General features: G+C 39.6%; 3 protein-coding genes across 6 annotated transcripts in view; 2 read left to right on the top strand and 1 right to left on the bottom strand.

The window, feature by feature from the left end:
- Positions 1 to 8775, top strand: part of eml4 (EMAP like 4) — a 121720-nt gene extending 112945 nt beyond the window's left edge. For all 4 annotated transcript variants that reach the window (XM_081351538.1, XM_081351536.1, XM_081351537.1 and 1 more), the window contains 2 exons: positions 704 to 834; positions 4039 to 8775. In XM_081351538.1, the coding sequence (XP_081207664.1) occupies positions 704 to 834; positions 4039 to 4533 (626 nt within the window). In that variant the 3' untranslated portion in view covers positions 4534 to 8775. The remainder of the gene's footprint in view (positions 1 to 703; positions 835 to 4038) is intronic.
- A 17-nt stretch (positions 8776 to 8792) lies between these two features.
- Positions 8793 to 14773, bottom strand: LOC308682067 (uncharacterized protein). The gene is made up of 3 exons (XM_081351534.1): positions 14571 to 14773; positions 11856 to 11954; positions 8793 to 11523 (listed from the first exon to the last, which is right to left on the bottom strand). Exons 1-3 carry the CDS (start codon positions 14614 to 14616, stop codon positions 11438 to 11440), a joined length of 231 nt encoding a protein of 76 aa, XP_081207660.1. The 5' UTR covers positions 14617 to 14773; the 3' UTR covers positions 8793 to 11437.
- A 12968-nt stretch (positions 14774 to 27741) lies between these two features.
- Positions 27742 to 30828, top strand: LOC308681674 (uncharacterized protein; the record flags this gene model as incomplete). Its single annotated transcript, XM_081350755.1, has 8 exons — positions 27742 to 27764; positions 28721 to 28995; positions 29660 to 29776; positions 29893 to 29937; positions 30030 to 30205; positions 30348 to 30466; positions 30550 to 30632; positions 30748 to 30828. 5 exons carry the CDS (start codon positions 27742 to 27744, stop codon positions 30194 to 30196), a joined length of 627 nt encoding a protein of 208 aa, XP_081206881.1. The 3' UTR covers positions 30197 to 30205; positions 30348 to 30466; positions 30550 to 30632; positions 30748 to 30828.
- Positions 30829 to 54508: the final 23680 nt, after the last annotated feature.

Genomic DNA, 54508 nt, shown 5'->3' with positions numbered 1-54508 from the left:
TATAGTATTAAATTAAAAGCAGTGATGAACCATATCAATGCAATTGTTTAAAGGGGCTATATATAAGAATGTTCATGTAATAATCACTTTTTTTTTTTTAATGCCAATGTGTGAACAGCTTGTAATGAAACTTGAGTTGTCTATCAAAGCCTTCAGACTGATTTTCATGTGAAGTACTCACGAGGTTTTGGTGGGAAAATCAAAAGCATATGACATTTACACGCGCTCCCGAGGGCCTCTCTTCTCTTCAATGACACATTAAATTAATGCTTACAATGTTCTGGATAATGCCGAAAGAGCTTCTGTACTGTAGTGTTAATGTGTCATGAAAAGAAAAGGGTTTCATTTAAACATATAGCCAGATCTATATAGTCTATAGTCTCACATATACTTTATAATCAATCTATCATAACATTGTAATTTGAATTATCTGTTGACATGATGGGAACACAGAGTGTGCTTGATACATCCGTTTATGTCTCGCTTGGTGGAAAAACAAATGAGGCAATAATAAGCATGATGTAATGTTTTGTTCCTCCGCGTTTCTTAGAAGTGTCACTTGTTTGAAAAGCTACATTGTTTTAATACTGACAGGCTCGTGATGAATGTAGTTATTAAATTGATAGAATCTTTCTTGTAGTGTTGTGACTCAGAGTGTTGTGATGTTGTGCACTGATGTGTGTGTGTGTGTGTGTGTGTGCAGGTGTTTGGCCGGAGGGCTCAGACGGGACAGATATCAATGCCCTGGTGCGATCTCACAACAGGAAGGTGATCGCTCTGGCTGATGACTTCTGTAAAGTGCATCTTTTCCAGTATCCCTGCTCAAGACCAAAGGTCTGTCACATCACACCATCTTCACTACCATAGTTCAAAGCAGTTTATCCCTATGGCATGCGGAGAGATAATCACAGAAGCACACACATGGTTTGTCAGATCTATGCGCTAGGGCATGATATAATCTCACAGTTTTGTAGCATTTATAACTCCTAACTTTATAAAACTGGCTGTGAGGAATGATTTCTGCAAAATGTACATCTGTATGCAAGCTCCAGGGATTGTATTTCAATTAAATACATACTATTGTCATGTGCCAGTGTTTATCCCTCCGTGTGCAAATGTTCGCATGCGTGCCATGGGTTGCCGACCCATGATTTTTGAGAGTATCTCTACCTTTACATTTTAGAACATTGTGTATTATTATTTTTAAATATCTGAATCCAAGCCACACCTAGGGGTGTGATCAGTAAATCAGTTTGATGCATGATTCATTGGTTTTTGTTTCAGTGTGTATCAATAAACTTAACGTCAAATTGATTCAGCAACCTTTTTAAGTTGATACGGTTTTAAGTTCTTTAAGACTTTGCCGATGTATCTTAAAGTTGGCATGAAAATCTATTTTCTAAATGTATGTCATTAATATTATATTGAACAATTCCTTTGTTCCTTTGATTAATTTTTAATCAAAATGTCATAGCTGGATCTTCCAGTGAAATGACAGACTTCTCTCTGGTGACGTGTGCCAGATTTATCCAATCATTTAGTGCGCTTAAACTCCGACTGCAAGCTCACATTCAGATCTGCATCCATCCAATCAACAACCGATGGATAGAAGCAAGTCTCGCCCTACATTTTTTCTTATTCAATAATCGCTCGCTATTATCACAATTCAGAAGAAAGTAGCTTTACTACTTCAATTTCATTGAGACTAATAATATTTGGGGAGGTGGTGAATTTGTCCAGGATGCCGGGGTTAAACCCCTACTCTTTTTCCAAAGGACATCCTGGGATTTTGAAATGACCACAGAGAGTCAGGAGCTGTAAGTCTTAGCGCTCAATTCCGATTTATTGCTCAGATCCGATTTGTTTTATTATATTTTGTGGCTGTTCAAACTGCTGTTATACAGAAGTAAACGTGGAGGTCTTATGCATTTATAAGGTGATGTGCCGTGGAAGCCAGTGAATTTATGCGCAGGCAATAAGGAGGATGAAGATAAGGAGAAAGAGAATGAGGTTTTTCTCATATAGTTTTCCCTTGTTTTGCATGTATAGAGCAGCCACCGCAATACTTATGAGCATAACAGCTCACCGTCCCTCCACTGACTAACTACACAACTATCTGCCATATTAACTGAGTGACCAAAGAACTAGAGCCTCGTAAGATCTTTGGAGTGACTCCCGTTAGCACAGAACATAGACTGTAATTAAAGATGGGTGAGGCACCTTCACTCTCTTCCATTGTAGTAAGTGAAGCCGGTGTAGTGACAAATTGGGTCCCCCCTGAAAACGGGTCTCCTTTAGGACCCCAAGCGATCCCATTGGTTCAGATTGCTTTTAATAGGTACTCTCTTTAGCGCCTGATTACAATTTCTATAAAATCATGTTATGATAAATGCTGTTTCAATTACGTTATAATGTCCATTTATGTCTGTGTTAGTTAGCTTATATACTAGCATAGCATACAGATAAGCGATTAGCCTGTTAGCTTAGTTTATAAACACATTTGCGCTTTACCCTACATATATTTTGATATGTCAGTGTGAAATAAACAGTAATGGAAATGTAGAAATTAAAGGGGTGGTTTGGGATTTTTGACATCGGACCTCATTTTTAAGTCAGCCTGGTTGTTATTCATCAGTGGAGACATTTTAAAAAAAAAAAAATCCAGTCCTTATATTTGGATAGTTAGCCGATGCTAGGCTAGCGCGAGTCAAGGGTAGATGTTAGCCAGCCATTAAAAACCGTTTTACCCACTCCACAGTGCACCAAACGCAAATCAATTATAACACTAGACTATCGATGCAAATGTCCGTTGAGAGAATAATGTTAGAAATCAAACTTACCTTTCATCACATTGCATTAGTTATAATTTGTTCCCTGTAATCATAAGCCTTGTCTACAGCAGCAGCGGAGTGATATTGATTACCTAGGCAACCGAGTGAGCCGGTACACACATGTACTGCACACACTGTAGTGCGCTTCTTTTCTGTGTTTACTTTTTGCCGCATTACTAACTGGAGCAAGGTAAAATTCCGCAGCTGCTGAGAAACTAGTTCCTTTGGGATCATTGAGATGAAAGGTAAGTTTGATTTCTAACATTATTCTCTCAACGGACATTTGCATCGATAGTCTAGTGTTATAATTGATTTGCGTTTGGTGCACTGTGGAGTGGGTAAAACGGTTTTTAATGGCTGGCTAACATCTACCCTTGACTCGCGCTAGCCTAGCATCGGCTAACTATCCAAATATAAGGACTGGATAATTTTTTTTAAAAAATGTCTCCACTGATGAATAACAACCAGGCTGACTTAAAAATGAGGTCCGATGTCAAAAATCCCGAACCACCCCTTTAAAGTTAGCCTAAAGCTCCAATCTCCTCCTCCCGAAGATCCAGAAAAAAGTCAGTTGGCGAGTGACTGACTTCTTCACTCAGAGAAGCTGTCAATCACAGCTGTCAATCATGACATCACAACCCCGTTTTTAGCATCAAATAACTAACTAAAACCAAACTTATTTAAAGAACGAACAGTTGAACTGACATCAAAAATTACAGAAAACATCTTTGGAAAAAATTATTTGATGTGTAATTTGATTGTTTAGTTTGTTTCACGTCACATTACGTTACATGGAGAGGGCGGGGTTTATGACCTATACTGCAAACAGCCACCTGGGGGCGATGGAGATGCTTTGGCTTTACTTTTCAGGACTTGTGTGGCACACATGGCACAGAACTGTGACAAATGTAGTGATGTGAAAGTCGCATGAACTCCGATAGGACTGAGGTCGCATTGCAAAACATCATACCTGTATCTGTCCTAGGACCACATATGGAAGTGGCCCAAATCAGAATAAAAAAGATCAGATTCCATGTGCTGTTTACACTATTTTGGAAAAAATATCTGATTCGCATATGAGAAAACAAATCGGATTTGAATCTTCTTCTTCCTGCAGTCTGAACGTAGTTGGTTGAACTTCCTAAGGCCAGGGCGATTATGTCATTGATTTATCTGAAATTTGATCGGTTTTGTTATTTAATTGCAGGCCCCAAGCCACAAGTACAGCGCCCACAGCAGTCACGTGACAAACGTGAGCTTCATGCACAACGACAATCACCTGATTTCAACGGGCGGCAAGGACACGAGCATCATGCAGTGGCGTCTGGTGGAAAAGACCTCTTCCCTGGTGCACAGCGACTCCAGCTTGGGCCTGGGCGATTCCCTGCTGCACAACTCCACCCCTCGCCCTGTGGCGTCGGTACCCAGCGTCCCCCACACTCCTACTGAGCCCGTACCGGTGCCAGCCTCGCTACCCATCAGCACCCAGCCTGACACCAACACTCCCCCTCCTACGCCCCCCGAACCCCTGCACACGGCCACTCCTAATGGACAGCAGGATGGCTCGGCTGAAACCCCGCCCCCTTCAGATGAGGCCACGCCCCTCTCTGACAGCACCCTGAGCCCTAAGGACAGCCTCGAGCCTAGCGACGATACGGCCACGCCCAGTGACGAGGGCATGCCCTTTAACCCCCCCTTATAAAGCGGCCCGACCCCTTCTCTCGCCTGCTCAAATTCCTGTCGGATTACAAAAGCAGAGTCTTCTCAGTTTTTATCCTTTCGAGATTTTCTTTTCATTTCGTGTCTTAGTTTGTTGTTACTTTGACGGTTTGTTCAGTGGATGTGGTCGTGGAGGCATTGGTCCGACTTGGATGGTGAGGGATTAGGAATGTTTAGTTAAAAACCTTTGAAAAGATTTAGCACACCTACAGGTTTACACTGACACACACACACTAACACACGAACACTAATACACATATGCATACATCAGTAACTGTGATATATGGGAAAAAAAGAGGGAAAGCGATTTACCAGTTTTAGATCCAAACAAAGTGCAGGGTTCATATACACAGACTAACACAAAAATACAACACACAAATGGACACATGCTTTCATTTATTGGCATATACAGCAATACTCTTATTGATTTTCCTCACTTAAAGGGATGGTTCCCTAAAAAATAACAATTTTTTTTTATTTACTCATCCTCATATTGTTCCAAACCTGTGTGACTTTCTGTCTCTTGTGGAACACAAAAGAGGTCGTTTTAAAGATGTTTCGAAAATACCGTGAAAGTCAGTTGAGTCCAAATCAACAATGGACCCCTTTGACTTTCATTCTTCAAAATATCTTCTTCTTTTGCGTTCTGCAGAAGGCAAGTCATACAGGTTTGGAACGAAATGAGGGTGGGTGAATGACCTAACCATTTTAACGAGGTCACATGATGCTCATTTGTATTCTCTCGCTCTCTGTGAACATTGGTGGAGGACTGCATGTGAAGCTGATTTGCATGCTTGCATAGCATCTTTCCCTGAGCCAAAAACTACTGGACATGTATATCTGGTGACGCAGGGGGCAGGGGCCCCGGCTCATTGGTCGGACTCAAGGACCTGAGCGATTCAGGCCATAGTCCACGGACACATTGAATTTCAACTCGGCATGATTGTCATCGCCTCTTTACAGAAGAATAGCCATAAACAGCAGTGCACTTCATTCAAAGATAACACATCTCACACACAAGCCTGACCAGCCTCAAGATGGGGTCAGCATGGCGATAACCTGCCTGTTTTATAAATCCCCCCAGTTTCAGTCTAAAGATGCCGTACCACCGTCACATCTGCCTCAGATCTCCTCTGTGGATTCACACCATCCGTTTTAATCCTTCATCCAAATGACTCTCTTCTCACTGAGACTCAATTGTTTTTAGGTTTCATTTTGGGACTGTTTTTCTTGTCATGTTGTTCATTGGACTGAGATGTTCTTGTTTTTTATCATATGAGAGAAACGAAAGATTAAACGAGTCTTAAATGTGCGTGCGTGAGTGTGTATGTGCACGCGAGTCGCCGCTTATTTCATTCCCTCTCTCCCTCACATTTTCTCAGGATCACTCTTTTTGGAGAGAGTCTAAAAGAGAAAGTCAAAGGAAAAACGAATGTTTCCCTCCACTCCTTTTTGTAATAGCACCAGAAAGTACCATGATAATACCGTTTTTGTTGTTGGTGGTGGTATTATTATGGTATTATTTGTACCATAGGGCTAATTCAGGTAAATTGGGCCATTTTTTTTTACACTGACAGGACGGAATATCATGGTATTTTTTGAGTATGGTGTCTTTATATTTATATATATATACATATATAAATAAAGAAAAGAAACTTGAGTTCTCTTGCAAAACATTTGCATTCAATGGTAAAAATATTGCGTTCACCAGAGAAACTTTGCGTTTGGACGCAAAAGCACTAAAATAAAGTTGGTCCTCCCACCTCATGTGATTTCACACAAGTATTGGCGAGTGCACACAAAAATGATCTGGGGAAAACAATACTTTTGCGAGAGAAATCAAATTATTATTATTTTTACCATGTCCCTGGGGGTTACTCAAAAAATACCATGGTGTTACCATATGATACCAACACTGTTCCATGATACTGCCACAGTACTTTTTTATAAGAGGATGCTCCCAAGCCTTTTTGTGTTTCCCTCAACAATGCATGGAAATATGGATGGAGAAAGAAGCTCAACTAAATAATCAATAAACGAGCTATGAATTTTACATGCTTCAGTATCATGAGATGAAAAATAATCCAAATCAGAGAAACACGAGTGCAGCTGCTAAGATTCCTCCGGTGCTGCTTTATGAACGAGAACCTAAATCATCAATACTATGACATGACACAGCTTTCAAACCAGTTTTACGAGGGAAGCGTTGCAGGGTTTTGAAATGCTTTGTATGTGCAATCTCTGTGTACAAAGGCATGGTTTACACTCTCAGATTTCAGGATGTGTTGCTGTATTGGCGTATGGGATTGAGAAACCTGGTACAAATACACTTTTACAGTCATTTGGGTTTCCTTCCCTTTATTGTGAAAGAATGACAATCTTCTGTGATGTGTATAATATAATACACATCAGCATTCAGATACTCCGTATTGAGGGATGTCAAGACTCAACTGCCTCACATTCATACAGTATGTGTCTGATCCAGGTGATTTTTAAGTGCATGAAATGGATGTAATAGTCGATTAGGTGGCTTTAGATGGGTAGAGGAGTGTGGTGTTTGTGTGTTTTGCAACTTTTGCGCTGTAGATGGTGTTTAGTTGAATGCCCCTCAGCTGGTCTGCAGTTAACTTTTTATACCTTTTTTATGTACGCTTTATGGACTACTCTTGTTTTTTTTAAGCAAGTGGGAAGGTTTTCACTGAGATTGCCTTAGTTAGATTTTCCATGGACTTCCATGTTGTTTTTAAAGTTTTTTGTCTTGTCCTGTACAGTGGGACACTTAAGCCACACTTAACATGTATGGATTTCAAAGCATTAGGCCTAGTTAGGGAAGTGTCAAGTAAATACAAGTGTCATTTACTTTATAGAAACATGGTACATGCACACTTTTCAAGCAAGACATTTCGCAAAAAAGACATTTGAATGAGTTCAAAATGAAGACAAAAGTACTGTGACACATTTTGGATGTCAAACGTTAGTGGATCATTTTGATAGTTCATGTGATTCTGTGGTTCCTCTGATAGGACACCAGTGTGAACTTGAAATGAAAGTGCCGAGTCGACTTAATACATGCACTAAAACCACCAGCTGATTAAAAGTCATTGACAAATGGCTCAGAAAAGCGTTTGATCATTATCATTCATATTATTGTATCTAATGTAATGGCATTCAGACCTCTTTTAGTGTGACTTAAGTATCAAAATACTTTTGGGGCCACTTGCCTGAACGTCTGGCCTCTTAAATCTTCAGCACAGCATTGATATCAGAAGGGCAACTCTCAGAATCTTTACACAGGTTGCAGGCTCTATGTCGCTCTTTCACAGATCTCCGTTGTCATCTTTGTTGTTGCATTCAGGGCTGGCTTTATTGTGTATATATTGGTGTACCTGTATGTATATAACTATTTTGTGGGGAGGACGGTGCTCTGAAATGCTTCATGTCATTTAGTGATTTAGGAGCTTGTTTTCATCCACAAGAAAAGCGAGGGATTGTTGGCCTTGTGGTGTGAGTTCAGATGCGTTGGAGACTCCAGGGCTTTTCTGTAGACCTGTCACTTCCAAGAACATACTCGTTTATCTGAAAGCGGTTAGCCGAACGGAGCGTTGCATTCACAAATGTTGTTTGAATGTTGCTGATGATCTGCCTTGTTGTTTGATGTTGAAAAGTGAATGGTGTGTTGGAAGTAGTAATGGTGAAGGTTTGAGGTATTTTTAGAGAGTATTCAAAAACACAAGGGAAGCTACGCAGAAACCATTGATATCAATGTATTGGCCTTCACCGTTGAGGAGACTGTTGTTTTTGTTTTTATATCTGCTAATATCCAAGAGCTAATTTCCAAAACATGCACGGGGAGAGAGAGGAAATGCAAACGTCCGGGTCTAGATTCCCAGCTGGTGATTGTATTTACGCTTGGAGGAAATGTTGGGCTTGAGTACAGCTCTGGACTTCCAAATGCTTTACTGTTTGCAGGGTGTTTGATTATGTACTCATCGAATAATGGTGCGGAGAAAAAGCTAAACTTTTTTTGATGAGAAGAATGACCGTTATGAAAACCACAATGATGATCCTGATTATGCAAATGATTCAATGATGTTAACAAAATATGGAAAGGCAACTTTTTTTTTTTTCTTGTGACAAAGTTTGAGCCAATCTGTCTCTTATGCATTCCTGCCAATGGGCAGAAAATACTGAAGAATTTAGAAAATAAAGAAACATTTTAAAAACAGTTGTTGTGTTTTTCTTCTGGAGATGCCTTCAGTCATTTATCCATTTATTTCAGCAACTTTCATTTTTTTATTTTTTTCAATAACCACGCATAAACATTATTCTCTTAAAAATACAAACATCTACATACATGTTGCTCACATATTATGGTAGCCCTGTTTGTGCTATATATAGTGAATTTACACCTTTGCCATTAACATGTTTATAAATAACTGAAAAAAGCACGAATGTCAGGGCATGTCAGAACATCTCAAGGGCCCCAAAACACCTTAGACCCCAGAGGGTTAAAGATCTTTCATTAATATTTTACACCTAAATAAAAAAAAATACTTTTGACAAATGTTCAGTCATGACCAGCTGAATATTACTCACTTTATCTCTTTAACTTTCTCTATAATTCAACACTTTGGTTATGTAATAAATTAGTCATGTGCGACATGATCTGATCATGAACGCATTATAGTCCTTCACGTCTATTGCGATCTCAGAACTCTGGCCAGTTAATACTAGAATATCAAAATCGACTGCTGGTGCACAGATCCTTTTCCTATTTAGCACCAAAACTCTGGAACAGTCTTCCTATCATTGTTTGAGAAGCAGACGCACTCTGTCAGTTTAAATTTAGACTAAAATGGTCGGTACTGGGGGGGTCCGACCCCCCTAGATGAGACTTGGACCCTCCCAAAAGGGATGAAAATAATAGTTTGGGGGGTTACTGAAAAAAATTAATAAAATATAATGTTAGCCTATCCAAAATTGTATGTATTTAAATGCAGTATTACCATCACATACCAACAATTCAGGAAATAATCGAATGAAATACGATTTTCAAACCAATTGGGCTGTACATTTCTCTGGTAGGTTCAGGCTGTGTTCTTTGCTATGGTTCTTTGATATCACTTCACTAGCTGTCAAAATGTATTTTTCGCTGACACACCTGCGCATGCGGGTACGGGCACAGCTTGTGTGTCAGCAAAAAATTAAGAGTAAGTGGCTGAATCAACTTTAATCCTGACTGTCATTTATATCATCATGCGTTGTGCTTTGTGGTAAATGTTATGAGCAGCTCGTCACATAGGCGTCACTAGGCCCTTTTTAGGGGAGCTTCAGGTTACCGCAGTCAGCTGGATCTGGTCTGTATCCAGATCAGATGGTGGACCTGCACCTGGACACGCCCAAAACGCAGCCCTGCAGAGACCGTGTCTACTACACAATCCCCTTGTGAATGTCAGCAGAGACCGTGTCTACTACACAATCCCCTTGTGAATGTCAGCAGAGACCTGTGTTTACTACACAATCCCCCTGTGAAGGCTTTGTCGACACGACAGTCATCGGCACAGATCCTCACTAAGACCACAAGAACCAAACAGGTTTTCCGCACAGACCCTTTGGCCAGCTCCGGCTCCATACCTCTTCAAGCAAAAGGAACTTTTAAATGCTACCGATTCCAGTCTGACTTCTGACCCGTAATGCTGTCTGAATCATAATACACTGTTCATTCGTTGGACAGAGGAGAACTGAGCGACTGAGTCTGGTTTCTCCCAAGTATTTTTTTCTCCATTCTGTCACCTGATGGAGTTTGGGTTCCTTGCCACTGTCAACTCTGGCTTGCTTAGTGGGGACACTTAATATTTAACAGGATTATTGATCTGACTGTACTGACGCTGTTGTATGAGAACTGATCTGAGCTGGACAATGACATAATGTTTTGCAAAACTGCTTTATAGATGAAATGAACTAATTTAATAATTGATGATCTTTACAACGGAACTGAATCAACACTAACGTCAGCTGAACAACAGCCGAAAGGTGTCATTTTTCCTGTCATCACTGTAAAGCTGCTTTCAAACAATATGTATTGTAAAAGAGATATATGAATAAATGTGACTTGACTGCGATTCGGGACACAACCACTGGTAAACTTCACTGTTTAATAGGCATTACTGTTTGGTTGTGTAACATAAAAACATTTTGGGTTACATTGCTAGAAAAAATATTATGTATGCAATAATTATAACACATTATAATCACACACTGTGATTATTAATTCAAATGTTCATGACAAGAATATGAAAAATGCCCTTGAGGCTAATGGAATTGTACTTTGTGCCCTTTGAGATTTTCAGTTGAGTAGCTCTTACTAAAATCTATGCTACATTTTGTTAGAATACACAGCTAATTTTGAATGGCTGTCAATGCAAAAAGATGGTATTTGCTGCCAGATGGTGTAGTAACATCTACCAAAAGGGGCGAACAGAGTCCGAGTCATTCCAGCAAAACCTTGACTCCTCAGTTGTGTGAGCCAGCGAAAAAATTAAGAAAACACACACATAAAAAAAGAGCTTGACCCTGTAAACTTTGAAGTTTGGACCAGTAAACAAGCAACATTGCAGACCTTGAATGATGTTTATGTTCTTTAGTGATTGCTTCAGTCTGTTAGAGAGAGAGGTTATGTTGTGTGCATTTCTTCCTGACTCAGAAAAACTGCCTGTTCTCTGCTGTACTAATAAACCTTGATTTATTTGTTGACTAATATCATTTCTTCACACTGTATTATAAGCATGCATGTTAACAAGACGATTTCTATCTACATTAAAGAACACGAAATCACAGTCTGATTGTCACAATTTTTTTTTTTTTGGTGTTACAAAATAGTGTGAGGATCAAGCATTGCACCGGCTTTCATAACAGCATTCCCAGCCTTTCCTTTGACAGAAGTCCGTGCTGACGCAGCCCTTCTCTCCAGTCGCTGTGAAAGAGAAGATTTGACACATATCAAATGTTTATCATGGTATTATCTTCCTTTTTCTAGATGATGGGTTTGAAACATCTACAGTATGAGACCAAGGGCAATTGTGATGTGCTAATCAGATGCATTTTTATTTTTTCAACTGTTCAAAGTTTAGATGACTTTAAAATGGAATTCACACCAGGTTGTTAGCTGTGCCCTTCTTACAACTTTGATGTTTCCAACAGAAGTCACATTGTGATGAAATCGTTCCAGTGATCTTTGAAATCTGGATTTGATCTGATTGCACTGATTGTGTAATGTGGAATCGTGCAGTTTGCGCACTCGTTTACCTCTGGTGTAGCAGGCCTGAGGAACTTTACTTTTGCAGTACAGGACCATGTTCCTCACCATCAGGAAATCCTCCCCATAGCACTCGATGGAATAATCCGCTGCACCACAAACAAACAAGCGGACCTTTAGTTTGTTGTCAGAACAGTACAGTTATGTCAGGACGGTTTCAGACATTTACAATGTTACTGCATTCAAATACCTAAGAAACACTGTACCTGTTAACTGTCATCCTGCTTTTTGAACATAGATGTGAAAATGTACTAGCTGACCTTAAATGGTTGTAATTTATGAATGCTTTGGAATACAAACCTAAGGTTGGTCTCAATTTAAAGAAGCACTCAGCAGATTATTGCTAAAATCGAAATGTTTGGGGGGGAAACGAAAGTGTAAAAAAAAGTTATAGAAGTTTAAGTTTACTTTAAGGCTAATGTACTAATCATTACTACTATGAACTAATCATCATCATCGTCATTTTTTTTTTTTTTTTTATCAAACCTGTATGTCTAACTAGGTTGAGTTCCAAATTTGAAGTTGATATCACAAAAATGGAGGTTCCTATGAGAATCTGTTTTGGCGTTGTACCACAAATGGCCACCAGGTGAAATTCCATTGAAATTCCATTCCATTGCCACAAATAACACAATTTCTGAAACCTTTCTCCTTTTTCTGAAAACATTAAACACAACCTCAAACCTCATCTTCAAGCACTATTTACAAAACCTCTGACTCCTCTCGCAAAATGAAGCTTTCGCCTCAAGACAAGTTTTACCCATGTTCAAAATCAAACACTGCTCTCAAATCATAAACAAAGTGATCAAAATGATATACACTATCAAGCAGTCAGTAAACAATACACAGTAAAAATAGAAAACACATTGTTCGAAACATATAGTTCTCAGGGAGAAGTCAATTTTTAATCTCAAAACAAATTTCATATTTTTCCGTCATTGTCTTTTGATGAACGGAAACATGTTCTATCATAGTAGCTCAAAATTGATCAGAAATGGCTACTTTGCTTTGCTCTTTGCAATTTTTTTTTGTTCTTCCTCCTCCTTATTTTTACAGTACTGTACCCTGCATCTCACAAACTTGTCCTTTGTCTCTGTGATGCTGTAATTCTTGTTCTTTGTTCAAAATCTATTGAGCAGTCAGTGCTGTTAACAAATGGAAGGCACAATGTTCAGGGCAATACAATTTGTTCATTGTACAGAATACAGCCAACAATGCACTGTATTACAATACTAAAAGGGACAAAAATCAAAGGAGTAAAGATGTGATCAATGTGCTTCTTCTTGTCTTTGGGCTGGGTCAGGCCAGGCCAGAGCACTTTGGCGACATCACAAGCAATATTGTCCCTCCTCCTTTCTTGCCCTTCTCCTCCTCCTCCTCCTCCTCCTCTTCCTCCTTGTCGCCCACCTCGTGTACTCTCACATTGTTTCTTCTATCCATTCTCAGACTTTCTCCTTCCCACCTTCAACAACCTGTTTGCTTCCTGAACTGGCTTATATTGGTTGTGTCACATCTTTTGAAACAGTTCAAACAGTTGTGTTCAATCAATGACGTGTGTTCTCTATTTGTATTTGATTGTTGCCTCTTGTGTTTACCAGTATGGATGACATGTGCATTAGGGTGCAGAATGTGTTTTTGAGAATGAGAATGTGTTTAGAGTTTTGCTGAAAAGTCTAAGTGAGATCTGCAAATTGTGTTTTACCATGTGAAATGGTTTAAGGGATTGACAACAGACTGCACAATTAGCTAAATGAGTTCAGGCAACTGAGAACTTTGTTCAGCCAATGGGTTTTAGTGTTTTAGCAATTGAGAAAAACTGTAATACATTTATCACTTCTATCACAAAACAGTCACCAAATATGGAACCTCGAGTCTCATACCTTTCCAACGATATGTTTAGTCAAAATAAGAAAAAGTTTTGATTCTAAAATAATGCAGTACATTTTGTAATACGAAACATGACACCAGAGTAGCTAAGAGGGTTTAAAGTGCTGTCTCCATGTTGGCACAAAGTCCAATTTCAAAACAGTTTGTACAGGATTGTATTTTGAGCGTTTAGACTTTAAAATGATCATTTATGATGATCTCTAAGTTTCTAGGCCAAGTTTCCTGAAAAGCATAAAAAGTCTTACGCACCCCAAACTTTTGTATAGTATTATTTATTTTAAATGATGACATTAACACAATTATATATATATATATATATATATATATAGTTATCACCTTAACCGTTACATTTTAACTCTTAATAGTCACACTTTACATGTTGCTGTGTACACTTAAACACTGAGTAAAACTAATGATTAATACAAACGATAAATACTTAATAATAAATTCTCTCTCTCTCTCTCTCTCTCTCTCTCTCTCTCTCTCTCTCTCTCTCTCTCTCTCTCTCTCTCTCTCTCTCTCTCTCTCTCTCTCTCTCCCCTCTCCCAATGCCAATTTAGTGTCTCCAATTCACCAAACCTGTTCGTCTTTGGATTGTGTGGGTATACCTATTGTAGTTAATTGCCAAATATTTCAATTAAACTTAACACAGTAATATAAAGTGAGTGTGCAAGAGAAAAAACAGCTGATGCTGTAGAAATCCACGTAATTTAATCTATTTTCAGCTAGTTCAACAACAAAGTACAATACCTTCAGCAGAAAGTAAATGATCTGGTGTGATCTGGTCAAACAAGAAATGCAAGCGGTTCCTGACTCACCCATGCAGAGAGGCAGCAACAGGAACAGGACGAACCAGGCCTTCATTGTGGATCTGTGTTTTGGTGATGCAGTGTCACTGTTGTCCAACTGTCTGTTGGAATCTGAGCTTTTGCACTTTTATAGCGTTTTTTTGGATACGCAAACGTGACGTGTTTCAAACACACCCATACACAGTGTGCAAAGTGTAAACGGGATACTGTGTAAACTGCAGGGATAAGCTACTTCTAGAAACAAATAGTGATGAAATGTGTTTTCAATGGATGTGGTCAGATTTTTTTTTCCTCACGATTTCACAATTAGGAAACAGCAACTATATTAAATGTCTTTAACTTCTATATACTAATATTTAGGTAGCACTTTATTTTACAGTTCTGTTCCACATATACATTTACTTATTATAGCAATTAAAATAACTGGGTAATACTAACCTTGAACCTACACCTAAACCTAACCTTAATCCATGTATTTACTTTATATTAACCAATACTTTCTTAGGTAAGTACACAGTAAGGACATGTACTCTAAAATAAAGTGTAACTAATATTTAAATGAATAATTTTGCAATGCAATGCACTGATTGTGTACATATATGTTTTTATATTGTAGCCTACTTGTATTTAAAAGTACCTTAATGTAAATGCAGCTGCATTCATGTCTGTAATTACATTATAATTACACTGTTGACCTTCCCTTAATCCTTAACCTACCCTTAGCTGTACCCATACCATGAATCCTGTCCTAACTCCTAACCTTACCCATATCCTGCTCAATAGCAGCACAAGTGTTTTGCAATACAACATCAACACAATTAGTACAATGTACCAAACAATTCATTTTGAAGTACAGTAAGTACATAGTTAAGGACACCTAGCCTACACTGTTAAAAATGTTCGTAATTTTAACAGTAAAAAACTGTAAAAAAGCAACGGAAAAAAATGTTAATTCCTTAACGGTATGTACCCTTACTATATACAGTGAAAAACTGTAATAGCTCTCACGGGACATTTCATGTAATTGTACATTAATATACTGTTAAATGTACGGATTTTGGAAGTACACTGTAAAAAAAAAAACTTACCGTTGCATTTACCGTATCTTACCGTAAAAAATACGGTAGCAAATGTTTACTAATTTTCAAAGTTTTACATCATCGAACTAAAAATTACGGTGAAAAACTGCCAGCTGGTTGCCAGTACTTTACCGTAAAAAATACGGTATAAATATTTATATTTTACGGCATTGAACTAAAGTTTACGGTAAAAAACTGGCAGCTGGTTGAAAGCGATTTACCGTAAAAAATACGGTAGTAATATTTTAGGTTTTACGGCAGTGATCTAAATATTACGGAAAAAAACTGGCAGCTGTGGTTGCCAGTACTTTACCGTAAAAAATACGGTAGAATTATTTTTGCTTTTACGGCACTGAACTAAAGTTTATACGGTAAAATACGGTAGTAATATTTTAGGTTTTATGGCATTGAACATTGAACTGAACTTTTATATAAAAAATAAAAACCTGCCAGCTGTGGTTTCCTGTAATCTAATTATTTAGAATTACCAGAGGTTTAGACGTTGATGTTTTATTGAAAATGATAAAGTTTGAAGTTACCATTATGGAGATGAGTGTTTGCTTTAGTTGGGCTCTCTGACTTTTTAACTTTAGATTTACTCTGACTGCCTTACCTGTGAGGTTATATAACACAAATGTTATGGCATGAAATTCAGAGAAAAAATGTGACCAGGTGATGATGGCAGGTTAATGATGAGAAAATCGTCATATTGTGGCCTGATTAACTGACCTCATAAAGAGTCTTATCTCTCTCTTTGAGCGAAGTGATAATATTGATTATAATATTACAAATAAATATTTCATATTATTGAGTATAATATTTCTGTAAATAAGCAACAGATAATCTGAAGAACTTTAAAAATACATGGTGTAGAAAAAAGGATTTAAACTACTGTTTGATTTTAACCAACACAGACATCAAGATTCAGTGTATGAATCTCAACAACGGTGACAATCAACACAATAATCAGATAAAACTCTGGACATCACAAAACAAGCTACTAAAAAGCTGCAACAAAAACAACATCAAAAATAAAAGCAGATATAATAATAAAAGAAAATACTAAGGCAATTCAGCATAATGTATTCCTGCTGCAATGCATGCTGGGAGATACTGATGAGTTTTGATTGGAGGCTCAATTAGGGCTGGGCGATTTAAATCGCGATATGGTTATGCGCATCTCGTCAGTAAAGCCGGTTCCTTGATTAGTAGTAAATCGCCATCACCTGCTTTCAGATGAAGCAGCATTTAGGGCTGAGGAGATAATTAAGTGATTAATTTAGTGATGATTGAGCATTATTGAAGACACCTGATGTTAACAAGCAGAATCACTGAGGAAGAAAATCACAAATTGTAAGTTACCATTAAGGTGATGGGTGTTTGCTTTAGTTGGGCTCTAGACCATTATATGTTTACTTTAATATTTACTGTTGTTTGTCTGCTGTTATTAATTTATAACAGTTAAATGAACAAAGTAAAATGTTATCTTATGGTGGTGGTTATGTTTTGACATAATCATGCTGTGATCTGAAAAAGGAAACTTATTGAGATAGTTTGGTTTAACTTGTTAGCAGCAGTTTACTGATTCTTCAGCCTATAATTATCAGTACTTTACTTACAATTCAAAATATTTAATAAACATTGTTCTGATCAAAAGACATTCAGATAAATTCATTTAAAACACAGACATCAATAATCAGCCTGTGAATCTCAACAATGGTGACAATAATAAAGCATGTTGCAGTGGCTGCCACCAATCACAACTCATTAATGGCTCCCATCATGCATTGCGGTATGAATAAATTATGATCTGAATTGTCTATGTAATTTACTTTTCCTAATTGAATATTCTGCTCCTCACCATTGTTGAGATGCATAGACTGAATCTTGACATCTGTGTGTGCCTAAAAGAATGATTTTTTTTAAAACAACTTTTAAGAAATCCTTTATATTATATCAAAAAGTCTGGGCATTTATACAGATTCACTAACCAACAACATAAACCGAAGTCAGAAAGAAGGATTTTAATGAGTTCAGTGACATCTGTGTGTGCCATCATTGATTCACAACTGCCATCACACGATTCATTTTCTCTCTGATTTCTTAGCCATAATCAGGGGCGTAGCACCAAATTTTGGGCCCTGGGTACAAACCATCTTGCTGGGCCCCCGTACCAAATACCATAGTGATACCAATGGGTGGGGTATTGCATTTTTAATCATAAAAACACTTAAAATGTAAACAAAATAAGCCACACTCTGATTAATATATTTTTGTTTTATTGTCAAAAGTATAAGTTAATTGATGATTATTTGTCTGTTTAAAATAAATGCAGACTATAGAATCACAGGGTACACTAACCGCCAAACTAGACATTCAGTCTTTGAATTACGTTTTTAAAATTAGTAATTTTCAATCATTAAGATGTGCATTAAACTGAGAACAATTCTGTACTTAATGTAAGAGCGTGCGCGAGCTAATTTGCAAAGCAATGCGGTAAAATAGGCGCTAATGATCTGTGTTTTTGCGGTGTTAGATTTTGACAATGGAGGGAAATATACAGTGTTTTCATGTAAACATCTGATTTCTGCAGAGTAAGATTACGGTTAACACCTTTAAATATTACATAAATGTATTATTTTGTATTTTTATTAAACTTATTGAGTGTAGGCCTATAAATCAGCAGCAAAAAGTAATTCTTGAAAAAATCTGCACAGTAATTTTATCAAATCTACACGTTAATAAAAACAAATTGCTATTAGTACTCTTATAAAATTCAATTAGGCAATCATACATTTCTCAATTTTATATTTATATATTAATGTCAAGAATTTAGAAGTGTATTTATATAGCCTACGCTACACTACACAGAAATAATACACAATTAAATTATGCTTATTTGAAATGCATTGAGCAGGCTAGGTATGAAACGCTTCAAAACAGAGCGCACAAAGCGCGTATGCGCATCGCAGGTGCAGAATGATGTGCTCAAAGCGACATGGAGTCACAGCAAGTGTGCATTTAAAAGTTCACGGCACAAAGCGAAGACATGTCGAGCGCACACATTCTAGTGTTTATCTGTCCAACAGTTTATTGATCATTTGTTTCTTCAGTTTTAAATTCCAGTTATTGTGCGTCTGATGCCGATTCATAGTCCTTGTGATCTAACAGGCACACGGTAGCGAGTCGTTTAAAAACAGCAACAAACTCCAACAAAATAAAGTCATTTTATGTAAATCCACAGCCTTTTCTCTACAGATCAAGCATTATAATGTTAATATATCATATTGGAGAGAGTTTTACCGTGCATCCTGCTGTAACCGGCAGAGGCGCGCGCGCTGTTTGAATAACGTTAGTTAAGTTAGCTGTTACTGAATGGAGATTGACAGCCGCAGAGGAGCGAAAACGAGTTTCCGTAAACTTTAATGATGTAATACGACATCTGTCCCTCACATTAAGCTATGGAATGGCCTCAGATGACTTTGTCACCCAAACTGACGTGAAAAAAGCGCGAGGCGCCGAAAAGCGCGCTGTTTGCATCCCTGTATGTATGGTGTGATACTATAAAGTATTGGTATATTATTCAAACAGAGTACGAACATAAATGTATGCTATTCTACCTGGAGTAGATATTTATGTTAAAACAATGTCAATGCTCGATGATGCATTTGGAGCTCACCTTTCTTTTCAAAAAACTGAGTGAGCAACTGCTTGCCCTCATTTGCCTTTCTCTCTTTAATCTTCTTTTCTTTTCGTTTTTTAGCCCCTTATTTTCCTTTCTTAAGGAAAGACATGACTCTTCCCCTGTCTTCCTAATTCCTATCACAGCTCACTCCAGCTCCTCCTGTCTCTCATCAACTGATTCACCGCGGGTCCGTAGCAGAAGCACCTGACCTGCGGGTCGTACCATTTACATTGATTCGAGAGGGGTGGTGGGGCCATGCACAGCATGAAAATCACTTTTTTATACCAAACCAGTGCCTAACTACAAGTTTAGTTTTGCACAGGAACTTTTTTATTTGTACATAAATGTTATAAAAATGTTAGTGCATGTATATGTATGTATAGAAAACTGACTTCTAAGGCCCCCCCCCTGCCTCGGGCCCTGGGAACTCGGTACCCTTTATCCCCCCCGTCCGACGCCCCTGGCCATAATCAACATGTCTTATAAACACAGAGTTACAGCAGGCAGAGATAAACTAAAGTTAGAAAGTCAAGGGTCAAAACCCCAACTAAAGCAGTCACTGATCTCCATCATGGTGACTTCAAATGAAACAATAAATCATCAACATCTAAACCTCTGTTAATTCTCAAACAGAACTGTAGACGTCTGACAGAAATAAAGTCAGTCTGGTTAGTAATAAGTGAAGCTGGTAATGCTGTTTGTGGAGTTGTTTAATCCTCCTCTGCTGAGATCTTCACAGATTTAATTTTATCTTCAGTTGATTTCATCTGAGGCTGTGGCTGAAGTCAGTTGTAGTTCTTGTGTTTCTGCTCGTCTCTTTTTTCTGTTCCTGTTGTTTCTCTAAATGGACATTCCCAGAATTCCCTGTGTGACACTTCACATTTGATGCTATTTAATTTAAATAATTATGTTTCTTCTTGGTTTTTGTTATCAGTTTATATTATATTTTTTTGGTTTATATTACATCATATATTGTTTAATGAATGTTTATGGCATTATTTGGAGTCACCTGTGTATGTCACCATGATGGTGTTTTGTGTTTGTGTGTATGACACTGTGCACCTTCTCAATATTACCATGTACCTCAGTTTGTGAAAAACTAATGGTATACTTAAATCATCGTGTTTTTTTTTTTTCTTTTTTACCACTTGTGTTATTATGATGGTTTTCAGTATATTGCAAAGATATAAAGTAGACTTTAATACTTCAGTGAAATTTAATGATAACATTTATCGGTTTATGTAATATAACGGTTGTCCCGTGAAAACTAAAAGGTTCCTACTGTATTTTTTATGGTAAAGTACTGGGAACCACAGCTGATGTTTTTTTTCACCACACATTTAAATCCTGCTGAAGGTTTTTTTTTTTTCAAAGTAAGGTTGCTACAATATTTTTTACGGTAAAATACTGGCAACCACAGCTGCCGTTTTTTTACCGTAAATTTCACAGTTTTTTTTAACAGTGTACATTTTAAAAAAAAATAAAATCAAGTAATTTCAACTTAAATTACATTAAACTGACTTTAAAAATGAGTTGAATCTTGTATAATTTATTTTTAAAAAGTTGAAAAGTAATGAGTTAAAGCGTATGATGAGTCATAACTTATTAATCATATAATTTCTTTACAGTGCGTTTTTTGTTTGTTTTTTGTTTTTGTTTTTGTAAAACATACTCCAATAATCTTTTTTTCATTTACTCCAGCAACTTACTGTAGTGTATGATAAACCATGGTTTGTTGGATATTGTATTATTTACATTTTGTAATGTGAATACAACTGATCTATACTGGTGCAGTTACAGAGCAGTTAAAATAAAACATCATTTAAGTAACAAGCAGATTTAATGCTTGGATGATTGAATCCAAGACTTTACCTTTGATCGACCAGAACGCCAAACTTCCTTCTGTTGACACTTCTGATGATGTGAAGCCAGACTGCTTACAGAGACAGAGCCCTTCACTATCTCTGTCACTGTTCACATTCCTGAGCTGAGAACATCACCAGTGATAACATTGTGTTTATTCTAAACAGAACACTTTGATGCAGCTACGCGTCATATAAAAACACCTTCTTATGTAAGACGTCCTGTGCTGTGCAGCATGTGTCAAACGCTATCTGTGAATAAGTGAATCATCCGGTACATGATGATCAGATAATGATTGAGCTGCTTGTAACTGGGAGTTAAAAAGATTAAGATGTTCCTGCTAAGGCTAAGGTATACCTTTAAAGGGTTAGTTCACCCAAAAATTGTAATTCTGTCAGTAGTTACTCATCCTCATGTTGTTCTAACCCCGTAAGACTTTCGTTCATCTTCGGAACACAAATTAAGATATTTCTGATGAAATCTGAGAGCTGTCTTACTCCTTCATAGGCTTCTATGTAATTTCATTCTGCCGGCCCAAAAAAGTTAGTAAAAACATCGTTAAAATAGTCCAAGTGACTACAGTGGAGAATACTTTTTGTGCGCAAAAAAACAAACAAAAATAACAACTTTATTCAACCATTAATTTTCTTCTGTGTGGGTCTCTGACGTGAGTTCACGAGAGCGCCACAACACATGCGCGAGAACTGAGAAGATGACGCTCACGATCATTTGATGGGAAAGTGTGAAAGGTAAGCCATCCATTTTGTGGCATTGGTAAGGCACTTTTACGTTTTCTCATTGGTTTCTCACGATTCGAACATCCAGGAAATGCACACTTTAGTTTAGAACCATTTTAAACACTACATTGAGACCCATCTGCGTCATCTTCTCAGTTCTCGTGCATGCGTCGTGGCGCTCTCATGAACTCACTTCATATGTTGGAATAGATGATTTAATATGAATGATGTGTGTTAGCGACAATGCCTGACATGCGGTCACAAGCTGTTCCAATTGGTAATTCCTTGTCTCCAAACACATCCTTCGTTGTCTTTTCAGACAACGGGTATGTCCACGGCGTCGCTAAGTCTGCTTGGACATGTCAAAATTGCAATCTGTTGTTCCCCAGAGGAACATTTTAGTCACAAAAGGAACCCTGTTCTGGACAATCCCCTCTAAAACCCCCATTTCAGTATGGACTCCCTGTGACTTTACAACCTCATGACCCACACACACACACACACACACACACACACACACACACACACACACACACACACACACACACACACACACACCTCCTTTGAGTACAATTTCATGTAGAAATATGGCTCTTGAGTGTATACCTTCCGATATGTATGTGTGTGATTAGCTTTGCTTTATAATAGAGGTGTGGGTTGCCAAGAGTAAAATCTTTAATTCTAAATGTTCACTGAAAGAAGTTCCTCAATAGTGTCTTGTGGTAACCCTACCTCAGACCATAAAACTTTACGTTCGTAAGACATTCCAGAACACACACTCTGGACTTTGAAACAGATATTCCCCCCCACATAACAAGCCACTGAAGGTGGATATGTATTCCTATGTTTCTCAAAGTGTCGTCGTTTGCCATAACGGAAACACTGACAATTTTATTGTGTGTTTAATCAAGCTTTATTTGTGTGTAATGATGCATATGAACGTAATGTTATGTGTGTCCAATATCTACCTGTAATTCTTGGTATCTGTCTGACCGTCCTGTTTTAATTCAACCAGTCCCGCACATAGTATTACCGTAAGATGTATTATTCTGTATGTATAATCTTAAGAGGAAATATTAATTATTTCGCTCAGAAGACATATGATACAAGGGGGCGTGTTTTTCTTCACACAAAGAAGACGTCTTCCCGCTACAGATCAGAAGTTTTGATTCGCTCTGTCACAAAACAGGGCGTAAACAGATGTCTGTTAAAAGGACGAGACCCCCACTTCTCTCTCTCTTCTCTCTTCGATTGCTCTGACCTCCTCCTCTCCTCCCCGGCAACGCTTCTCCAGGAACCTCTGGGAAGGCTTTGGGCCTTCTCCTCGGACCAACACATGTTCGAGTAGCTGCCTTGCCTTTGCAACTAAGCTCATCCGTGCCTTTCCCCTCAAAAAGGGAAATGATCTAACTTTCTCGGTAACTTAAATTCAAGTAAGCCTTTACATCGTCTTGCGAAACGACCCAGAAGACGAAGCTAGACGCGAACCAGCCGCATCGCCCTGAAAGAGTACAACAGCTCGCAAGTACTATCTCTCAACCTAAAAGCTGAGTTCCTGGTGTCTATCTCTTAGGTCTGTGAATTAAGTTACCCTTCTTCCTCTTCTCTTTTATTTCTTTCTTTCATTTCATTTCATTCTGATCACTTATGTTATTGTTTGGTTATATGTTTGTTTGTTTATTGTTTGCATTTTTACGTATGTTTATATTCGTAGCTCATATAATCTCTAGTTTTGCATTTATTAAAATTCATAAATACTTTTCACTGTCTCCGTGTTTGAAAACCCACCATTCTAAAGTCAATGAAACAAAAGATCTTAAGCTACAAGCTCGATATTAGACTACATTCAGTAGTTTTAATTAATAAACTCAATAAAGTTTAATGTTCGTGGCCAGGACATAAACTTCCTTGAAGTTTGTGAATACCTCTTCTTGACTGTAATGATTTTACATTTGTTTCGCTGGACGAATTAAATGTTGGTCAGACCAGTTACAGAACAAGGTAATCTCGATAATTGATAAAATAAATGTGCATGCGACTTATGAATTATGACCATGAGTCATAAATATTAATATTCCCAAGATTCCCCATATTCTTGAGCTAATTCATATTTACCCAGAGTCGTATTCGTTACAGTGTCAAACACATCTTGTGTTTATTTGTGATAATCTTAGCCCTTGTCTAACCTATATTATGACTGACATTTGTTTTAGATAAAAGCGTCTTCTAAATAGCCTAAATGTCTGACGCCAGACCTACAGAAGGGTTCCAGATTGAAAAAATAACTCATAATAGGTCCAGCCTCAGTGCTGATGCAAGAAGCGCTTGGGGTGCGAGATGCAGATCACCCTGGTATGCTTGCAACACTGCCACTGTGTGCAAGGCATCACCAGCCAGACCCGCCGCTGCGTAAAAAATAGATGGACGAACGGAAGAAACCGTTCATCAAGTTTGCCACGAGCGGTCTCATCCCTCACGTGCGCGAACAACAGCTGAAGCCTTGCTGAAGCAAGTAACACTCAACAGCTTAACATACGCGGGGCAGGGTGGCTGTGAGGGTTCGTGTTGTGAATCCTCTTCACCCTCATCAACCATTTCCTGCTCTCTTGGGCTGGTTGTTTTTATATACAGCAGAGCACTCGCTGCTGGATCAGAGGATGTTAGTGATAACACATCCTCATCCTGCAGCTCACTCCTGCGAGTCTCCGAGGGACGTGAGAAATGAACAATTCTCTCAAGCTCCTCAGCGAGCTCCCTCTGAAAAACCCCACGATTCCAGTCTCCACTCTGCCTCAGCGCGAGCGGGACCCAAACCATCTGGTACAGATGTCTGTCCCTCTTCCCTCGAGAAGAAGGCAGACGAGAGTGGATCAGGAACTGATCGTGCGCGCTCTGAGCCTAAACAGTAAATGCACAAGTTGTGTGTCATCAAGTATCAAATATCTTAGACACGGATGCACACACTTCCTGAAGCGTTTTTCACAAGCCATGATTACCTTTTTGGTTGAAATGAACAAACAAAACAGTCCTTGAAGACGAAAAGATGTTGACATGTTCTCCAGGCTCCCCTTATATACTTCCGGGTCGCACTAGTAGTGATGTCACAGACACCGGTTCACGTGGAGGCGTTCCCCAAAGCTTCATCGACGCAGTGCAAGTTCCCTATCGAAAGGGAAATAAAGTTTAAACACAATGTAATGCATCCCGCACCTAAACAGTTGGCCTGGTTGAATCAGCCAGCACTGTCTGGGGGAGGGACCACAAATCCATGAGTACAGTTTACAAACCCATAAGTACAGATTGCGAAAGCGTGGGCACGGTTTATGAATTTGTGAGTACAGATTGCCAAAACTGAAGGCATGGTTTACAAATCTGAGAGCGCGGATTAGGAACTTGTGTGTACCATCACCCAGGGTTCGAATTATGATTTCATCTTTGTGGGGGTCTCTTAAAAAAAAAAAAAAAAGTAGCCTATGAGCAGGCGCGTTGTAGCTTACTAATGTAGGCCTAAATAAATAAAAATGTTTAATAAAAAAGCGTTCCTAACACAATTCAATTTAAATAGTACATTTGGTTTAATTTGTCGTTTAATGAGGTCTAATATATGTTGTTAGTGGTGAGACTTTAACGTGCATTTAAGTGGTCCAGTGGTAGAGCTTTTGCCAAGCGTGTCAGAGGTTCGTGGTTTTGGGTTCTAATCCGCACTTGTATAGTTTTTTTTTTTTTTTTTTTTCATCAAAACCGATTATGTTTATCAGTGGTTAGGACACGTTTGTGTGCATTTTGTTTTGTAATTTCACCGGAACGGATAGAGAGTCTCCACAACGGATTGAAGCGCGCGTCCGAGTGAAGACTGTGCGCGAGCCACAAGAGAACACAGTATCCGCGCCACTGATCGCAGCGGCAACGAGCACTTTGACCACTTTATTTAAAAAACAACACATTTCAGCACTAGATCGGCGCTAGATCGGCTCTTATTTAACAAACGAACTAAATGAATGCTCTGCTAGTTAACTGAAGATGTTTTATTTATTTGTATTGGTATATTAGTGCGCGAGATGTTTCAAAAGTGGTGGGGACAATATCGACCTTAGCAAAAAGTGGTGGGGATTTCCCACCCGCAAATTACGCCAATGTTAAAATAACACTTGCCTGATGGGTTATGCTACTGCTAGATCGGACGTTGACGTCACTTCTGTGAGTTGAGAAAAGTCAGGAAAAGTCCTGGCAGAAAGCGAAGCATAAAGATGTAGTGTGATGACGATCCGAGATCCCGCGAGATCCATGTGTTTGGCATCTTGTCCTATCTTGTCACGCTACAGTAGTCTGAAGGAAAAAGTAGTCTGCTTTATTTGTAATTTAAAATAATGGTGCTGATGATTTTAAGAGACCCCCGCAGGTGTATGATTTTACTGCTTTCATGGGAGCTCATCCTCTCTCTATGGGAGCTCAGCTCCCACTGGCTCCCACGTAATTCGAACCCTGCCATCACCTATTCTTGCCATCTTCTTGGAGAAATCGTACTAAAGCCAAAATGTATTGAAAATATTTAATTTTCAATAAAATGTAGCGTCCCATTCATTGACAACCATAACATTCACTGCGCTATCTAGATAGTCAGCTTGTATGACTCTGGAATTTCGGTCAAATAAGTAAGTGTGTTCGGTTATTTACCTACCTGTTCCTTTAAATCAAAATGTATAGGTGATAAAGGTCAACACTGGAATGCATACATATGCGGTTCCAAGGTTTAAGAAACAAGCAAAGAAAGTAATGGAAAGTTCTACATTGCTTGGAGATGCTGGGGATTGAACCAATGACCTCATATATGCAAAGCATGCGCTCTACCACTGAGCTACGTCCCCTAATTTAACTTGTGTTTTTCTCTTGTTTAAATATTATTTTCTTTATGCACGAAGTATATTTGATATATGTATTTGACTTAAAAGTCCAACATTACTTGGATATGCTGGAGATTGCACCAGAACCTCATGCATGCAAAGCATGCGCTCTACCACTGAGCTACATCCCCACATGATGATGAGTGTGTTCTGTTATTTATCTACATGTATCTTTAAATCAAAAAATGTATAGGTCATTAAGGTCAACACTGGAATGCATACATATGGTTCAGAGGTTTAAGAAACAGGAAAATAATTTAGTGGAAGGTTCTGCATTGCTTGGAGATGCTGGGAATTCAACCCAGGACCTCATACATGCAAAGCATGCACTCTGCCACTGAGCTACATGCCCAGACGAGGCTTCCTTAACCCTCTGGGGTGTGAGGTGTTTTCTGGGCCCTGGAGGTGTTCTGACATAATCTGACATTTGTGCTTATTTCTGTTACTTGTAACATTTGCCTGATTAAAGTCTGATTACACTGTATTCAGCGCAAACTCTGCTACAATAATATGTGAGTAGAATGTATGTAAAAGTTTGTAGTTTTGAGAAAATTACGTTTAAGCGTGGTTTGTGAAAAACCAAAATATTTTAGTCACTGAAATAAGGCCATAAAACCCATACTGACTATTTGTTCACAAGACTGTTGAAAATTGTATCACGTAGTCTAGAGTTTTTCTAGTAAAAAAGCGAGGTGACCGCCGACCCCAGGGGGTTAAAATAAGTGTCTCCCAAAGCGCAGTATGTTGAAAAGAGTATAAAAGAGTAGAGTAAGTCCCCTGGTGGTCTTCTATTTCCAGTGGATTTTCGAAGTGTGGATCCGTGCACACTCTAAAGACTAATATTACCCACAACCCACTGCGCTTTGGAGGAGGAATTACAAACACAAGTAAAAAGTGTTAAAAAAACAACAAAACATGGCGGATCTGCACGACCGACGGTGAGAGGTTTAAATAAAGGTTTGAGTGACTAATCATAGTTTAACCTGATCGAAAGATATTTATTTAATGTTATCCATGTTATATTTCATCTGCAATAACAACATGGACTTTTATAAAGATCCATTTGGCAATTAACTTGGATAGGATGCGTGTAACAAAGCGACAGAGAGCTACCGTTAAAGACGCAATTTTATGACGTGATAGTGTGTCCCAAAGCTTGTCTACTCTTCTGCTATACACTCAAAAGTATGCACTTTTTCTTCACAAAAAGAGTACATATTTTTAGGGCGTAGTATAGGCAAACTGAGACGCAGCACATGTCTGATAACTGCAGTCTCATGTAAATGAAAAAGGCGTTTTTCTTGCTTAATACAAACATCACTTTTTTATTGTGTCCTTTGTTATATAGGAACTGAACAGACATTTAAAAGTTTATTTTAAAATGCAAAGTACTTGAAATCAAAATGTGTAAATAAAGCTCTGTAAACTTGCATTTTTGCAACACTAAAAGAGCGTCCCATTGGGTAATCAAAAGTTCTGCACACACTTGCGGTCTTCAAGCCCACTTGAACACTTGGAACAAAGACCAGAAATTCTGTAGGTAATGTAAGTGGACAAGTGGTCAAGTACAAAGACGGCAAGTGTGGGTATTTGGACAGGCGCATAAAAAATGTGCAGAGTGGTGCATCCCCAAGATGCATACACTCTACAGGTACAGAGGAGAATCAAGAATGATCAGGTAAAAGGTAAAAGGGGTGGGGCCACCTTAACTCAAAGCTGTACAAAATGACAAAAGCCAAGCGCTGGTGTGTGTTGTGGTGTTTGTCAAAGTTTGTTAGGATGAGGTTCCTGAAAGTTGTCTTAGTGGTGGTTGCGATTGTTGCAATTGATCTGCCTGGTGTCTTGGGAAGTTTGAGGTACAGTCATAGTCCAAGAAGCATGGGGCCAAAATCAGATCCAGCTTCCAGAAGTCCTGCCCTTTGCAAGTGGCTTCTCAGAGTTTCAGAGTCTCCAAAAGCCTTGCGCAGGAGCCTTTTGGTTTTCAGGAGAAGCAGCTGTTGCAGGGTCCAGTGAAGCCTTTGGATTGGAGGTATCCCATCGTTACCGAGGTGCAGGGCAAGTTGGCTGTGGACTTCCAGTTGAGGCAACCTGTGACTCCCAGCAGCGTAGCGGTTCAATGTGTCGAGAACCGGGTTCTCGCAGAGGTCCAGCAGGACTTTTTCAGCAATGGTCAGTTGATACAGCCAACTGGTCTGTCTTTAGGTGGATGTCCTGTTATTGGTCAGGATCCTCGGTCAAGAGTGCTCACCTTTGAGTATGAATTACAGGACTGGAACAGCGTGCTGATGTTAAGAACTGATAAATCTTAATGGGTTATTTGTTGTGGCAGAGGACCTTTCAAGGAAAGTCAGTTCACTTGGTTTTACAATGCCAGCTAAGACCACGTTTTATCTATTTGAATGGGTAAGTCTTGAATTTTCAATGCTTGCCTTTAAAAACCCTTCAAACCAACATCTGATGTAAACTATCCCATAAATGGTATGGAAGGAGCTTAAAAAACAAGAACAATAAATCTTGTACACTTAATAGTGTTAAAGCTAGTTTTTACCCTGGAACAGCAAAATGTGCATGTTCAGTCCTAAGTGCATGTCTCCAAAACACTGACTATCTCTGGCAACACCAGAGCTTCTGAGGGCAGCTGTGGTGATGTGAAGAATTTTAGTAATTGTGTTGTGTGTGTGTGTGTTTTTTTTTTTTTTTTTTTTTTTCTCTCTTCGGAATTCCACCATATTGCACAGTGTACCTTCTCTTATTCATAGCAATATGAGTGCACAGTCTTGGTGTATGTTAAGTCTTTGGGATGACCCTCTTGGTAACCACAATCTTTTTACAGATGAGGATGAGCTTGTCTATACTTTCTCTCTCTTACCTACACCCCTGAGGCCCTTGCAGGTACTCCGATTACCCGGGCCGATGGTGCAATTGTTGGTGTTCAATGCCATTATCAAAGGTAATATGATCTAAGTGATATATGGTAAGTGATCTCTGACTTTCTGCACTTTCTCGTGCAACTGGTAGACCATTCCATTTAATGGGTACCAACATGGGTCCCTTATGCCTCAACAGAGGCTGGTGGAGAAGTCTTGCTGTTCTCCCTGAAGATCATGATGGGTTGGTACAGGTTTTTTCTGTCAATAAAATGTAACATTTACCCTTGCTATTGTGGCTGTGCCTAAAATGTTTTTTTTTGTGTGTGTGTGTAGATGATTGGTCCTCTCAGAGGCCTTTATACTCCTATTTCCTGGGTGGCGTTATTAACATCGAGGCATCTGTGAAGCAGTACAATCATGTGCCTCTGCCTGTGTTTGTGGACAGCTGTGTGGCCACTCAAGTACCTGATGTGAACTCTTCCGAGATATTCCTTCATTGAGAATTATGGGTAAGGTCATGGCACTTGATGTGGTAGGACTGTTTAAGTTGCTTTTTGTAACCACTTTGTCACAGTCATGGATAAGTTTTAGTTGCTTGATGCTCAACAGTTGACATTCATGAGTTGCTCTTTGTGATTGTTTTGTCATCAGTTGCTTTTGTGGATGCCAAAACTACAGCTTGCAGCTCTTGCTTCATGCCTCGGTCCCAGGTTGACAAGATCCAGTTCCAGCTGGAGGCGTTTATGTTCCAGGAGGGCAACAGTCCTTCTGTATGTACTACGAATATCATGAGTTAATTTGACTTCTCCTCCCATCTGCTTTGGTTTTGTGACTTGTCTGTCATCCCTTGCAGATCTACATAACATGTGTTCTGAAGGCAACTATTGCTTCTGCATCCAGTGATGCTCAGCGCAAATCCTGTTCCTTTGCCAATGGGTATGTGAGTTGATGGTGCATTTGCTGCTTCTCCCTATGGAGGTTGGTAGCTCTTGCTCTTTTTAAGGTTACTTTTAATTCAAGTGCTTTAACTTGGCTTTTTTCTTCTCTCTAGGCATTCAGTGGGAAGGCAAGGCCTCGCTTGGTCCTGTAATGGTTCAAGGGCAAAAGAGTTTCTTAATAAAACTGACAAATCAACCCTTGGTTGTATCTGACTTGTCATTTTGCTGCATGTCTGGTTTAACTGCTTTTGACTTTGAAAAAGTCCCTCATTCTGCCAATGTGGTGAAACTGATAGTTGTCCTTTACTTTTCAAGTCACATATAGTATGCAAGCATAAGGTTCCAGAAGTTCATCATTTTATTATTTTTTCTCCAAAGGGAGTTTTAAATGAACCTTTTAATGATAGCTAGTGAAAACTCAAGGTTATGGTAAATCATTACCACCAATGAGGCATTTATATAGCGCTTTCATTTGTACTACTGTACACCCAAAGTGCTTCACAATTATATCATAGGATCTCTCCTCAACCATCACCAGTGTGCAGCGTCCACTTGGATAATGTGCAGGATCCACTTGGATAATGTGCAGCATCCACTTGTATAATGCGACGGCAGCCACAGTACAACTGCGCCAGTGCGCTCAACACACATCACCTATAGGTGGAGAGGAGAGAGAGTGATAGAGCCAATTCAATGGATGGGGATTATTAGGAGGCCATGATTGGCAAGGGCCAATGGAGGAAATTTGTTCAGGACACAAAGTTCAGGACTCTTTACGAGAAGTGCCATGGGATTTTTAATGACCACAGAGAGTCAGGACCTCAGTTTAACGTCTCATCTGAAGGATGGTGCTATTATTTTGGCAAACAAATCTTTCCAAAAGAGCTCTGGAGGGAACACCTTGTCCCATGAAGCACTGTGGGTGATGAACACATTCACTTATTGAATACTTGTACTAATATTTATTCAACTTCCACTGAAGTTTGATCACATTGACTTGTACAAGACTAATTTGCTGCTGGTTCATTTGATATTTTTGTTCTAAACCTATAGCACAAATTGATGCAGCATGTTCATTTTAGAAAATATGTTTTTAATAAGAGAAAACCATTTGGGCTGTGTGCAGTGTTAATGTCAAAGTATCATAGGAAATTCCTGAGGAACCAGCAGCGACTTGGTCTTCTGGCTTCTGGTGTCATACCTGCAACACACTATAGACTGAACATGTAATATGCATGCGCATAACGTAATTTTTCACAAATTCATGTATTTGTTGTGTACATGGAGACAATAATGGTATACTTTTAAAAAACTTGCACTTTGAAATTCATTTTTCAAAAGTTTGCTTTTTTAGGCCCCCAAAACACTGTTGTCCTGTAAATGAACAACACTTTTACTTGAAAATTGTGTCATGTGAATGCCCCCTCAATGTGTCAGTTAAGAGAGACAAAGTGCTTGTGCAAAAATCCACACTTGATGTCCCCTTGACCACACGTGCAAATGAGAGGGAAGCAAGTGCGCAAGACTCTCCCATGTCGTAAAAATACCAAAGCTCAGTGCCCTTAATGTACACTAAACCCACACCATCTCGAATACCACTTCAGAGTGGTATTCATGGCTAGGCGTATCCCATCATGCATCATGTTTGGAAACTCGCATGCCCCGAAATCATGAGATGTCGAGGAAAACATGGTAACACTTTATTTTGATGGTCCCTTTTGAACATTCTGTTGACTGTAGGTGTGTCCCAATTCGGAGACTGCGTCCTCCGAAGGGCACATTTGAAGGCCGATTGCGTCACAACGGCGCGACAAAGGATGTCCCAATTCAAAGGCTGCACTCTTGGAAGGCTGCGTTTGAAGGCCAATTGTGTCATTGCGGTGTGACAAGGATGTCCCAATTCAAAGCTGCACCCTTCGGAGGCCGCATTCAAAGGCTGATTGCGTCATCGCGGCGCAACAAAGGCTACCCCGAATCAAAAGCTACTTCAAATGTGCCCTTCGTTTCCCCGTGAAGTGAAGGATACACACACTCTTTCACTTCCATTTTATTTTTGCTCAATGTGTGGTAGAGCAAGTAAAGTATATCCATGAGGATTTTGAAAAGATCAGTTGCTCCAATTTCTTTCTTGTCCCTAACAGCAAGCTCAAGTCTATGAGCCGTACAATGCCAACCAGAGACACCAGGGAACAGGGTCTGCATTCAAGCTACTTGAATGGTCTTGAACCTTGCTTACTGCTCCGCACTTTGCTCTATCGCTTTTACATTTTATCTCCTATATTTTAATATTTTATTCCCTTTTATCACCTAATTTTAACTTCAGCAAATCAGCACAGTGCTCATACGACAAAGTTTGGATTACTACAAAAACTCAGAATTCTTTTACCCGACCAGCTTACATTCCGGGAAAGGAAAACACAACTGCCTACAAGGATAAGAGAAAATGCCTCTTCTGGTTCAAGAATCTACTTGCTGTACCAACTGCCACAGACTTTTACAAAGGATTGCTGTTCTTGAAACAAAGTTACTTACGGGACCACCAAACCAGACGGAGCACACAACAGAGCTTCGTCATTGACACCCTCAGCATACCGGTGAGTCCCATGAAACTAGTGCTCCTCGACAGGTAGAGAAACAAGCCGATCGACTTACAAATCAATGGCACAAACAGGGAGCGAGACCCAAAGGCACTCGAGACATCAGATTGTCACGAGCATCACATATTGCCGCAGTAGCATCCTCTACCCCAGATACAGCTCTGACAAGATTTGCAAACACTGGTCTCCTACCACTGCCTATACATCTTGAGAACAGATTTGAAGTACTAATGAATGTAAATGAGGAATCCCCAAATGTGATGAATGTGATCGAAGACAGACTGAATGGGCCAGTAGCTAACACTGATGCTAACTGGCGCTCAAGGTCGAGCAGACAGCGGCACTCAGCTCAGAGCGCAGCCGAGCCCAGGACTCTGATAGTGGGGGACTCCATAATCAGAAACATTAGCAGCAGGGATACAACTACGTGCTGCCTTCCACAAGCAACAACTTCTGATATAAACAGGGAACTTCAGAACATTCTGATGAAACATAAAACTGCAAATCGACTCATCATTCATGTGGGGAAGAATGATATTCATAAAGAGCAGTCAGAACTCCTTAAGAAGGATTTCAATGAACTTTTTGAAACAGTTAAAAGACTGAAAGTTCAAACATTCATCAGTGGACCTCTCCCAGCAAGAGGAACAAACAGGTTTTCACGGTTGCTTGGGCTAAATACATGGCTGCAAAAAACCTGCAATATAAAAGGAGTGAACTTCATTGACCATTTCAATCTTTTCTGGAGTCAGAGACAACTTTTTCATCGGGATGGCTATCACCCAAACAAACTTGGTTCAAGAGTGTTAAAGGACAATATCTACTTCTCCCTCAATCATCCTTCTGCAGTGTGTGCCAATCCACTCAATCTGAACGGCACACACACACCTGGACACAGTATGAATGACCACGGGACTTCACTTCAGCAGCAAAATGGACATGCGGTTGACATATCACACAAGGACAATGATAACACCACTCCGCCACAACAACCTCTGCTCACGGACTCAATCTCAGCTGAGCCCTGGCCACAGAGCTCACCACAGACAGACATATTAGAACTGCTCGAAGATTCAGCACCCAAGGACGACTTTCTGGAAAACAGCCAGGGAAGCCACGACAGCATATCACAGCCTCCGAAAACACCAGAGCAACAGCCCCTTTTTCCCTCTCTCCAGCATCGCCACTTCTGTACTTCTCACAGAAAATGGAAGAACTGGTGTATGCTGGAACCAAACTATCTCACTCTTTTGCTGCAAGCCCCCAGATACCAACCAAAAAACGACAGGCACCGCTACCACCAAAGCCTGCGGGCCCAGCTCGCCCTCCCCCTCCGGTGAGAGCTCTTCAGCCTCTGCCACAACGCCAGGGCCCACATCCTCCTCCATCTGCTCGAGGTTAACCAAAAACAACTGATACCAGCTCTCAGTGATGTGTGTTGGGTCCCCGCTATGATAACAGTAACTTTCTCAAATGTTTACAGAACAAGTGGGAACCCAGTGTGCCTCTATCTTTCTCTATTGCTGTTCTATTACAAGATAGAAAGTCTAAGGCCTTCAATAGCCGTACAGTAAACCCAACTAATCTGGTGCCTATTACACGTCAAACTAAGATTGATGTGGGGACAAAAAGTAAGACTGTTAAGTTAGCACTTTTAAACATTCGTTCACTTAAAAATAAATCACTTCTAGTCAATGACTTAATAACCACAAACAACCTGGATGTTATGCTTCTAAATGAAACCTGGCTAGAAGTCAGCAGCCCCTCCTAACTTTACTTTTATGAGTGTCTGCAGAGCTGTTAAGAGAGGTGGGGGTCTAGCTGCTCTTTTTAAAGATATCTATCAATGTAAGCAAATATCATTTGGGAATTACCCTTCTTTCGAATATCTGGGTATTGTGTTAAAAGGTGCACCACACATTTTACTTATCATTATTTACAGGCCTCCAAAATACTCTCCAGCCTTTGCTGAGGACTTTACAGAACTGTTATCAACAATTACCTCAGAGTTTGACTGTTTTGCCATTACTGGAGATTATAACATCCACATAGATAGTGCAGAAAACAATATGGCAAAAGAAATCAAAACTGTTTTAAAAACTTTTGATCTGACTCAGCATGTACATGGACCCACACACAAACGTGGGCACACTCTAGATTTACTTATCAGTAAGGGTCTAACATTTCATAGATTGTTATTAAGGATGTAGCACTGTCTGATCATTTCTGTATTTTCTTTGATATATTAATCTCTCCTGCCACTGAAGCTAGATCTGTGTCTGTCAAGAAGAGATGCTTAAATGAGAACACTAGTGTACTATTTATGAAGGCTATATCCTTAACACCAAGCATATCTGTGGACTCTGTTGATTTTCTCATTGTAACGACAATGAGAAGAAATCAACCACAGACTAATTTTCTTCCAGAAAATTAATTCAAACTCTCTACTTCCTGCCGAACAAAACAGAAGATTTGTTCAGAACGTCAAATGATCCTCATCACTCTGGCTATTTAAAAGAGCCTCCCCCAACACTAACTAAATAACTGGTCAATGGCTAGCTTTGTGGCCAACTACGGACTGGTTAAGATAAAGACAGTGTCCTCACAGTCCAGAGCCATAAGTCACCCATCCTGGCGCCACAGAGTCTGCAAAAGACCCTTCTAATGACCAAACCAACGAAAACCCCCAACTAAGAACTTTTATGAGCCCAGCTAAAGGAAGAACTTGTCAATATGAGGGGGTTTTTAAAAGACAAATTGGTTCAGAAATGACACCACAGCATTCCTGACCCCTCCTCCTTAAGACCTCTGAACAGAACAAACAGTGTTCTGTCTCTTCAAACCAGAGAACTGATTCTTACCAATAAACTACATAAAATCATTTAAGAACAATTCTCAATGGACTTACAATCAAACAATCACGCAACTACATAATCCTGTGTGTTTCCACCACTTATATGCATATTCTAATAAGATATGCTTTAATCCCATATAATTCATGTAATTGTTATAATTATTAGGTGTGTGAATGACAGTGTGTACTGTTTCATATCAATGCTATCTTACGAACACAACTAGCAAGATGGCTTGAATGATATCGGTGTAATATGTTTTGATCTTCTTTTAATTAGAAATCATGTCTAAACTGTGGCCTCTGTCCTCTCTGCTTAAGAGCTAGAAAACACACCAACACCCCAGATTTACGATGAAACAAAGCCAGTGTCTAATTGGTCCGCTCTCTTCAGGAGGGGGGACAAACTTTTAGTTAAAACCTTAGACCCAAAAAACTAAGCTCTCTCTCTCGCTGCTCTCGAAGCTCTCTCGCTGCTCTAAAAGCTCTAAGCTCTCTAAGTTCCGGCAGACTAGTACCATGTAACAAACGAGCAGAAATTACCCAAATCAAGATCTGAAGAACATGGGTTAAACAGTTTCATTCAAGCCGTCTTACTACTCTCGTCTAAGTCTTCTTTTCTTTTCTAAGTCTTCCTTTATTTTCCGTTGTGAGTCTCGGTTCTAAGTTAAGTTTTGCGACAAGACTTCGAGCCACGTTTCTTCTGCAAAGCCAGCTTCAGACAAAGACTTTCAATTCATCCTCCAGCACAACACGTGACTGGAACGCCGCACCACAGCCGACGAACGAACCCGGGGGAACCCTCTGTTACGCAACGAAGGGAATTCCCAAAAAGGAACGAGAAGACAAGCAAGTAACCTCCAGACTGAAAGCTAAACTGGTGTATTTTAACTTTAATAACCTGCCTAAGACGATAGAAGGGTTAATTTAATGTTTGATGGTTCGTTCAGGTCATGTCTAAGTGCTTATGGAATCGCGAGATTTCATCCTTTCACTCTTAAACCCACTCTTTCCTCACTCTCTTCCTTTCTGCAACTCGTATGAATGTGTGTGTGTGTGTGTGTGTGTGTGTGTGTTTGTGTTAGACATTAGCTGTACGTGTTAGTATATAATCAATAAAGTATTGTTTGTATTTGAAAGAGATTGCTTGTGTATGTGCTTATCAAATTTTATTGTCTTGAACTTCGATCAAAAGTTACCTATGCTTTTACCCTATTTCTTAATTTACTGTTAGGGGGTTATTCTTTCTTGGCCAGGAAGATATTATATTTCCTAGAGTTAATAATTGTTTATGCTGTCTGTTCATTGGATGAACTGATAAATTATCATATTATTGATTCTGTTACAGTAAATAATTGAAAATAATTAAATTATTAATTATTGATCATAATTCGTTATGAATAATAATTAATAATATTTATACGTGGGCGTATAAACGCTACATTTATGGTGGAGAATGCGGGCAGTTTAACCTAAAATTGTAAGCATATACGAAGTAATTATCTTTTCGAGAGAGATCCGGACCTCTGAGTCTGTGTGTGACGTATGCAGCGCGCGCCGCGCGCTCTGTTTGAATGACTGTCTGCTGAGTGAATACAAGAGAGAGCTGTTACTCTAGTCTAGGCTGCCTGCCTATTTTTATTTTATTTAAAACTGCAGTAAAATAACCCAAGATATAAGATCTCACACAACGACAAGGTAACAATTGAGCGTGTCCCTCGATTCTGAAATACTTTAATTACAGCTTAAGACATCTGCGTGTTCCAGAGTCTTTCAAATAGCTATAACGTTATGTGTGTTTGTATCAGTCAGAGAGCTGAATGAAATTAAAACTGCAGTAATTAAAATAACCATGTAAAGGACGGACGAGCGTGTCCCTCGTCTAACTTGAACGTTAGTCCTTATTTATCTGATCGTCACTCAGTGCGTGTTCCACTGGGACGAATATTCTCACAGATTAGTCTTTATTTCTCAGATTGTCAGTGCGTGTTCCACGGCAATCCCCGTGATAAACTATAAGCTTATCTGTGTCTGTTCAATTAATTCTCGTGTAAAACACTGCGTATGTCCGAGTGTAGTTGAATAGGAATTAAAGTTGTGTTCAAGTAAAGCTTGACGTTGAAACTCAACCAACAGTTAAAAACCCTGTTGTTTTTGCGTGCTCAGATAACATTGCACAGAGACGATCCGCCGAGATCGTTTGTTCCATCTATTACAGCACAAAGCTGTCCTTTAAAGTTAATCACTCTTAAACAACCGAGTGAAGCCCCACGTCGTAAAAACAGCTACGAGTGGTGTCCTTTATTTGTATTTTTGAAATGCGCCGACATTTCATATAATATGATCGACGTGCATATTCTTTGAACATTGTTTGAAATGTGCCGACATTTCATGTAATATGCATTACTGTTTACGAGCTGCAATTCACAACTTCGCCCACTAGAGTTTGTTTTGTCGCCATAGTTACAATCGTGACACGGAAGTCTTAACCAACGCTTCTGGGGGAACTCGGACCCCACAGCAAAGCCCGTCTGGCCACAGTGTAAACAAACTGAAACAAACCCATTTGTGGCTAAGCTAAGCTAAGCTAAAGCTAAGCTAGGTAGTTGTTTACATTGAGGCCTAACCTATACTAAAGCCTTAAGCATTATTTACGGTTGTCATTGACAGTGGTTAAATACAGTGTCTGTTTGAACAACGTTAAAGGGATTTAACCATTTAAACACCTTGATGTTTACACCTGTTGGTCTTTTCTTCTTTCCTATTTTACCTGTCTCATATTATACTTTACCCATATTTTTCTGCGAAAAGGAAATTTCGGTTCACAATTATTAATTTCATTTACCTGCATTTTACTTGAAAAGAAAATACTGGTTTATGATTATTAATTGTCAAATTTTAATTTGATTTAAAAAGGGTTTAAATTCTATTTTCCTAAACAGGTAATTTCTAATGATTTCTCGATTTATTTTTAATAAATCTAATTTCATAATTTTTCCTAATTTCTAAAATTCTCTTTTAGATTTAATCACTTCAGGTGAATACATTTTTGAACTTTGAAAGCTTGGGAGTAACACACCTGAGCCTCAATAGGAGACATTGGTATCTCACTACAAGTGTCAAATAAATCAGAGATAACCCTCTCTTACAAAGTTTTATTTTTGAATGTTTAGTTGTTGGCAACTATCAATTCTACACTCGTAGTTCGACACAAAGGCTTCAGAGCCATTTGTGGACCCAATCTCCTTTCACTCCTTCCTCTTCCTCCTTTACACGTCTTTCCTGTTCTGTCCTGCTTTATTCCATCCCCTTTCTTCACATTTGTAGGGAACATACCTGGAAGAACCATCAATCGAGTCTAAAGGAAGAGAAAGATAATTTTTCCAAAGAAAACAATTATTAGGTATTTGATTTGTAATCAAACCCTCTCTTGTTCTCCATACTCTCTCTGTCTTTGTAAACACAATTTACAATTTAACATCTTATCCAAGATCAATTAACAGAGACAAGTGTTGAGCAACCGTCGCCTTCATAGCATCCCAGCTGTAAGCAGTCCAACCGACGGTGTGTGGTGTCAATCCTGTAAAACTCGGAAAAAGGTATCAGCATTATTGTTGTATTATTTTTCCTTGTAAACATAAACAATAATATTGTTTACCTTTCTGGAAACAGATTCTCACCGATAGGCAGCATTTATGAGAAAAATAATATTTCTCCTACTTAAGAATTTTCTTTCTTGTTTTATTGAAATTGGTTTTAACCTCTCTCTCTTTTCCCCTTACTCAGTTGAGTGACACATCACGAGTTTAAACCAGTTTTTCATTGATAGAAAATATTTATAAAAATATTTCTCCCATTGAAAAAAAAATAATTTTCTTTCAATTGAGATTTGTTTTAACCTTTTTCTCTCTTTTACTCACTTAGTTGAGTGACGAAGTTTCCACATCACTAACCTACCTGTCTACACTGAGACCAACACTTAGACATTACAACACTTCACTATTGTTGTACAGTCACTGAAACGACACTTAGCTGTTCAATCACATAGGCTTACACCCCACACAGATCTGTGTCAGTCTCTTCACCCCAGCGTGCCAACATGCCGTGGACGACAAACCCCACTGACGTGGACGCCTGGCTCAGAGGCATTACGGACTGCCTCACACCAAAGACAATTGAACTGTTATTATTTTTAATAATAATCATAATTCTGAGAAGATTCCTGATACATGATTCAAGCCAGAATCAGAACCACAACCAAGTGGAACTAACCAAGATCATCTGTTCCCTAAGCAATGCCTTCACAGCCCAGCTGACACTGAGCGACAAGCACATCACCCACCTTCAGGAGGAGCTGACACGTGCCCAGAGCCGCATGGACAAGCTGGAAGTGAAAGTCCAGGACGACTTCAAGCGTCAGACCACTGAGTTCCTGAGAGAGCTGATGCACACTCAACGCTGCACAGACCAGCTCAAAGCGAAAGCTCAAGTGCCTGACAAAGTGGAGCAAGAAACAAAGAACCAAGTTGACAAGCTCCAAGAAGCCCTTGCAGCCACTGAAAGTGACAAACAAGAATTAAAGACTGTCCAGAAACACCTGGTAAACCAACTCCAGTCTGCTGAACATCAGCTAGAGAAAGCTAAAGCTGACATTAAAGATAAGAACTCTGAAATTAATGCTCTGAAAGACCACCTGGAAAGGTGCAATGCTGAAATCAACCATTTGACCCAACAGCGAGATGACGTCAACGACGAGCTCTACGCGGTCAGAGATGAACTCCAGCACATTTTCCAACAGAAACCAGAGCCAAGAAGGGAGAGACCTCCCTCAGCATCGCCACTGCTGAGCAGAACAGAGTCCTCCAGCCAAGAACTGCCATACAGTGAAAGAAGTGAATGGCCACAACCCAAAACGTCACAGGCCTTCACCACAGAACCGTTCACTGCCAACAAGCAACGAGAGCTCATCCAGGCAGACCCCAGAGCTGCACCGGCGATGACCTTTAAAGATCTCAACAAGCTGGTTAAGAATATCACTCAGTTCAACCCGAACTCCACGGAATGCCCGGACATCCAGTCCCACATCCGAGATATCAACTTCCACCTAGAGGTGAGACCACATGTGACTGACAGAGACAGGTTCTACCTCCTCAGATCGACATCCAGTTCAGAGGTACGAAGCTTCCTAGACCGGCAACCTGCTCATGTCAAGTCAAACTACCAGCTGCTATGTGAGACACTGATTAAAGAATTCACAGGCCCAGAGTCGGAACACGGTGTGTTAATCGCCTTGGAAACCAAACAAGGTCGACACGAGACTCCCCAAGCATACTACCACCGTTTTCGACAAGCCTTCTTTGGTGCACATAACTCACCTGAACAAGAGGAGGATGTGAACTTCAAAAACCTCTTTCTGAGAAACCTGCACCCCGGATTAAGTCATCATCTTGGTCTTGAGGCCTGCGCAGACACAATGACAATTCAACAGTTACGTGACCTGACCCACAAGGCCCACATCAAACAGAAGATGTCCTCAAAGAAAGGTTTGAAAACATCCACAGTTTCAAACTCCTTCAGCCAAGACACAAGCCTTGCACTGGAAGACAACCAGTGGCATGACAACACCACAGTTCTTCGTAAGAAGCACAGAGGACGTGATTCCCATGCTGATGACAGATACCACACCAACCACATGGAAAAGTCATGGGACCAGCCACGCTTCTCAGGAAACCCACCTCGGCACCACTCAGTTAAGCACAGCACTGAGTATGCCCAAGAACAAGACAGTTTACCCTCAAAAGACATGGAGCAACTAATGAGGCGACTGGAAGTGTTCCTAGAAAACAGGCTGAACACGGAAGACCACTGATTCATCTGATACACCTTCATAATGAAGATGACAACCACTTGTTCTACAACAACACAGAACAAAGTGGTCTCTCACAGTCAACCACTGACAAACACCCAGAGGTACCAGAAAACACCATCCTGGCTACCCATCACTCATAAAGAAACCACCAAACGAGCTCCAAACTCAAGAACCATATGTGTGCTACAGAAACAACAGTAAGCCCAGAACGTCAGAAAGTCTGTCACAACCAAAAGGTATCATCGGAGGAATGCAACAACGGAGACCAAGTTTTGCACCACAGCTTCACGCAGCCATGCCAAACTGCCTCCCAATGTCTGTCAGAGAACTTCCTGCCTTACTGGTTTGACTCCCAGCAGATCACAGAAGATCCCTTTTCCAAGGCAAAGAGGCAACAAGCTCATCAAAGCTAAGCCATCAAGCAAAGGGTGAAGCAAAACAGACTGAAACAGATCTGACCATACATACATACATACACTACACAACATCCCTAACATACTCACTAACATACAGAAGTTAACCGCCTCTACTGTGCAAAACATTCAACAAACATGTTTTCCCCCACAGGTAGAAACTAACTTCAGAAACTAGCTTAACAACTTAGCTACACTTACCATAGGAAACATGGCAACTAACTACTCATCCAACAAGTACACCTGAGAACACCTATCATTACATCATGATCCCTGACACCTTAGCTGTGCAACAGTAGTTACAATTCATATCAGGAGGAACACTCAACTGCTTTGTTTTGTTTTACCTCTTCCTTCCTTCCTTCCTTTCCTTCTTTTATTAGGTAAAAGGCCTGTCCGCCCCATAAGGGTCAAGGTCACAATAATAGGATTGACACACCACGCCTAATATTTGTAAGTCACCTCAAAACGAATGTGAGCCAGAGAACTCCCTGCATCATTCGAATCACAAATTGAAAGGTAAATTGGTCTAAACCTAGAACAATTTAGAAGAGAATAAAACAAACAAATCAAATTTAGTCACAAAATTAATTAATCACCATCCCAAAACAAATTAGGATAACGTCCTAAAATTGAACTAAACTTTAGTCAACGTGATTAACTATATTGAGAGAGTGAACCTGTTTATGCCTAGGTAATCTAATGCCCTGCACCAGTAAAGTGACCAGTCATGGAGGTGTTGTCTTGTTGTTTGCTGTTTGTGTTTGCTTCCTCTACCCATTTCTCCAGCGTTCACCGATGTCTTCTACTCAACACATCGTTGACCGAAGGGGGGATATGTAACGACAATGAGAAGAAATCAACCACAGACTAATTTTCTTCCAGAAAATTAATTCAAACTCTCTACTTCCTGCCGAACAAAACAGAAGATTTGTTCAGAACGTCAAATGATCCTCATCACTCTGGCTATTTAAAAGAGCCTCCCCCAACACTAACTAAATAACTGGTCAATGGCTAGCTTTGTGGCCAACTACGGACTGGTTAAGATAAAGACAGTGTCCTCACAGTCCAGAGCCATAAGTCACCCATCCTGGCGCCACAGAGTCTGCAAAAGACCCTTCTAATGACCAAACCAACGAAAACCCCCAACTAAGAACTTTTATGAGCCCAGCTAAAGGAAGAACTTGTCAATATGAGGGGGTTTTTAAAAGACAAATTGGTTCAGAAATGACACCACAGCATTCCTGACCCCTCCTCCTTAAGACCTCTGAACAGAACAAACAGTGTTCTGTCTCTTCAAACCAGAGAACTGATTCTTACCAATAAACTACATAAAATCATTTAAGAACAATTCTCAATGGACTTACAATCAAACAATCACGCAACTACATAATCCTGTGTGTTTCCACCACTTATATGCATATTCTAATAAGATATGCTTTAATCCCATATAATTCATGTAATTGTTATAATTATTAGGTGTGTGAATGACAGTGTGTACTGTTTCATATCAATGCTATCTTACGAACACAACTAGCAAGATGGCTTGAATGATATCGGTGTAATATGTTTTGATCTTCTTTTAATTAGAAATCATGTCTAAACTGTGGCCTCTGTCCTCTCTGCTTAAGAGCTAGAAAACACACCAACACCCCAGATTTACGATGAAACAAAGCCAGTGTCTAATTGGTCCGCTCTCTTCAGGAGGGGGGACAAACTTTTAGTTAAAACCTTAGACCCAAAAAACTAAGCTCTCTCTCTCGCTGCTCTCGAAGCTCTCTCGCTGCTCTAAAAGCTCTAAGCTCTCTAAGTTCCGGCAGACTAGTACCATGTAACAAACGAGCAGAAATAACCCAAATCAAGATCTGAAGAACATGGGTTAAACAGTTTCATTCAAGCCGTCTTACTACTCTCGTCTAAGTCTTCTTTTCTTTTCTAAGTCTTCCTTTATTTTCCGTTGTGAGTCTCGGTTCTAAGTTAAGTTTTGCGACAAGACTTCGAGCCACGTTTCTTCTGCAAAGCCAGCTTCAGACAAAGACTTTCAATTCATCCTCCAGCACAACACGTGACTGGAACGCCGCACCACAGCCGACGAACGAACCCGGGGGAACCCTCTGTTACGCAACGAAGGGAATTCCCAAAAAGGAACGAGAAGACAAGCAAGTAACCTCCAGACTGAAAGCTAAACTGGTGTATTTTAACTTTAATAACCTGCCTAAGACGATAGAAGGGTTAATTTAATGTTTGATGGTTCGTTCAGGTCATGTCTAAGTGCTTATGGAATCGCGAGATTTCATCCTTTCACTCTTAAACCCACTCTTTCCTCACTCTCTTCCTTTCTGCAACTCGTATGAATGTGTGTGTGTGTGTGTGTGTGTGTGTGTTTGTGTTAGACATTAGCTGTACGTGTTAGTATATAATCAATAAAGTATTGTTTGTATTTGAAAGAGATTGCTTGTGTATGTGCTTATCAAATTTTGTTGTCTTGAACTTCGATCAAAAGTTACCTATGCTTTTACCCTATTTCTTAATTTACTGTTAGGGGGTTATTCTTTCTTGGCCAGGAAGATATTATATTTCCTAGAGTTAATAATTGTTTATGCTGTCTGTTCATTGGATGAACTGATAAATTATCATATTATTGATTCTGTTACAGTAAATAATTGAAAATAATTAAATTATTAATTATTGATCATAATTCGTTATGAATAATAATTAATAATATTTATACGTGGGCGTATAAACGCTACATCATTGATTCTTTTAACTCAAAAGTTAAAAGTGTAATTGATGATATTGCTCCTGTGAAAGTTAGGAAGAAGAGTGGCAGACTAAAAGCACCTTGCAGACAAAAGACAATGCAGAAAAGCAGAGCGCATGTGGCGGAAGACTAAACTTGTAGTCCATTATAACATCTACAAAGACAGCCTTCATGCTTTTAATATGGAACTAGGCAAAGCTAGACAGACTTTCTTCTCAAATATTATAAACAGCAATTTAAACAACACACACACTATTTTTGCTACTGTAGAGAGACTGACACCCCCCCCCCCCCCCCCCAAGACAGATTCCCAGTGAAATGTTCTCAGACAACAATTGCAGTGAGTTTGCTTCTTTCTTCTCTGAGAAAATCAATAATATCAGAAAGGTGATCAGCACATCCTTGAGTTGCACTGGGGTCAGACAGATCAGACCACCTGAGAAAGTAGTTACTATGTCTGATTTCAAAGAAATTGATGGCAAAATTTTGGAAGAAACCTTACAGCACCTTAAAACATCAACCTGCGCTCTTGACACACTTCCCACATCATTTTTCAAAAGTGTGTTAAACAGTTTAGAAGCAGATCTTCTAGAAGTGGTAAATGCCTCACTTCTCTCTGGGAGTTTTCCAAACTCCCTGAAAACTGCAGTTGTCAAGCCCCTCCTTAAAAAGAGCAATCTGGATAAGACCATATTAAGCAACTATAGACCAATCTCAATCTTCCTTTCATAGGCAAGATCATTGAAAAAGTTGTCTTCAATCAGCTGAACAAATTCTTGAGCTTGAATGGATCCTTTGACAATTTTCAATCTGGTTTCCGACCGCACCACAGCACAGAGACAGCGCTCATAAAGATAATAAACGATATTCGCTTAAATACTGATTTAGGCAAATTATCAGTGCTGGTACTACTCGACCTCAGTGCTGCATTTGACACTGTCGATCATAACATACTTCTTGACAGGCTGGAAAACTGGGTGGGGCTTTCTGGGATAGTCCTAAAATGGTTCAGGTCATACTTAGATGGGAGAGGTTATTATGTGAGTATAGGAGACCATAAGTCTGAGTGGACATCCATGACATGCGGAGTCCCTCAAGGCTCAATTCTTGCGCCACTCCTGAGCCAAATAATGAGAAAGAACCAAATTGCTTACCACAGCTATGCAGACGACACACAGCTCTACTTAGCCCTATCGCCTAACGATTACAGCCCCATTGACTCCCTGTGCCAATGCATTGACGAAGTCAACAGTTGGATGTGTCAAAACTTTCTTCAGTTAAACAAAGACAAAACTGAAGTCATTGTGTTTGGAAACAAAGATGAAGTTCTCAAGGTGAACGCATACCTTCACTCTAGTTGTCAAACAACTAAACATCAAGTGAGGAATCTCGGTGTGACACTAGAGTCAGACCTTAGTTTCAGTAGTCATGTCAAAGCAATAACTAAATCAGCATACTATCATCTGAAAAATATTGCAAGAATAAGATGCTTTGTTTCCAGACAAGACTTAGAGAAACTTGTGCATGCTTTCATCACCAGCAGGGTGGATTATTGTAATGGACTCCTCACTGGCCTTCCTAAAAAGACCATAAGACAGTTGCAGCTCATACAGAATGCAGCCGCCAGGATTCTGAGCAGAACCAGAAAATATGAACATATCACACCAGTCCTCAGGTCTTTACACTGGCTCCCAGTTAAATTTAGGATTGATTTTAAAGTGTTATTACTGGTATATAAATAATTCAATGGCCTAGGACCTCAATATATTGCAGATATGCTCACTGAATATAAACCCAACAGATCACTCAGATCATTAGGATCATATCAGCTAGAAATACCAAGGGTTCACTCTAAACATGGCGAGTCCGCTTTTAGCTATTATGCCAACCGCAGCTGGAACCAGCTTCCAGAGGAGATCAGATGTGCTCCTACAGTAGTCACATTCAAATCCAGACTCAAAACACTTCTGTGTAGCTGTGCATTTAATGAATGAGCACTGTGACACTGTTCGTCCGACTGTTTGTACTGTACTGTACTGTATTTTATTTTATTTTTCTAAACTGTTTTAATTATTCTTATTTCTTTTTATTATTTTAATTTCTTCTATGTAAAGCACTTTGAATTGCCATTGTGTATGAAATGTGCTATATAAATAAACTTGCCTTGCCTGCCTACTTCCCCACTTTAACGTCCAAACATCAGAGCTCCATTAGTTGTTATGACAATCAGTTGTTTGGACAGGAATTCCTTCGTAAAGAAACAATTCCCTTAGCACTTAAAGTCCCCTTGTGGTGAAAATCAAGCTTTTAATGTTGTTTATATGTGGTGATTTTAATATGCTTTAGGACAAACCATGTGCAAATTCATAAGTCAACACCATTGCTGAGTATTTTTTCCTTAAATCTGCAGTGAACCAAAGACAGTCTCAAAAACACGGTTTGAAATCGCTGGTGTTTCTGACGTCACAAACTACCTTGTAAATCTACCGATCTGGGGTGCGTTTCTTACATAGTAGAGCACGTTTGCACATGTGCAGTCTTCAAAAACGGTGCTTTAAATCTCTTGACAAACTAAAAGACGTAAATTACATTTGTATGTATTCTAAATAAATAACACGGGTTGTACTGAATGTCAGCTTGCTTATTTTGCTAAAGATAAGGATTTATTCAGTCTAAATCTCATGTAAACTAGAAACTATGCTTCTAACCACAGCTCGAGAGCTGTCGTTCCAACCACACAAGTTTGCGATGCTGTTTGCGAGCGTTCGTTGGAACGATGGTTTTGGGAAACACCAAATCGTTGAACTATGCTGATAACAACGGATCTTGCGACCATAGTTGGCTAACGATGCTTTCGGGAAACGCACCCCAGGTCAATATGTGATCGTCAACGATTGGATCTCTGAGCTGCTGTGAGTGAGTGGAGGCGGGGCTCATTTGCATATTGATAGAACCGCATATACTAAATGAGGCAAGGGTGTCAAGTTACACCTAAACCTAAACCGTATGTGAGATAAAGAAAGTAGTGGAAAGTAGAGGTCTGCTACCCGACCCGAGCCCGACGGGTCCCGAAAAATGTGCGGGTTTCGGGTCGGGTTCGGGTTAATTTTTATTGAACAGCCTCGGGTTCGGGTCGGGTTCGGGTTTGTAACTAAGAAAAACTAAATAGGCTATATAGTTTGCGTGCCGTGTGCTTTGCCTGCTTGCTGTGTGTTGTGGTGACCGACGGCACGCGAGAGAGAGAAAGTTGCGTGCGCAGATGTGCAATATATACTGCACATCACATCTGCGCACGCAACTTTCTCTCTCTCGCGTACCGGTCACCACAACACAGCAAACAGGCAAAGCACACGGCACGCAAACTATATAGCCTATTTAGTTTTTCTTAGTTACCACCCAAAACCTGTATATATTATACAGGCTACGCAGACCACAGACACACAGGCTCTCTCTCTCTGTGTTGCCTATGCACACATTGCACATCGAGAAGAAAGCGAAAACATTGCAAAGCGAAACCGCTCTGGATGAAATGTGAATTTCAAAACAAATTAAATGAACAACAGCAATAACTTAAATAAAAGTGCTTTAAAAAACATTTCGTTTGTATAGCCTATATAATATATACAAACGAAATGTTTGTTAAGCACTTTTATTTAAAATATTATTTTAAAATATTATCGAGAAGAAACCGTTCTGGGTGAAATGTGAATTTTAAAACAAATTAAATGAACAACAGCAATAACTTAAATAAAATGCTTAAAAAAAACATTTCGTTTGTATATATATATATACAAACGAAATTATTTTTTTAAAGCACTTTTATTTTATTTATTTACTGTGAGATATAGAGTGCACCTCGGGTTCGGGTCGGGTTCGGGCTTAACATTTAAATGTAATTGTCGGGTCGGGTTAGATGATCGCGGGTACGGGCCGGGTTCGGGCTTCAGTTTAAAGCCCGTGCAGACCTCTAGTGGAAAGTTCCACATTGCTTGGAGATGCTGGGATTGAAACTAGGACCTCATACATGCAAAGCATGCGCTCTACCACTGAGCCACATCCCCTCATGTTGATAAGTGTGTTCTGTATTTACCTACATGTGCCTTTAAATAAAAATGTATAGGTGATAAAGTTAAACACTGGAATGCATACATATGCGGTTACAAGGTTTAAGAAACAAGCAAAGAAAGTAATGGAAAGTTCCGTGTTGCTTGGAGATGCAACCCAGGACCTCAAACATGCAAAGCATGTGCTCTTCCACTGAGCTACATCCCCTGATTTAGCTGTTGTTTAAATATAATTTTCTTAATGAACAATGTATATGTGATATATGCCTTTGACTTAAAAGCCCAACATTGCTTGGAGATGCTGGGGAATGAACCCAGGACCTCATACATGCAAAGCATGCACTCTATCACTGAGCTACATCCCATCATGGTGGTAAGTAGCATAAATACTGTATGCTACTTTAACAACAAGGCAATGAGATGTAGCTGATGTGGAAAAAGCTAATAAAGAATACAGTCACAGCAGCAATCATTCTCCCCTCTTCCATGTTTAAAGTTTATAGTGTCACGGAACGGAGGAATCAAAGACGGCAGGCAGAGATGAGGGATCCAAATGCAGGGAGATTTTAATGAAAATAAACAATTACAACATAAATCAGGAACAAAATAAGACAAAAAAAAACAAAGAAAAACAAAGAAAACACAAGGAACTGTGGACACCTGCATGACATCAAACAACACAGACAGAGAACTAGAGAATACAAGGGCTAATCCCACCGGTCACAATAGTGACCGTAAAAAAATGTTTCATTTCTAAGTGTCGCATGTTTACTGTAAATTGTCACATGACCCAGAGCTGTTTACTTCCTGTTTGCGCCAAGAGAAGAGGATGGCAGCAAGAAAGCTCCCAAAGAAAAGGGTGGTAAAGTATGTTAACATAAAGATAGGACATAGATTTTTGGTACACATCATGTTTAAGGTATCTAGTATTGATATATGCATTTGCAATTACTCAACTTTGTTTAATGTGGTCATAGAACTCACAAACATGTCAACGGCAACAATAGTGACCGGTGGGATAACCCATTGTTTCTACATGCTAATACACATAGGCTAACTGTTCTACCTTACTTTCTACTTAATTTCACACACACACACACACACACACACACACACACACACACACACACACACACACACACACACACACACACACGTCTCTTCTGATGTCTGATCTCCACACACACACTCACAGAAACAGAAACACACACACACAATGACACATGATTTGGATATTTTTGTGTCTGGGAAAAATGTGGGATTAAATGGGTTAAAACAGAGGGGTAAACAAGCTTAACAAGGGAAACTGACACACCAGGAGCAGACTAATGGATAAAACTACAAAAGTACAGTCTGGCCACAGGAAAGAGGACACAGGAAAAAACACAGAAGCTAAGCACAGAGAAACTACAATATAAAAGTCCCACAGAGCACAAGACACTGAAGCAGATCTGACATATAGACGAATCCGGCGAAACTACCGGAAGTAAGCGGGCGCCATTACTGAGCTGTTGCTGGGTAGCGTTGCGCCATTGCCTCCTATTGGTTTGGTTGCGTCCACTGGAATAAACAGCCCGCAATTTACGACTGTCACTAACGTTACATCTACAACTTTCCTATTCTTCCTCTGCCGAGTTATTTGTACAGTATGAGTGTTGTTAATGGTCTGTGAAAATCGGACAGGTCCTTTTAGAACTAACGTTATGTGTTTATCATCTGGTAGAGTGTGCATTATTTAGCTAACCAAACCATCCGGAGCTCAGATCATTTTGACCCTCTATCAGTGACCTGTAGTTGGCATTTTGTTGATCATCGGATGCCAGGCGAAGGAGAAAATACTCTTGAATACCTTTAAAACAACCGAAGGGGCGCGTTGGGGCAGTAGTAACATTACTTATGTCTGTTGTTAATGTTTGATTTGCTTGACTGTGACTCTCACTCTGAGAACCAACAACGCTAGCAGTTAGCTGTACCACCCTTTCCTTTTGAAATGTGAAAATGAGATAAATAATGGTCACAAATGAAAAACATGAATTCGTTTATTTGATATTCATTTATTTATTGTTGTCAAATGGACAGATCTTTTTATAGTTTCCTCGTTAGCTAGCCTAGCTAGCATAGTTATTGCCAAGCTATTTTCATAAATAATCTGTAAGATCGTTTGTACCTTCATCTGTGACTGGAGCCCACTGTCTAACATCATCAACCCAACAAGTCATACTGCCTGGCTGTAGCTGTCATCGAGGGTGCGTTATCACGGAGGTTTGTTTATACTAGTAACAGCTCAGTAATGGCGTTGCCACAAGATGGCAGCCTACAAAGAACGCTCGTCGGATTCGTCTATTCACCTTATTTTCGAACGCGGAAGTAAACATGGGTCCAATATCCGGTTTTTGTGCGGCACTTCCGTTTCCTCGCTTCCCTGTGCTAAATAACGATATCGATCGCGAAGGATTATGCAGAGTTGACAGAAAAATGTTACACATGCCGTAGCAGATGAATACTACAAAGAACTAAAGCTCCGCCTCACTCAGTTAGGGTACCGGACCTGGTTGAAAACACTCATGCATCTAGCTGGCAGACTGCCAAAACTTCGCTGGCGCCTTCAGCACCGCCCTAAACACGGTCGAGCCAGCGCTGGACTAATATATCTGGAGGTATTTTGTCATGTCAAATGTATTTAATGCCATCAGAGTGCAACCAAAGCATAGGATAGCAATAAGTAGATCGCTATAAATAATTGGAAATCATACAAAATAAATGTCATGATCATGCCATTATGCCATGATCACTATATTTTATACAAGGGTTAGCAGCTACTATAATGATTTTTTTTCTCCTTGGAGTTTTTATCATGGTTTATTATTGAGACTTCATAGTCCAGCCACTTTTCTGGTATCGGGTGGTCTTCTGTCGGTCTTGTGTTCACGAAATGAAAAGAACAAACATATACGGTCGTTTCGATGGTTTCTTCAAATGTAAAGCTTTTAACCACAGGCGAAGGGATTCCTCAGGCCGGTGACACTCTGCGTGGCGTGTCCATTTTTATTTCGGCTCCCATGTTAACAGAACGTGCACACTGCCTGCGTGACGCGCGCGTCTCATAGGCGCGGAAAACGCGTGCATTAGAATCGACGCCTATTTTTCACGCTACACGCAAGCGTTTTGGAAGCGTTTCCAGGCAAAATAGAATAGGAAAAGATGTTTGTATTTGACATGAATACATATTAATAAATGACATTTTGATGTTTGAAAGTTTAGGTTTTGACAAATGCAGATATAAATGCAATGCAAAAATCGATTTTCTAATATTGCACCTGTCAATACAGAACGAAATATTCTGTAGCCTATTTTGCCGTCAATACTGCCGACGTTGTCTTTGCTGCTATATATTTATGTTTAACATTAAGTATAGGCCTTCCACAACTCTCTCCCCATTATGTCGAATATAATCACCAATGAATGAGGCTTATCATATGTCACCTAGCAGTGCCGCGTCAGACACGTTTCTGGTGTGCAAAGACATGTAAAACGCCACGCAACAGAAACGCCACGCAGCCAGTGTGTCTCTGGTCATAGGGCGCCTGATAATTAAAATGTCAATGATTTCGATGATTAAAACACTCCTGCTCCAAGTAAACCTTTCTTTTGTACCAGTTATTATGACAACCTCTAACTGCACAAACAATCCCGGTCTTCCCCGAAGCCATAACGATAAGTTAGTTGTTACGAACACTTGTTTAATTAACCGCTATGGTGAAAAGTGAGTTAGCGCGCCAGTGACCGGAAGTGCCTGACCGGAAGTCTCGCACAAAATACCGTCAACTGGCTGCGTCCGTATTTCCGTTAAAAATAAGGTGAATAGAACGCCCTATCGAAATAGAGAGCCTAAGTCCCGCCCCTCCGCTTCCGGCTCATGGGACCTTACTTCGGAAAAAATATGTATGGAAGTCAATGGCGAGAGATAACTTATCTTTTTATCCCGTCTGAACTGTGCCCTGAACTACACATATGATGTTTGTCAATTTAAAAGGTAATTATGAAAGTCAAGAAAGTCTAAAACAGAAGAGTAACGTTTAGTTTTATGTGAAAATCGTTCAATGAACTACATCTCTCGTCTCGCACTATGTACGTCACAAGATCCGTTGCTCGTATGTGTGTATTCTGGCTCAAAACACTCAGGCATGACGGCGTTACGTTACGGTTATAATGTAAGACTAAAGAAAAAAAAGTCAGACGTTAGCTTCAGTAAAGTTAGCTTCATTCATTGAGAGAAAAGGTATGATGTCGCATGTGCGCCTTCTGGGTTTGTAGTCTTTCTAATTACGTCTTATACCTCAGCAGTTTTACATCAAGCTGCGACTTTCTTGACTTTAAAATGTATCTTTTAAATTGACAAACATCATATGTGTAAATCAGGGCACAATTCAAACGAGATCAAAATATTTGTTGTCTCTCGCCATTGACTACCATACAATATTTTTCCGAAATAAGGTCCCACGGTGGTCGACCGGAAGGGGAGGGACTTAGGCTCTCTATCCAAACCTGCCAAAATAATAAATAAAATAATTAAATAAAATAAATAAATAAATAAATAAATATATACATACATACATACAAACATACATACATACATCCAGAGGTGGAAAGTAACGAATTACATTTACTCGCGTTACTGTAATTGAGTAGTTTTTTTGTGTACTTTTTTAAGTAGTTTTTAAAATCTGTAATTTTACTTTTACTTAAGTATGTTTTGTTTAAAGTATTGTAATTCGCTACATTTTAAATCATATCCGTTACTGAGTAAAAAAAAAAACATTATTCAAATAATGAAATAGCCTATGGGTAAAACATCGCGCTCCGGAAACTGCAGCATTGATTGATTGAAGGGCGGGAGAACAGACAGGCAAAAACCACAACACACACACGGCGAATCCCTGGTAAGTATGGGGATACTTTGGATATAGAAAAACGAACGCGTGGTTGTCCTCGAGGCGCTCGAGCATATTCATTTTGCAAAAATTGTGGACGCAAATAGGCTGCAAAAAGAGGAAACACATAGAACATGTTCGGGAACACCATCACGTGCAGATTATGATATGTTTATAATTTAAGGCCGAAGGATTTCTGTGATGCAGAGGGAATCCCGGAGTTTCATTATCATGAAAATGGAATTTACAGTAGGCCTACGCAGATGTCACGTAAAACACATGAAAGTAAACCTGTACAATTAATCAAATTGCGACATGGACTGTAGGCTATATATTAAAGCACAAGAGACTGCTATATAAATGTATAATCTGCGTGTCTGTGTGAATC

The sequence above is a fragment of the Scardinius erythrophthalmus genome (assembly GCF_964197995.2).
Source record: "Scardinius erythrophthalmus genome assembly, chromosome: 21".
NCBI classification, from domain to species: domain Eukaryota; kingdom Metazoa; phylum Chordata; class Actinopteri; order Cypriniformes; family Leuciscidae; genus Scardinius; species Scardinius erythrophthalmus.
The sequence above is the reverse complement of the archived record's forward strand: the minus strand, read 5'-3'. Positions and strand labels throughout refer to the sequence as shown.

Excerpts from the sequence above, each read along its gene's own strand:
- LOC308682067 (XM_081351534.1), bottom strand. The coding sequence starts at position 14,616 with ATGAAGGCCTGGTTCGTCCTGTTCCTGTTGCTGCCTCTCTGCATGG. Across the intron at positions 11,955-14,570 it reads GTTGCTGCCTCTCTGCATGG|CGGATTATTCCATCGAGTGC; the intron begins GTGAGTCAGGAA and ends TTTGTGGTGCAG. Across the intron at positions 11,524-11,855 it reads TCAGGCCTGCTACACCAGAG|CGACTGGAGAGAAGGGCTGC; the intron begins GTAAACGAGTGC and ends TCTCTTTCACAG.